Below are 72089 nucleotides of genomic sequence, written 5' to 3'. Positions count from 1 at the left end.
TATTCCTGGGCCATTATCCATGGCCTATGCATGTCCTAATGCTTAAAATAACACAAAAATATAGACGTCCAAGCTAATATCGTACCTAATGAGAGGCAAAATAAAAGGATTTACCGAAGTGTTTATCTCGGCTAACCTAAGAGGACCTAAAATTCTACGAATTACTCGCTGAAATTGCAACTTAGTACTAACAATTATGTGTACCTTTTGCCTTGCAATGGGAATGAAGGGATCATACAAATTCTCGTGATTCATGCAAGCTACTTGATTATGCTAAAGGTTGAGCCTTCACAAAACATACACAAGCCTGTCCTTAGTGGGGGAACCAATTTGAGGCGGTCCAGGGCGGGCAACAAGAAGAGCAACCTCTAGACACCCTTCAAGGCTCCCGTGCTGCTCAATGGGGCTGGGGCACAACACAACACAAACCAAAACAACAAACCCACAGCCAAATCCCAACTACACAAGGGGCACCACCTAGTTTAAGAGCGAACTAGGACGCAAAAGAGGAGAATCGTTAGAGCAACCCACAAACAAGCAAGGAATTTACACTAACCCTAACACCAATGGAACACTCTCACACACTAAAACACGAGAGAGAGAGAGAGAGAGAGAGAGAGAGAGAGAGAGAGAGAGAGAGAGAGAGAGATAGTGCTCGGGCTGCTTTGAAACGTATCGGCAATGATCAAGCAAACACAACTATATATTTAAGAAGGAGAGAGTTCACCATGGTTTCTCTTATTCTTCAAGGTTGAGGAGAAGGTGAGTAGGGTGCAGAGAGGAGTGGTGAGAGAGGTGGGGATGATGAGTGGAGAAGTGTGTGTGAAAGAGGAAAATGATAAAGTGGAAGAGAGAGTGTGGTTGCATAGCATGGGAAAACTAGGGTCCACTAATAAAATCATAGCTCACAGCTCGTAGCTCAAAAAAATATGAAAAAATTTGAGGCAAAAGTTCAGCCCACGAGCTACAACTTTTGTTTGTATCACCTTTTCAAATTCGGAGAGCAAGTGAACTTTAAAAATTCAGCAAAACCGACCGTTTTTTTCCACTGCACAAGGTCCTTGTGGGGTCCTTCTTTGGATGATTCTTTTGAATACCTCCAAGAGTGAGCCCTCCATAGTGTATGTATGCATGGCACCTACCCTTGACCTTATTTGGTAGGTCGATAATTGAAGATATTGTTGAGATTATGATATAAGTGAATAGTACAACTAAGAAAATCAAATATTGAGGGGTCTAAAAAATATGTACATGTCAAATATAAATAATATAAGTGGAAAAAATATAAAGGGGTCAAAAGAAATCTCTCTCATTATGAGGCTACCATAAAAAGATAAATATTTTTGGTGTTCTAATTTTTTAGAGAAAAAACAAAATAGATGTAGGAAGGGAAAAATCACAATAGTGAAAAAATATACACATAAATAAAACTAGTTTTTTTGGATTTTTGTTGGGGTGGAGTTACACCAAATATAAGAGAAACTTACATGAAAATATTTCTATATGGAATAAAGAATATGAAAAATGGTAAGAAAAATTGTGGTAATGGTGAGGCAATGTACAGAGCATAAATAACACACACCTAGGTAGAAATATTTAAATAAATACCAAAATAATTATGAAAAAATCTTTTATTTAGGCCCTATATACAAAGAAATATTTACATATGCATGGGCCATAATATACTTATATATATATATATATTTTGGCTCAACTAGCCCAATGCCTAGCTAATTGAGGGTTTTTTATTTCAGTAAGGAGATATGGGAAAAGTCCCCTAACTCACACGCGCCTATATACAGTGAAATGGTAGGGATAGCCACAGTGTTTGGGTGATTTTGGTAGGGTGAGGTAACTCACTGTGGCAATTACAAAGAGCCGAAAAAACGGGTATCACCATGTAAAGCTAGATCCTCATCTAGCAGATCCTGTGCGCCTGCTGAACGGCACACTGCGTAGATGCCTTTATTAGAATCCCCTTCAACCACCACTCATCGACCTTCTTAGAAAGCTTGGACCCCACCTTGGAATACGCATCACTTGTCATAGAGTGCATTGACTGCATAGGAAGCACCTCTATCTTTGGCTCCACACCGCCCTTCTCACCTACCTTGCACTCAATTCCAGCATCATCGAGCTCTTCCTCTTCATCTTGCCCTTCAAGGTCGATGCGCACCACCTGATTGTCGGTTTCAATCACCAGCCCTTCTACCGCTGCATCATCAAGCTCCGCCGGGAAGAGAGAAACTTGTTCTCTATCGCATCATTCTTGTCTTCTTCCATAGGCACGGTTGCTCTATCCCTCTTGGAAAAATTCTGCATCTGCTGCACCACCATGGAATATTCCACAGCTACCTTCACTAACATGGCCATTAGCACGACATTGCACACCACCTTTACCTGCTCTTCACCACTTGTAGGTCTAGACTGCTCCACTTAGTCTTCACTAGGCACCTCGGCTTGCACTTCATGCTGCTCCTTGCACATATTTACTGCTTCCTCAATTACATGCAAGCAAACTCATCATACCTGGATTGAGACGACTCGATCTCCCAACTAGTGGTTGCATCCATAGAGCTACTGTCACTCAAATCAATCTCCTCTTTTGTTTCCACCTCAATAACCTCCTCTAGTTTTAGCGCTTGCACCTCGTTTGCAAACTGCATTGTTTGCTCTTTACCACACTTCAATGGAGCTTCACATCCGCACTCAAACTTGGCAGCACTTTCTTTGTCCACTCTGGAACCACTTGCACATCCTCCACAACTGGAACTGCTCTAGCCGACATCTTCGACATAGGAACCACCCTGTCTCTTTGCAGCCAAAGAACCCTTGGTTCTTTTCGCACTTGCACCTCCTTTTGTACCACTTGTGGCTCGGCTACCGTCGCATTACACTGCCTTGGCATCACCGTACCTTGCAAACACCTCCTAGCATCACGCTTCGTCTAAATCTTTTTGGTTCACCCTCTCGCTAGAGCTACTGCCTTCTCATACGACACTGGGCCATCTATCTCAACCTTATCTCGCACTTCCTCATGCAGGCAATCCATGAATTTACTACGAATCCATGAATCTAGGTCTTCACAATCTACCTTTTCTTCTTCACCAACGCTATCAAACCATAGACTCGCTTTTCCATGAACCAAGAGCGGGAACACCTGTACCGCACCATCTTCTCTTGATAAACCGCTTTCCAACACGAACAATCCATAATCTTGGAGCCAAGTTTCCGCATGTTCAACCCTAATGAAAATGGGAAATTCCATCCATGCCATCACTAGCAACACATTCTGTTCAAATGCCGTACCTTTGGCATCACGAAAATCACCGCTTCGACATCAACTAGGAGCATCAGTACACTCCTTAGTGGGGGCACTAGAAGATGGAGAGGGGGAATGGGGGAACACGCTCGACACAAACACAAGGGCCTCTCTATACCTCAGAGTATCTACAACACCCCTATCCTCTCAGAAAACACCTTCAAAAACACACTTTACACTAGCAGACCACTGCCTGCTCGATTTCCACTGCTCACACACTCCACAAATCCACCACACAATGCACACGTATTGCCATTGTTTGTTTCACCCTTACACACGCACAGCCGCTCAATCTCACTCTCTACTTCAAAACACCGTCGGTCCAGGGGGCACACACTTCCACACTACCGGCACCGAGGGGAAACACTAGAGTAGGAGAAAGAGAAGGGGGGAAGGGGAAACGACATCAAGAGAAACACAATGGAGGCTTCACCTCTGCTCAAACACTCTTTACAACTCATCTACATCAAAGGCGCACCCACCTGGTCACCGGGCAAGAAAACATGCACTTGGGGCTTTCAAGGCACACACCTCTGTGCAAAAAAGCCAACCCAAGAACTCACACACACGCTCTATCTTGGCTCTCTGCAGGCTCATCGGCTCAAGGCCCCTCAAGAAGCCTTCTTTGGCAAAAAGCATGAAAAATGGCCAAAAAATGGTTTATATAGAGGTGCCCCTTTCAATTTGGGCATCTGGCCTCTGATTGGTCCACTTTGCATCTACATTTGGAAACTTTGGGGAGGTAGCCACCTTGCTTTCCTTTGTTCTCTCGGGCTCTCTTTGCACTTGTGGGGGGGGCATTAGCGACATCGCTATTGCCCCTTGACATTTTTTAATTATTTTTTAATCCCTTTGGGCTTCTCAAACCTTGCACTGCCCCTTTGGCTCACCTTTGACCACCTTTGTCCGGCTCCCACCAGCCTTCTTCTCTTTATTTCTCTCTCCTCATTTGCTCCCTTTTGGTGCCGGCCTCTTTCCTTGCTTTCACCCAACAAGGCAGCGAAAAAACAAGAAAAAACAACTGGCACTGCATTCTCGAGCAACTACCCCTACATTCGACTCACGTATCTACTGACCAAGAACCCGATTGACGTGCCGTTGATTTGTGCTATCCTCCCATGATGTCCTCCACCTTCCAAAACCTTGCCAAGGTCAAATAGTGCGAGATGGCTCATCCTCCGATGCGGGCATAGATCCGACCCCCGTCCAAACTTTGACAGGTCATATCTTGCACACCGTGAGTCCGATCATCGATCTGAAAAGACCGACAAGCTCCATAAATTGAGCACTTCAGCCCTATCACTTCACATCCACTTCTCTGGCCTAGCCGCACATGTCCATCTCGTCAAGAATCTGCAACCACCTTCACATTCAAACTGGCATATCTCTCTCTGCATAGCTCCGTTCAATGAGCCGTCTGGACCAGCATGGAAAACACACTAGAGACCACATTCTAGCACATAAAATCCACATCTCGGGCATAGAAGGCCATCACTCTACTTAGCTCTTTGCAACACACGTTTGTCCTAAAAACCACATTAGGCATATATTTCCATAGCCACTGGGCTGCCTAGGACCTTGGTACCTGCCCTAGCCTTCTGCACCTCACTTGCCTGCAACCTTTGCCTGGCATAGACCACTTTCTAGTTCAAACCAACTTTGGCTGCACCAACATGTAATTTGTGAATTGTCATCTTCCTCTGTTTTGTCGACCATTGCGATCTTGCGTGCATTCCCCTTATCGCCCTTAATGCAAAATGGACAAGGATACAAAGCTCCCGTCCCTTGTTTGTACCCTAAAATTCACTTGATTTTTCAAATTGCCACCTAAGTGCCAATCAACTTCAAACTCCCCTATGCCATCTACTTGGAGTTTTTCCTCAGCTAGCTGTGCCTTAATGACACCTGTTATCCACGGAATGCGTTCAAAAATCCAAGCAAGCACTTTATGGGTCTCCTTGGGACCTCAATAGCACCAAGCCACCAAATTTCTTTCTTTGACTACACACTGAAAGATGGTGCACAATCCTTGTTCATAGCTATACGTTTTGCATGAAATAATGCCTTGTTCATGAGAGTAATACTTATCCTTTCTAATCTTCATTTCTTCACAATCTGACACTTGTCTGGCGTGAGCACAAACACCAACTTTGAGCCTAGCACTAAAAAATGTCCAAAATAACATAAGGAAAACCATAATAGAAAAAAAAAGACTGCATTATTGTAGCCTCACCATTAGGCGGTACACCATAAAAATGTATCATTACCATTTGAAGCCTTCTCAAATCAACGAAAATATTATTTGACATTGAGTAAGGAAATCCCTTATCCACCTTGTCTGCACCTACAGTTGCATTGGTACGTTTCTTAACTCCTTTGGAGTGCTTGGTAAAGATGGATGAAGGCATTATCTCCTCATGTGCAAATAGCCTCCTATTTGAAAGTACACGTCTTCGTTCGAGGCCTTCTTAATAAGATTGACCTTAAGTGGTATAGGAAAAACATTCTCAGTAATTTCTCTTTCCCTTAAAGCATCGTTAAGGAGACCATATAAGGCAATGTATCCCTTTGTACTAATTCCAACTTCATTTGGTACATCAACATCGCTCACAAGATTTGAAAACTTTTGCATCACCTCCTTTGTGACAGCATTGTTTAAATGTTCTTCATTTGGTGCTCGTAAAAGGGCTACGACATCCGATTTCTTGAGGCACAAACTTAACAAATGGATGTGATCCTCTTGGTTGTGGCCACCACATAGTTCTTGTATAAAATTCCTACAAGAATTTACAAAAACATTATTACAAAATTTGTACAAGAATGGAGAAAAACATTAACATAGAAACACAGATTGGAGCTTAGCAAAATGTACCTTGTAGGTGTTACCCTTCTTTTTCTAGCACCGCCTTCGGGGGCTAAAGTCTCTATGGCATTGAAGCTCCTCTTACATTCCCTTGCACCTAAGGGCATCTTTTTAAGATGCAGGATCTTATCTTCAAGCTTCACAATCTTAACATCCTTCTCTTCCACCTGTAGCTTAAGAGTTTTCACTTCCTCCTTCGCATGAAAGATCCTTTGGTGCAATCCACTAGTGGTATGGGAAAGAAGTTGACATTGATGCAAAGACCATTGTGCACTATCAGCTCCAATAGGTCGACAATCGCTTGTAGTATCCAAGAAGACCTTGCTCCCCTCTACCTACATATTGTAAGAATGAAGCAAGGCTATTGAAAGTTGGGTACACATTGATGGCTGGATCATTAGGGTAGAGGAAACCATGCATCCAAAGGTCCACATTGGTGTGACCTGCAGCACGACATTGTTGTGCAGTTTGCAAGTATTGACGCATTGAGGGTGCAAAGTCCTTTGGAAATTGAAAATGTAGAGAAATCGTTTTTGAACTTGACAATCTTGCTGTGGATGGGAGGTTTGTAATGTCCCCAAGCAAGAGTGGAGAGCTGCAGTAGAGGCACGGAGTGGAGGGGTTAGCTATGGAGTGAAGAGCTATGGGATGGAGAGCTTCAAGAGAGCTAAGGAGTGGAGAGGAGTGCTGCAGGAGAGCTACGGAGTGGAGAGGCGGGCTATGGAGTGGAGAGCCATGGGGGGAGAGCTACAACAAAGCTATGGAGTGGACCTGCAACAAAGACAGGGAAGGAGGAAGCGTGTGTTGAAAAGTAGGAGAGAGAAGAGAGAGGGAGAGGAGTGAGAGAGGGAAGGAGGAAGAGTGTGTGCTAAAAAGTAGGAGAGAAAAGAGACAGAGAGGAGTGAGAGAGAGGATAGATTTTGGAGGGAAATAAAAAAAGGTGGGAAGTTTCATATTTTGCAGATCTAGCTGTGAGATTTTGAGAGAGAAAAATGATTTATGATTATACATATAGGTTGGGGAGAAGTTTTGAGTAAAAGTGAGGCTTTTTTGATTAAGTGTTTTTTTGGACTGAGGCTATGGACGCCCCTAATGATGTGACAAAAGAGAGGGGGAAGGGTAGTTATTTTCATAAGGAGCACCACTCTTTTGGGTAGAGAGAGAATGTACCTATCCTCCCTCCCTAGCCTCTATTTCAACCTACAAAAAAGTCTATGAAAGCCTTAAAAAAATCCTAGGAGAATACCCTCATTCAATGGCCGTGTCTCCTAAACCACACTCACTTTCAACATTAATGCCTTAAAATCAGGGATCCTTACAAGGGCCTTTGGGGTTCATATTTTTCCTAATGTGTTTGGCACAATCATGGAAATGAAATTGAGTGCACAGGCAGAGGAAGCTACTGGGAAGTAGGATTTGAACAATTTATAATACCACTGACCACCTAGCTACATTATGATTGCTCATGGATGAGAGTCGGTTGAGATGGGAGACTCTCTTTTGTTGCTGTGTAGATTTTTAAAAAGCATTTGATATTGTGTCATGGGTTGGGTCGTGGAAGCATATGTAGAGCTTATTGGTGTTCCATTTGAGATCTACATGGGTATATATTGGATTTATGATAAGGTGGTTTTCAGACTAGAGCGTAAAGATGGCCTCTCACGCCCTTTTACAAGTGATATGGGTGTGAAACAAGGGTGTCCTCTCTCTCTCTCTCTCTCTCTCTCTCTCTCTCTCCCCACACACACACACTCTTTGGGTTGTGTATCAATAGAGTGGAGGAGGTGGTACACGATTTAGTAGCAGAGGAGGGATACCAAGAGCCACATATTGGAATGTTTGCTATTTTGACTTTATTATGTATAGATGTGTCATGTTTTTTAACTACGATTCTGCTAGTATGCAAAGGCTTATGTGTGTTCTATAGAATTTTTGCAACAAAAGTGGTATGGTAGTGAATGCAATTAAACTAAGCTCATGATGGTTCACACCCAATATCCAAGTGAATCCCACAATATGATGTATAATGGACAACCCATAGATCTGGTCCATAGATCTGGTCCACTCATTCAAATATCTTGAAATTGACATATATTATGCAGAGATTAGATGCCGAATGGGGAAAATATTACCAATTTGAGAATGATTTCATGCATAAACGACACAAAGAATTGGAAGGTGAGATTGTTAACCACCAGCGTCCACTTCTAGTAGTCATGGGCCGGGCTTGTTGGTCCAATAGGAAAAGGGTAAGAGTGATCGCCGATGAGAGGCGCACTCTAACTGGAACATCCAAAGGTTAGTTGGCTAAGCATGGGCGCCCAAGTGTGAATGGGTGAGCTCATATAAAAGTCACCTAACCTAAAAAACACTCATTCTCTCATTTGTGCAATTGAAGAGTGCTCTTGCTCCATCTCCATCTTCTTCTTCATGTCCTTGTGTGTGTATGTGTGTGAGAGAGAGAGAGAGAGAGAGAGAGAGAGAGAGAGAGAGAGAGAGAGAGAGAGAGAGAGATTGCGATGACACTGGCGGCGACGAGGCGGTTGAGTGAGGCACGACGGTAGCTCCCTCTTCTTTGCGGCGAGGAATCCTCCACGAAGGCGAGTGTAGGGCAGTGAGTGACACACCCTTGCTCTCTTGAGATTGCTAGATGAATCTGGTTGTGTGCTTGCAGCCATTTGTGGCTTGCACACAGTGTATGGCAAGTCCCTTGCTTTGACACGTGCGATAGATGCACACATTTTTGGCACCGTTGCCGAGGAGATGCCCTGCACTAAGCTCGAATAGCACTCTATGCTGTTTTGTGGTGCAATGTGAGATGTAGAAAATGTAGAGAAAGAAGGTGTGTGGCTGTCGAGAAGGATTTGTGAACTTTGTTTTTGCTGCAATGTACTGTTTTTTGTTAATAAGGTGTTTTTGTAACAATAGCTCTGTTAGTTGCAAGTAGGTAGGTTAGGTGTATGTGCGTGCACGCGCGGCGACCTTATCCTCCACAAAAAAAAAAAAACATTATTCAAAAGGAAGGACCAAGATCGGGAACATTCCCCAAGCCCAAGCCCAAGCCCAGGCTCAGGCCTTAGTCACCCTTTGGACTTACTTATTCTAGCCTCATGCCTAAGTAAAAATCGACCCTTTTGAGGACCATAGGAGCTTCGGGTAACCGAACGCTGTGCTATAAAGCACACCACGACTCCCTGAGTGATACGCTTGTCTCAAGCTATCACACGCCATTAGGAAATTTCAGAGGTCATTTGGAGGGCCTTCTAAGAAAATGTATTTTTTGCACTCTCTCTCTAGAAAAAATGGCAAATAAAAGAGCTGGGTCTTTCATAGTAAAAGTTCAAAAAGTGTACTTTAAGTAGATTCCTTACTCTTCTGAACATTCGTTCGTAGTGATTGAGGGGTAATCCTCTTTTCAGTTGCATTGAATGAACCTCGTCAATATGGAGGGAATGAAGCTAACATGGAGGGACGAAGGTGCAACCGCTATTCACTTTCCATTAAACCTACACATTTGGCTAATGGCGCACTCCTCAAATGGCACAAATGTTACCCATAAATGAGCCAAATATCACCTTCACATTGATTTGGACAATGAGTACCAACCATTGATTAAGCGCAGTAAAACAAACACACATATACCTCCCGCTTCCATAGACACGCTCAGAGCTCAGGGAGCTAAACACATAGATATCTGGACGAGAGGCTCTCTCTACCCTAAGAATCCAATGACTAATGCGTCTCCACCGTTTGTCAATCCTACAAGCTTATTGACCTTTGTTGGTGATGGAGAAAAGGGCCTTCTGGGTTATTGTAAATCTCTTACAAGAGAAGCTGAAACTTACAAGAGCATTCTCCAAGCTCAACAATGTGAGATCGTTCACCTTTCACATTTACATTCTATAGATCAGGTTACCATTTTGCAACATAAAACAGAGGTACAAGAACTGAAAGGAAAGGTGCGAAGTTGTCAAATGAAGGACACCATCTTGGGTGGTCGTATCCGAAAGAAGAAATTGCGCAATCTTGAAACATTGCAGGTTGCATCAAGAGGTCTCAAGAAAAGAATCCGAGCATTAAGGTGATGCTTCTTGGTTGGCTACATTGTCTTAGTTAAGTAATCTTTTTGTTTTTTCTTGTTATGCATTGTTTTCATGTGCCTAAATAGTGTTAGTGAAGCAAATTTTCTATTATTTACTTATGCATTGTCTTCATGTAGAGATTCAATCTATCCTGACAAGGAAAACATTGACCCCAAAGCCAATATAGGAAAGAGATTGAAGCCACTTATAAGTAGAAGCCTGGCAGCAGATATAGTACATGACAAGAAGTTTAAGGTCCTACAACGAAATGTAGTGGACCGCTTTATTTCAGAGAACTCAGTGCCTGCAAAAGAGATACAAGGCACACTTGATTCACTTGGTGTAAGCAAAAGAGGATATTCGGCTATCCAAAAGTCTGTCTCATCCATCTTTGTTAGGAAGGGTATAAAATCCAAACTTCTACCATCAGCCTCAAGTGTTTGGAAAGAGAGGCTTCAGCTTAACGAGGCACATGGAGACTATCTTGGACAGCCCTTTCATATTAAAGTACCTTACAGTGGCCATGGAGCAAACATGGCATATGATGAGTTCAACAATATTTTTATGGACCTGTGGATATTACAGAAGAGAATGGTGGAGTTTTACAACATCACATTTGAAGAGTCACGAGGGGTATTACATTTTGTGTTAAAACTGGACGAGTGTGAGCTTGTTAAAGAGAAAAAGCTAGAGCGTGTTACTATTACTTTAATGAATAGAGCCCTCTCAAAGTGTCCCAGTGATGATCCTTTATATTTTAGTGTTCAATCAGAATCTAACATATGGTGGCTTGGTGCGCGAGATTCTCAGGTAAGCTCAAATGTTCACATCTACTTAAGTCTCATTTATTTTGTGTTGCAGGTAAAGAAAGAAGATCATGAGATTCTATATTGGGTGTTCCATTGAACTAATATTCCGGAGGTGATTGATCGACAGACTAACCAGGGAGAGGTACTACGTCTAGATGGAAGGGGAGACTTTCAAGTTCAGTGGCATCTTGCAGGTGACCTCAAAACATTAAAGTGCATGTATAATTGTGGAATGGGTGCAATGGCAAAGTCGCCGTGTTTGTTCTGCATGGAGCCTGCAAAGGTCATGGACCCAAAGTGGTGGAGAAAAGCTCCAACACGTCACATTGAGGATCCTGCTTTTCGACCGGTTTTGAAAATACCACTTGTGAATGTCCACATTTGTACAATGCATGCCCTTTGTAGAATTGTGGAGAAATTGCTCTACTTATACATCGGGTTTGCTTGGAAGATTAAGAACTCCGCAGAACGACAAGTAGCCCTGCAGTGCTTAGAAATAGTACTGTCGGATATGGGGCTTCATGGTGGCAATGTGAAAATCCAGCGGGATGAAAAGAGATCAACTGCTGAGAAGGATGTCCCATGCAAACCATCCATCGGTGGGGTGAAGGCACGGAGGTTTTTATCTAAGCCCCAAGGTACAAGAGATCCGAAGCTAACAAAACATGGAAAAATATATAACACATCTTATGTTAGCAAGGTAGAGTATCAGAGCTGGAAAAAGCTACATATTGCAGTCAAAGAACACGAACCAACTACTCGTAACGCGAAGGCTGAGGTTTGGCGATCAATAGACATCCTATTTTTGATGTGCGACAAAGATGACTGGTCACAAGGTGATATGAACAAGTTCAAGGAAAATCTCAACCTTCTGAAAAAATCATTCAAGACAGCATGGACAGACACCCAGATTAGTCACTACATGGTATTATCATGTATTTCTTTCTCTCTTATGTGCAAATATGTGACTGTAAAACATTCTAACTAATCTGTTTTCATATCCAGCACATCATCTTCAATCATTTACCATATTTTATACAAAAGTATGGGAACCCGGCAATATGGAATACCCAAGGGATGGAAAAGTCTCATTACATGGCGAGAAATGCTTATTTCAGGCACACACGACATGGTGGCTCTCGAATCAAGGCTAACAGTTTGAGAGAACTATTTGAATGGTTCTTTCGTACAATCATTCATCGAATGCAGGCAAAAGAAGTCTTGGCAAATTCAGCAACAGCACAAGCCATCAGACATTTACAACAACAAAAAGTTAAAAGATCAATGGCATACAACAACTCCGGAGCTCGTGAAAGTCAACAAAGGTGGAGAGAGACAATGGTGTATGTGAATCACAAGTGGAGAAAGATACTCTGAGTGGATGACATTGTACAAAATTTATGTAATACATGATCTTATACAATTGCTACTTGAAGTGTATCAAGATTTTGAAGGTTCAATTTTGTTTTTTGGCACGTCACCCTTGTAACGAATCATGAGATGTTTGCCATACTCTGAAAGTTCATCTGGGTTTTGTCTACCAAGAGCTAGTGCCATTGCTATGTAGGTGTAGTAATACGCTGCCCGACCACCTGTATAGCCCGGGCAATAACCAAAACAATCTCTAGCAAACACTTTGTCCACAAGAATGACTTTATCTGCACTTTTGGGCAGCACCGGTCCACCCAAGAAGCGTGATAGTGTCTTGAATGTGTAAGTTGCTATTGAACCCTCTTGTGACATGGAATTGTGAAAAACTAGTATCAGCGACTCGCAAAGCTTTGAAAGGTACTGCGCTAGGGCCGCATCCCTTCCTCGATACTCTCGAGTCCGGCGCCGAAGGAAGTCATCCTTGTCAGCAATCCAAGATTGCACATACCATGTCAGAAGTGACACAAAGAGATAGATAGATAGATTTTATTATCGTCCTCGGAGGTCAAATATGACCTATGGGACCAAAGTTACATGTGATGTAGTATGTGTACGGCTGATGAGTGACTCTCGATGCTCCAAAATTGTAGTGATGAGAATCGCAATGGAGAGCCCACACTTTGGCTGGGAGAGGAAAGTGTGTAGGTCTAAGTTATGGCTGAAAATGTGAGAGAAGCAAGTTCGGATGTGATCAAAAGCTGAGCACTCTAGTAGTGTGTGGTACTCAGACTCTCGAACTTGCAGTGAGCATAATGTGCACAATCGATTTGACTCTTCTCCATTGCCCCAACGTCCTATCTCGCATCGAAGGAAATGGGAGCTAAGCCGAATTGTTGCGATAGTGCGTATCGCGGACAAGGGAATAGGCTCAAGCATGTAAGTGTGAGTACGGTTTGCTCTCTCAGCGAAGAACATGGTTTTGTAGTTGGGGGCAATATAGGTGGTGTAATGTATGAAGCGTGACCCACCGGATTTCTCCCAAGCCGTAATACATTGGCGTTGTAGAAAAGCTTCATTCACTTGCGAGTCAATTGAAGCATCATGTAGCAAGTGTAATGCATCCCATCTCCCAAACCACTTCTTTATGTCTTTCATCCATCCCGTGCTCAAGATCTTGCTTTTATGCGTCTTTTGAACTTTTTTGCTTGCTTCCCATGCAATTGTAGGAAGTCGATTTGAGGGGTTTTGACGCATCTTTATCATGTACTCCACAACCCTTTCCATGCCCATAACCTCAATTGGAAGAGATCCCGACTCAAGAAGTAGGAGCATATATGGTGTTTGTGTCTTAACTTGGAGAAAGTTTGTAAGAAAATGCTTTTGGACATTCTCAGACTCTTTCCAAGTAGACTTTGAGATGCTCCCACCCCACACTTCAACTCCATAAAGAAGAACCGGTGTCACCAATGCATCAAAAAGATACTTCTTGAGAACCCAACACTTGATGTTTCCCGCATTACACATGTTCTCAAATGCATAATATGCTCTCTTTCCCGCTTCCAAACGACGCATAGCACATTCATTCCACTTGTGATTGGATGGAACCTCAAGGCCAAGGTACTTAAAGCTCTCAACAACTTCAAGTGTCTCAGTGTTGTACACAATGCATGGCTTCTCCTTATGGTTAGTTTTCACAAGCATAACCTTTGTTTTGGATTCATTTACAATCAGCCCACTATGCAAGCAAAAGTTCTCAAAGACAACCATAAGCTTTTGTGCATCTTCTAAAGTGTGTGCTAGAAGCACTACATCATCCGCATACAACAAAAGCATGATTACCGCATTGCAAATAGTGACCTCTTCAATGCCTTGTTCTTGCATAAAGTCAAGTACCATTTGTTCCAATTGATCGATGCATAGACCAAAGAGAGTTGGTGACAATGGACATCCTTGTTTAACCCCAATAGTGCTTACAAAAATTTCTGAAATTTCTCTTCCCATGCGCAATTGACAAATCACCTTCTCATAGATTCGAGAAACCGCAAGCATAAACTCACTTGGCACTTGGAGTTCTTCCATCCTTCTCCACAAATTGTTACGTGGAATCATATCAGAGGATTTATTAAAGTCCACAAAACAACAATACAATCGCTTGCCTTTCAACCGAATTTCCTCCATGAGAACACGAAGAGTGACAAGATGATCAGTGGTGCTATGGCATCGACGAAAACCCGCTTGTCCCTTTGCACGCTTGTCATTCTCTTCAGCCCAATCACTCAATTTCATCTCCATTATGCACCCAAATAACTTTGCCATAAGAGACCCAATCATTATAGTCCGGTAGTTGCTTACATTCTTTACATCCCCTCCCTTATGCAAAGGATTAACCCAATTAGTACTCCAATCATAAGGCATACCATGTTGAAGTGCAAGGTTGAAAATATCACACATCCACTCATGGGTAAAATCTCCCGTCCATTTGATCATCTCCGGCTTGATACCTTGAAGATCTCCCGCTTTGCGAGTGGCCAACTTTTCAAGCCCACCGCATACATCCTCAATAGTAAAAAAGGACGGCATACATGGGAGTGAACCATAAAATGGCATTTTTTCAGTATTTTCTTGCTCATATAATTGCCTACAATGTGTGTACATATCCACTAGACTCAAGTTACCAAAATTCTCAACCCGCTTGCCTCTCAAGTTTCTCCAAAATCTTCCACATGCATGTGCCTTTTCTTGGACTTGAAATTCTTGTTGCTTTACTTCCCATCTTCTTCTCTTCTTTTGAATCAATGCCTTGTATGTATGCAAATGACTTTGATAGTTGTCTTTGTCCATAGTTGCATCAAGCTTTATCAAGGACTTTCGAGCATCTTGACATTCTTTATCAAACCACCTTTTGCGTGATCTATCTTTGTTGATACCATGGAGATGCTTTATGGCAAAGCATTCTTCCGCACAAGAACAAATAGCTTTCTTGAAAGCTTCCCATTTAGTTTCCAATGGCGCATCACATTGAAGCTTTGTCATCCATAATTTTTGCTCAACCATTTCAATGTACATTGGTGTCCGTTTGAAATCCATACATAGTGATAACTTCTCTTTCCTTTGGCTGAGATTATCATGCTTAGTTGCTTCTCCACATGAAAGGTCAATACATAAGGTGCGATGGTCGGATTCCGGGGTCCATTGACCAAACATAAAACTCTTTATGCGATACATGATGGCTTCAGAGAGTAGCATATAGTCAATCACACTATCCCCATTATGTCTTCTACATGTAAATCCATTGGTTCCACTCCACAAAGATACACCATTGGCAATGAGCATACCCGTGCTATTACACATGTGTAAAAGTAACTTTCCATAGTGATCCGGCTCTTTCTCATCCATTGAAGTACGATCATACAAGTGAACTTCCTCCAACTCCCTTGAAATGTATGGCATATCAAATTGTTGAGTATCATGTTGCAATGTTTTTGTGCGAGCATTCATATCCCCAAATACAATAACATCACCTTCACCTTTGAAATAAGCAATGTCCTCTTCCAAATCAGAAAATGGTTGATCTCTATCCATGCAAGCATAAAAGGGAGAATCATGATGAGGAATGTAGCAACCGGCTACAAAAATGGGTGCTCTTTTTGGTGTCATAATTTTCAGCCATACATAACGTTTGTACTTGTCATCTTTCACAATTGATACAAAATCTTCCAATCCTTTCTTAACCATACATGCTAACCCTCCTTGTCCTCTTCGTTGCTTGAGATTCTTTGCCCACATCAATGAATGTACATTGTAATCCTCCAAGCCATTAATCCTTTGTGTATCATGCTCCCAAGTTTCAACAAGAAGTACAACATCCGCTTTGCTTGTTAGTTCATCAATGCCAACCCCCGCATTCCATGGGTATCCATTACAATTCCAAAAGCATATTTTCAATTGTAACTCGGTCTCATAGGTCACGCATCCCTATTTGCTTGAGAGACTTGCCTCCTCCTTGGGCACATTTTCTTCATGAGAGATTTCCTTGTTTTTATTATTCTTTTTCTCATATGCCTTGCGACGCATATTTTGTTGCTTAATAGTGCGATCTTCACATACAAAACATTTTGTATTCCTCAAATAGATCCAACTATTATCAAGGATAATCTTTCGCTTGGTCTCATCCGACATGGTGCATACAATTGGCCGTTCTCCCGAGCGAGGAGCTCCTTGCTTCCCCACTCTATGTGCTCCATAGACCATAACTCCGGACATGCCAAAGTGGGTTTTGAAGAAATCTTCAATAACAATGGCAAGAGAAGGAGGTGTCTCTAACTTCTCTTCGGGAATTCCACGAATAACAATGTTCTTGGAACGTCGCTCCCGTTCCTTCAACTCCTCCACATCTACATTCTCAACATTCTTTGTTTGAACCATAGCTTGCATGAGTGAGGAATTAGAAACCACATTGCTACCACATACATCAGCCCAAGACTTGTTTGTGCATACATTTTTCATGTCGCATACATCCCGGCTCATAGTGTCAAATTTCTCCTCTTTCAATACATGGTCATGCTCTACTTTGCTCATCCGCTCCTTCAAGAGAGCGTTTACATTCCTTGACTTCCTCTTCAAGTTGCATCAAACGTGTTGTTTGCATCTCAAGTGTCCTCTTGAGATTCTCATTCTCAACCACAAGTACCCTTAGTGTGCCATTCTCCATTGCAAGTGCTCGTAAGTCTTCGCCTTGTTTGTTTACGGTCTCTTGCAATGATACCAAGTCCTGTCTCCAATCCTGAAGTCAGGCACAACAGGCAACATCATCTGAGCATGCTTCTCAGTGAAGTTACTGACATCCAATGGAAGTTTGATTTCTGTGGTTTTCACAGAGAGCATCTTACTTCTTTGTACTTCAATTGCCTCAACCTCAAGGTCGACTGTGTCTTCAATCTCCTCGACTTCTTGTATATGAGTTGTCTCCTCACATTCTTCATCTGGTGCTGCATCCTGCTCTTGTAACACCTCATCAGGATTCTGCATGAGGAATCCAAACAGGCTGTTCAGGTAAATCATGAAGCCAAAGGCTTCCTGAATGAGTTTGCATTCTTTTTGATGCAAAGGGCAGGCTGAATGTCGGCAAGAAGGTGGTAATTCCCTATACTTCTTCAGTCCCTGTTCCTTTCCACCACAGTCATTTAAATGCACAAGAGTCATAGTAGGCAGAACAACCCTCCCTACCTGCACCATCACTTCAAACTTATCTCTGTAGGACTGCAAGAAATTACTGTGCTGAGCTAACAGGTCTTCAATGTCAAACTTTGGATTAAACATAGAATGAACTAGATCAAACTTGTCCCCAGCACCACAAGATGCTGCAAAATCAAACAGCCTCTCATCAGTTGCAGCTGGGTCTTCCAGAGAAGACACATCCTCTTTGGCTTTACATTTAGTTGCACAGGGACTACTTTCTAGCACATCTGCATCATCTGAGAAGTCTATATTCCTCTTTCTTGTATTTTTCTTCAGAATTACTGTACAGGGCACCACAGCCTTGTAGGGTGAGGGATCCTCTTGCCTTGGTGACCTCTCTGATTGATCTTCACCAATTGACTTTTCTTCAGATATACCCTGACAAAAGTCAACAGTTCTTTTGGCAGAAACATTAAGCAACTGAGCCTGCAAAGGTTGAAATCCTGGCACAAGCTCTGGGTCTGGTTCCAGCCTCTTCTGCCTACTAGACCTTAATCCTATTCATCAGGAAACATGACAAGTCTCACTCTCTCTATCTCTCTCTCTCTCTCTCTCTCTAGATATGTATATATATATATATATATATATATATATATATATACATATATATATATATATATATATATATATATACATATATATATATATATATACATATATATATATATCTGTCTCTCACCAAAGCACAAACAAAAACACACATAGTCTCTCTCTCTCTCTCTCTCTCTCTCTCTCTCTCTCTCTCTCTCTCTCTCTCTCTCTCTCTCTCTCTCTCTCTCTCTTTGTATGTGTCTATTTGTACTAAAGGCGCGCAAGGACGAAAATGAACTTTTTACAACTCTCTACGCGCGCCTTAAGTGCAATTGAGGGAAAGGCGCGTAAGGATGTAAACTGCCTTTTGAGAGAGTCATAACTATACTATAGGCGCGCGGAGAGAGCTGCAGCAAGTGTTTGGTTGGCTCTGCGCGCCATTAGTAACGGGGACAGAGGGGGGAGGGAGAGAGAGAATGTGTATATCTCTGTGTGTGTGTCTGTGTGTATGTGTGTGTGTGTCTCTGTCTATGGAAGTATGTGTTGAGGTGTGTTTTGTGTGTGTGTGTGTTGAACAACAGTCTGGGTTTTTCTTTGTTTACACACACACACACACACACACACACAATTTGTAACCAACTGTTGGAAATACAGAGAGAAAGAGTGAGAGATCACCTTTTGTTGGTGGGGTTTGCAGGAACTCCAAGGGAGGTGTCTCCTCCATTGCTTTTTGTGTGTCAAACTGACTCTGTCTCTCTCCCTCCCTCTCTCTCTCTCTGAGAGTAAGGAGTCCCTCTCTCTATCTCTCTCTCAATCTGTGTTTCTACCTCTCTCTATCTCTCTCACAATCTGTTCTCTCTTTCTCTCTCTCTCTGTCTCTCTATCACTCTCTCTCTCTCTCTCTTTATCACTCTCTCTCTTTCTATGGCTCTCTCTCTCTCTCTCTCTCTCTCTCTCTCTCTCTCTCTATTGTTCTCTCTCTTTCTCTCTCTCAAAATCACACTTATAACGGATACACATGACGGCGCCCCACGTGTCACTATAAATTAGAGTATAATTGCATGCTATCACACGTGCGGTCATTATTGAGACCGTATACTTTTGTACGTCATATATAGAGGTCAAGAGAGAGAAAAACCACACCTCGTGAAAGAGAGTGAGTGAAAGAGAGAGAGAGAGAGAGAGAGAGAGAGTGCAAGAGCCGTCGTCTGCGTCTCCGAAAGCAAGCCGACCCATCGACATAACGAAGGTCTGCCTCTCCCTCTGCCTTTGCCTGTATCTCTCTATCTCTGTTTCTGTCACAGTACCAAGCTCAGTCTGAACAAACAACACACACAAACAGTCACAAGCACAACACACACACACACACACACACACACACACACACACACACACACACACTCACAAACACACAGACACACATATAAAACATACACACACACACACAGAGACACAAATATAACATACACACACACACACACACACACACACACACATAGAGAGACACACACACACAAATATAACGTACACACACACAAATACAGGCACACACACACACACACACACATAGCCTCTCTCTCTCTCTCTATACCAAAGACGCGCGTAGAGAGGCATAACCGGTGTGCATGTCTCTATGCGCGCCGTTAGTACTGTGCATTGAATAGTGTATGTCTGAGTGTTAGAGAGAGAGAGAGAGAGAGAGAGAGAGAGAGAGAGAGAGAGAGAGAGAGAGAGAGAGAGAGAGAGAGAGAGTATTTCTATTACCTTATACTAACGGCGCGCGGAGGCGTTTGTTGAGGTCAAAACGTGCTCCACGCGCGCCTTTAGTAATGGGCTCTCTCACTCTCTCTCTCTATTTAAATATGCTAAGCTATAGAAAGGAGAGAGAGAGAGAGAGAGAGAGAGAGAGAGAGAGAGAGAGAGAGAGAGAGAGGGAGAAAGAGAGAGAGAAAGAGAGAGAGACTCTTCTTTTTGTGTACAGTGAAATGGCTAGAACAAAAGCCACTGCAAGGAAAGCAGGCAAGGGACCAGGATTAGCATCTAAAGCAAGTAGCAGATCTGCAACCCCAAAGAAAAGACCTGGAAAACCCAATAAAATTCTGAAAGGGCCAAGGGTGAAGAAGTTACAAACCTGCATGGGACTTTTCAGAGAAATCAGAAAGGCACAGAAATGTGTAGATTTATGCATACCAAAGCTGCCCTTCCAGAGGATGGTGAGGTCCATATGTGAAGAAGCTACCGGGGGCCCCAAAAGGTGGAAGGTGGTGGCATTAATGGCTCTACAAGAACCAGCAGAGGACTTCCTACTGGAGTACTTCAGTGACATGACCATTGTTGCAGCCCATGCCCACAGGGTTACTATAATGGACAAAGATAGTGAGACACTGAAAAGAATAAGGTGGAGGTATGACAAACTACTGGTCCCCAATGTCTGCAAGGATAAGAAAATGAGGGAAATTTTGTTATACCCCCCGGAGCTAGTGCCACAACTCACAGTTGTAGATGCCACACATGATGTGAATACAAGGGCAAGGGCAGAGACTATTGCTCGCCAAACAGAGGACATGAGGGAAGCAGAGCTTAAGGAGAAAGCAAAAGTAGCAGTGGAGTCCCAGAGGCAAACAGAATCCAATGTGACCCTGTCCATAGAGGCAAGCAATCAAGAAACTCTACTTTCAATGAAGGATGGTTTGCTTGCAGAGATACCATTTGTAGATGGAGCCAGAAAGCTAGCTCTCAAAAAAGTGGACATTAATTTATTGTAGAATCCAGATGCTCAGATTTCAGACACAATTATCTATGCTTGTCTTAAGTAAGTGTTACTATCTTGCTAGCTTTGAAAACTCAGATAATAGGTTTGCTAACTCAGGTAAACTCTCTGCAGCCTGATCAAAAGTCAACTCCCACTGCACACCCACACAGAGGTGTTTCTTCTTGATCCACAAATGTCAGTGATTATTAGACAAAATAACAGTCCATCTGGGACCTTTGAGAGTTGGTTTCTCCACTGTGCTATGCTGGAAGTTACTGTCATCATCTTTCCATATGAGAACAACCATCACTGGAGTCTCATATGCCTTGATGTTGACCAACCAACAGTGTGGGTGTTCAATTCAATAAAAGGAACCCACCCTGAAATTAGGCTGTAAGTGTTTTGTATCAGAAAGTGTTTCTTATAGATATCCATGTAAATTTGAAGCCTCATGCTAACATCTTGACATTGCTTTGTGCAGTTGTATAAAGAGGTTGTTGCTTGCTTATGGCAAGCTATGTGGAAGGTCTGAACTATACAAGGCCCCAATCAAAGATGTACCTGTCCCAAATCAAACCGATAGAAATTCTTGCGGCTGGAGATGTCTTCTCCATGCAGAATATGTCCTGCAAAGCTACTTTGCATTAAAACCTTTCATGACTAAGGTACCCATTTGGCAATGCATTCAGTTAGTTTTGGTTTAGTCTATAAAAGAATTCTCACCATGTGGTCTTTCAATTTTGCAGAGTGCTTTAAAAAACTACACATATGATTATTTGCAAAGATACCGGGTAAGTTTAATACAACACTTGCTTACTATGTCTAGCCCCAGAGAGCTTGAAGATAGCGGCTTGGATGACCGCACTATTGATCTAACAAAACATGACGTGCCACCACGACAAACCCCTGCATCCGATACAGTGGAATCACAACGGGCCGAGGGGGTCATATCAGCAGAAGATGAAAGAGCCGAGGATGAGGAAAGGTCAAATGAGCATATGGAAGGTGCTAGTGTACAACCAGAGGAGACAATGAAAGAGCCAAGTCAGCCAGTGGAGGAGCCAAAAGAGCCTATGGCTGAAACCCAAGATGAGGAAAGCAGGCCTATAGATGAGCAAAAGGATATGGATGAGGAAAGCAGGCCTAGGGATGAGCAAACTGATATGGATCAGGCAAGGATGTATGAGGCAGGCTGATCAACCAAGGGAGAGGAAAAGACCTTGGAGGAAACCTTGAATGAGGCAGAAAGAGCCATGGGGGAGACCCCTGATGAAGATGTGAATGATGACTATGAAGATAAAGCAGAGGAGAGCAACAACGACATGAACACTACAGAGACCCAGTATGGACCCTTGCTACCTGTAGATACGGTTGTTCCGGTAATGTCTATTCAAGTATGGCAAAATATGTTCAGCTTCTAACTACTTATATGTACTTGTCAACTTTTACAGAGGTTGATTATCTTGGACGTCAATGGATTGCTGCTGATGCGGGTGCCTCTCGGTGACAGAGAACCCTTTGAGGATTTGCAAACGTTTCGGATGGGAACTTGTCGAGTCGTGGTTCGTCCAGGAACCAAGGAATTTATTCAGTTTCTTCTTCCGCGCTTCAGAGTTGCCATATGGTCTTCAATGCAAAGGCAAAACTTGTGGCCACTAGTTAGAATAGTTTGCAGTGTATGCCACGCTCACACGTCAGATTTTGCCTTTTTGTATGATCAAAGAAAATGCGTTACCGTTGAGGGCCACTACCACCCTAAAAAACCACACTTACCTCTTTTGTACAAACCGTTTAGCCAAATCGGTGTACCCTTTGATGCAACTAATACACTACTGATTGATGATACTCCTGAAAAGGAAGAACTAAATCCGCCGGGAACAACTATCTCACCACCTTCTTTCGAGGGGCATTCCTTCGATTTTTACCTTGAAGACATTCTGATTCCATACTTACAGAAATTGTATCTGAGTCCATTGTTCACGGACGAGTTTGTACTTTCTAATGAATTAAGATGACTCTTCTATCATGTCTTTGTCTTGTCTAACATTGAGAGAGAGAGAGAGAGAGAGAGAGAGAGAGAGAGAGAGTGAGAGAGAGAGAGAGAGAGAGATTTGGCATGGTAAAGAAATGTATTTCAAGCACACTTTTTCACAGGGCACAATTGACAAATGAGCTCAATAAACTTCATGTATTGAAAGTCATTTGTATACACTTGGGTTCACAAGAATATCTGTTACATTGACACTACTTCAACCCGACCATCCAACTCTTTGCACAAAATATCTTTTTCCCTTCGCCGCATCACCTTACGGCCAGCTAGGAAAAAGGAAAAATCTGATAGGTCCTTGTCCATTGACTCTTCAATTATGTCATGCCGCAAATGCTGAAGACTGCATAGCTCCCTTATTGTAACCACCAACAGTAGGCCATGCTCTTTATCAATCACTTCTACATCCACAACAAGATTATCTTCCAAACCTGCAGAAACCTGGTCCATAGGAATGTACTTACCGTTGAGCATTTGTGATCGCATATACCAAAACGAGAGTAACAGTGATTGGCTTGCAATCATGTACTTGACAACTAGAGTATCAAGCACGACCTCGCACCGTAAACCAATCTCTTCCTTTGCATACCATCCTCTTTCAAGAAGTTTGTCACAGGATGACTGCTGAAATGACTTGCACATGAACATAGTTTTTGTAACACGGATGTTGTAGCTATGAAACAGCTCTATGAAGAGTGCAACAGGACAGAAGTTTGCAATTCTAACCAGTTTGGTGGGAATAGAGCTATGTAGAGACCTTTGTATATCCTTGTAGAGCTTACTTCGGATTGCCTCCACCATTGTTTCCTCGGGAACTGGCCAGTCCACAGTGTTCCAATCCGTTGGTAGAGGCACTTTCACCAACATGCCATTCTTATTCCCTGAGCTGAGTTGGTAGAAGTGGTCATAAAAAAATATTCCCTCATCAGCCAGTCTTTTGCTGCTCCTCTCTGAATACTGTAGAGAACCAATGTGGGCATGAACAACATGGAAGAGGCCTATTATGCACTCCACAGGCTCCCATTGCTCATAAGAAGAGGGATAAACATCTACAATATATATAAGAAGAGTTAAACTAAGAGTATCAATAAGTCAATCGTAAAAATCAATCGTAAAAAGACATTAAAAAACGAGTGAAAACGGGGTGCAAAACGCCCAAAAAATCAAGCGATTAACCTTCAAGGGTATTCATCGACGCTTGTAGGGTCCCAAAGGAACATACATCTATGCTCTGGTTATGTGCTAGGGGCCGAGCAACTAGCAAGCACTTTGACTTACGCGGGTTATCAATACCCACCTACCTTAGGTTCCAAGCCCTCGGTGGGGACCCAAGGTAGTACAACGCAAGACCCAAACATAGCGGATAGTGACTCTTCATCTGACTACAATATTATGGAAGGACATCCTACACCAAACCCTGAACAAGTAAACAAAAATGCTTATGTCTGGGCCCCATAGCCTGGATCTAGTGTGTTTAGTTCTTTTATAGAAACCTTTAGTAGAGCTACTCGCTCTAAACCTGCAGCTAGTGAAGTTAACAAAGGTGAGGGAGAGGTAGATTTGCCTTTGGTATCTCAGGGGGAGCCTATAATCCCCAAGAGTGTCCACGTCGATATCCTGCCCCCTTCTTTCATGGAAGACCCTTCCAAGAAATCACCCCCTGAAGTTCTACTACCCGATGGTAGGAGTCTTGCGGAGGTGCAAGAAGTTGAGCGCTATATGCAAGCGGCTAGGGAGAGGGAAATGGAGAGTTTCCTAGAACAATGCCGAGCCATGAAGGGAAAGACACTTGGGACAATAGACATAGCAATCAAGCAATTGAGTGCTCCTGAATTAGTAGGCAATGTGGGTCAAACTGTGGGAAACAACAATGCTTCCACCTCAAGGGAAACCTCTAGTACGCCGGGCCTAGAAGGGTTATTTCTCAACAAAAATTGGGAACATGACCTTCAAATTGAAACCTTGACTGAGCTGTACATGAGTTACACATACCATATAGGCTGGTTAGAGTTGTACAATCTACTTCTAGTGCCACAAGTCTAGAGGAGCGGCAACAGATGGTCTGCAATGTCATCCATAGCATCATCCAATCGGAGAGGCAAAACCGAGGGATTAACATTCCTTCAACGGGCTTTATGAGATTCTTGGATAGGGGCAAGGCCAAACACAATACTACATGGAGGACTATTGGGGACAAGTCAAATCTATCTATCAAGTAGCTGCTCTTGCTACAAGAGGCCAAAATATCAATTACACTTCCAAGACACCACCTCTTCAATGCTATGAGTGTGGAGGTCCCCATCGTGTGGCCGAGTGTCCTATTAGGCTACAAAAGAACACCACACTAATGCAAACCAATCAAGCGAGCACGTCTACAGTGCCGATACTCATGTGTAATCGATGTGGCATAGATCATTTGACTGCCCAATGTCTAAATAATCCAAATGCACCAAAGATCACGCCATTAAACTTGATTGAGGTTACTAAGGAGCCATCACAAAGTACAGTTGTGGTACCAGCAAACCTACTCACAAGATTGATGCTCCAAAAACAAAATTATATTCTTGAAGAAAGAGACACGGCATCAATTGCCCAATCTTAGAAGAAGAAGAAAACACGAAGGAAGAGATCGCAAAAAGCAGCGAAGTCAGACCCCAGTTCAAAGACCAACATAGGGACTGGTGACGACCCCGTATATACGAATGATGCTGAAGAGGATTCTGATTCAAGTGAAACCATGGAGACCAAAACAACCACTAAGAAAGAAACCAACAAGTAAGATCATCATGAGCCACAATGGCTAGGATTCAAGAACAAGATAAGAACTTATCCAAACCCTACAGAGGAGATTGAGCAAGTCAAGCAATTAAGGAGTTTGGTAGAAGATATTAAAAGGGATCTAGAACCAGCACCTAGGTAGATCTAGATTATAGACACTTTGTTCCCTACGCAACAACAACCTCACAAAGTCCATAGACCCCTAGCCATACCTAGTGTCATCCAAGAAGAAAGTGACTTAAAGTCATGGGAAAGTGGGCGCACTCACTTGTTGGAAAGAATGTTTATAGAGGGACTATTGACCCTATCAAAGAAATAGAGATCCCATCTTCCCCATGTCAATAGACTGAAGCCCAAAATGTGCCATTAAATATTGCCAAATCGATGGATTTCATGGCTTCAGAAGTTAGAACCACCATCATGTCGAAACTATATGGAGACCCTGCGATATTCTTAGCTCTTCGAGCTTTCCTCAGTGGAGAACTGAAGGTCGGGCTACCACAATTGGCATAGATGGATGGAACTAGGGAGATGCCAATAGAGGAGGAACACTTAGATCCACAACCCAAGCTAGATGAGAACCTTGTTGTAGAAATACCTGTTAACAAGTTGGGACAATACTTTGAGGGTGATGAATCCAATGCAATCGTACCAATCATTACCAAGGGATTAATTGTGAAGGGAATTCTTGATGGTGGCGTTGGGGTTAGCATTGTGACTAAAAATTGATGGGAAACTATGGGAAGGCCTCAACTTGGGACCACAACCATAGTAGTAAAGATGGCCAATGGGTCTATTGTTAAACCTATTGGGATGCTAGAAGATCTCAAGATCAAGGTCTTTGGACATAAAATAAGAAATACCTTCATTGTTATGGATTTCTCCAAGTACACTATGGCATCTGAGATGATCTTAGGATGTCCTTTAATGAGGGAAGAAAAATTGGTGCATGACTGGTCTAAAAACCATGTCTACTTGCAGTTCCAAGATTCTGTCATTCAAGTGGATCTTGTAACCAGTTGAGCACATCCTCTAGTAAACAAGTTTATAATTGATCATAGATTCGGACACCACAGTTCACTTGACCCCATTGCAGTATTGTTACACATGTAAAGTGGACATTGATGTTGGGGAAGATTCTCTTTATATGGATGTACTACCTGGGATGACTGAGCCGGACAATGTGGATTGGGTCCACTTAGCAGCAACCATAGATACTTGGGGAAATAGGGGGACGATCTGGGTAACACCTGGGGGGGATGAAATGCCACCACTCATACCCTTTGATATGCTAGAAGCAATGCATATAGCTTCTAATGACCTACAAGATGAAGGTTTGACTGGCATTGTGTTGAGATGTCGAGCTCTACACCTTGAGGTGGCATACACTACGGGTCTTGGCCGCTTGCTGCATTTACTCACTAGCGCGTTAGGTGACCGACATGGAGGATCTCTGCCAGTGATTCTACAGGTGGACTACACTTATAGTGCCAGCCTATTACGCTTCTAGCGAGTTCACACTTAGTGACCGCATGTACATATGTGCTACTTTTCAGCTTTAGCACTTAGTCATTTTGTACTCTCTTTTCTGTGAAGAAGAAGAAGAAGCTTTCCATCTCTGTGTGCTTTGTGCTTGTCTTGTGTAGATCTCTTGCATCCTCATTCTTTACATGGTATCAGAGCCCGATGCAGGCAAGAGAGGCTAAGAGAGCAAGAGCATCACAATCCCTTCGTTCGCACAAGTTTCTGAACAGGTCTCGAAAGTGCAGTATACAGAGATTTACTGTACAAGTACAGTGGTTGTATGTACGCTTGCTTGTGGACACTCGTTGAGTGTAGAAAGCTTTATAGGTACCATGATAGCAGGTTCAGCAGATTTGCAGGTTTTTGCAGATTGCAGCTATTTTGTCTTAGTGCTTCAAGATGTCTGACGGTTTCAGTCAGATTGTTACTGAGAAGCTTGAGAAAAATAACTACCCTGCATGGAAGTTCAGAATAACAAATTTTCTAAAAGGAAAAGGTTATTGGGACTATGTAGAAGGAGACAATGAAAAAGAACCAGAGATTCCCGAGGCAAATGCTACAGCAGAACAAAGGAAAGCTTTGAGGGACTGGCAACAAGGCCAGAGCAAAGTGATGTATTGGCTTTCTATGAGCATCACAGATGGCATGATGGGCTATCTACAGGATGCTGAAACCCCCGCCATTGCATGGAGAAACTTAGGCAGAGTGTTCGAGGTGAACACCAAGGCCAGGAAGCTTCAACTAAAGTCGGAGCTAAATCAGGTTAAGAGGAACAACCTCTCAATCAATGATTATGCCTTGAAGATCAAGAGTATCATTGAGGCTCTTGGATCTATTAAAGTCTCAGTGGAAGATGATGACATTGTCCGTGCATGCTTGGATGGTCTAGGAGATGAGTATGTACATTTTAAGTCTTCCATGAATACAAGAGACGACATCCCCGTGTTCCAAGATTTGATTTCTATGCTTATTCTTGAGGAGAAGAACCTTGACACATCTTCTTCTCATGGCAGAAATAATTCTGAACAGGTCTTCTATTCTAACTCCAACAGAGGTAGAGGTAGAGGTCGTGGTCGAGGCCCGAGGGGTTGCAGGGGCCAATTTCTGGAAGGTCAATCAAATCAAAACAATACAGGTGGCAGGGGAAACCAGTCTCAAGGCAGGGGGAGTCAAAGAGGTCGTGGTGCAGGATCAAGCATGCAGCAACATACTCCAGATAGCAGAGAATGTTGGACTTGTGGTGAAAGAGGTCACATGTCACGTGACTGTCCAAAGGGAAAAGCAAGTGGAAAGAGAGAACAGGGCAACTATGCATCTACTAGCAGAGATGCAGATGACAGCAAAAACGAGTGCATGTTTGTTATGCAACATGTAATGAATACAATGACTGCAGAGAATTCCACCCAAGATGATGTTTGGTATGTGGATTCAGGTGCCTCTAATCACATGACGTCTCGTGGAGAGTGGTTTAGAGATATGCGCAAACCAGATGTGTCAGGCTATGTGCAGATAGGAGATGACACAGCTCACCCCATTGCTCATGTAGGGGACATACCTCTAAATACGAAGAGTGGGAAATCAAAGTACTTAGCAGATGTACTTCATGTCCCAAACATTACAAAGAATCTTGTTTCTGTTGGACAAATGGTTGAGCAGGGTTTGCAGGTTCGCTTCAATCCAAATGGCTGTTATGTAGAAGATTTCCAGAATGGCTGTAAGCTGATCACAGAGGGCAAATGTGTGGGCAGAATGTTTACGCTGAATGTAAACATGCCTGAGGTAAAAGCTGCATTATTTGCACAGGGCACAAGTGTTGTGGCTGATGTTGACATTTGGCACAAATGCATTGGCCATGTCAATGAGCAGATATTGCGCAGCATGCAATCAAAACAGATTGTAAAAGGTTTGCCCAAATTCAAAGTGGATGGTATGCATAAAGTGTGTGCAGCATGCTAGTTTGGAAAACAGTCAAAGGGCTCATTTCCACATGAGCGCAATGTATGTAAAATGCCACTTGAGGTGGTGCACACAGATGTTTGGGGTCCAACCGATACTGCAAGTATACATGGTTGCAGGTATTATGTCTCTTTCATTGATGACCATACAAGGAAAGTATGGGTCTACTTCATGCGTAACAAAAGTGAAGTGTTTGGTCACTTTCAAGACTTCAAAGTCATGATTGAGAAGGAGACAGATATGCAAATCAAGACATTGAGGTCAGATGGAGGGGGAGAGTACTTCTCCAATGATTTTTCAGATTTTCTGCGAATGCATGGTATACGCAGGCAGTTTACATGCAGATATACTCCACAATAGAATGGGGTCGCAGAAAGGAAAAACAGGCACATTGCAGAGGTTTCACGTGCATTGATGAATGAGAAGAACATGCCTCATCATTTTTGGGCTGAAGCCGTAAATACAGCTGTGTACATTATGAACAGGACACCTACAGCTGCGGTGCATGATGTAACACCTGAGGAAAAGTTTACAGGTACAAAGCCTGATTTGGCACACTTGAAAGTGTTTGGCTGCATAGCTTACGTGCATGTACCAGATGAGTTGCGTAGGAAATTGGATCCTAAAGCGGAGAAATGTATTCTTGTGGGATATTCCCTTGAACAAAAGGGGTATAGGTGCTACAATCCTACTACACGAGAATTACGAGTGAGCAGAGATGTAGTCTTTGATGAGATGAGCAGCTGGTACAGTAATGCACATGGCACTATTGGGGCTGATGTAAAAGATGATGTGGTTGTACAAAATGTGAGGCCACAGTCACAGGTTTTGAGTGGACCACAAGAGTCCTCTTCTCGTGGCTCTATTGAGAAACCATGGAATGGTAGACTACGTACGCAGGTTACTCCACCAACAGGTACAGGGAATGTATCACGAAAAGGAAAGGAAAAGGTTGATGAACCTCCCTTTATGGCTGATGCATCATCAGGTTTTTCACATGTAGACATGGATTTAGATGGTTCTGAACAAAGTCTTGATGAGGAATTTGGAATTCCGGCTGTCAGGACACCTGGTGTAAGGAAAGTACAAGAAGATGCTAGAGGGAAAAGGAGTGACCCAGGACCGCGCAGATCTAATAGAGTCAGAAATCCAGTTCAGATATTGACTTATGATGGGTATCTAGCGCATCACCAAGCCTACATGGCTAAGGTGATACAGGATGTGGAGCCCACATGTTTTGAGGATGCAGTTGGAAATGTGCAATGGGATGATGCAATGAATGAAGAGATGGCTGCATTGGAAGCAAACGACACATGGGAGTTGGTGCCATTGCCAAGTGGCAAGAAAGCTATTGGCTGTAAATGGGTTTATAAAACCAAGCATAAGGCTGATGGTAACATTGAGCGTCACAAGGCAAGGCTGGTCGCAAAGGGTTATGCACAGACGTATGGCATAGACTATGAGGAGACCTTTGCTCCAGTGGCAAAGATGACGACTGTGAGAGCTGTCATAGCAGTGGCTGCATCTAGAGGATGGATTATGCATCAAATGGATGTAAAGAATTCCTTCTTGAATGGTGAGTTGCAAGAGGAAGTGTATATGGATCAGCCACCTGGTTATGTCGATCCAGGTTACCCAGATTATGTATGCAAACTTCTCAAAGCTTTGTATGGTTTGAAGCAGGGCTCTAGAGCATGGTATGACAGGATTGCTAGGTATCTTGTCAGTATTGGTTTTAGGAGAGATCATGCTGATCATTCACTCTATGTACGTGAGAGTGATGTGGGGATTGTGGTCATTACCATATATGTAGATGACCTCATTATTGTTGGTGACAATGCTATGGAGATTGACCATGTGAAGGGTCTTCTCAAACAAGAGTTTGAAATGAAATATTTAGGCGAGTTGCGCTAATTTCTTGGCATTGAGGTGATCAGGACTCTAGAGGGTGTATGGCTATCACAGAGACAGTATGCTTTGGACATGTTTTCAAAGTATGGTATGGCTGATTGTAAACCAATTTCTATTCCCTTGGATGTGAATGCAAAGCTGAGTGCAGAGAAGGGTGATGTTGTTGAGGATGTCAACATGTACAAGAAGATTGTGGGTAGTCTAATCTACTTGACTATCACGAGGCCAGACTTGAGCTACACAGTAGGCTTGGAGAGTCAGTTCATGCAACTTCTGAGGAAGCCACATTTGGATGGAGTACGACGCACACTTAGGTATGTGCAAGGTACTCTTGACTACGCATTGTTCTATGCAGCAGATGCACCATTAGCATTGTATGGGTATACAGATGCAGATTGGGTAGGTAGAATTGTTGATAGGAGATCTACGAGTGGCTTCATGTTCTCTTTTGGGAGTGCTGCTGTTACTTGGAGCAGCAAAAAGCAGCCTACGGTTGCTTTATCGAGCACAGAGGCCGAGTATAGAGGTGCAGTAGTTGCGGCGTGCGAGGTAGCTTGGCTACGCACATTACTTGAGGACTTGGGAGTGTAGGTGGACCAGCAGATTTTCATCCATTGTGACAACCTCAGCAGCATGCAGTTGGCTAGGAACCCAGTGTTCCATGCCAGGACCAAACACATAGAGGTCCATTACCACTACGTTCGAGAGCGAGTGTTGGCGGGAGACATCGACTTGGTCTACGTCAGCACAGAGGAGCAGATAGCGGATATCTTTACCAAGGCCCTCGGAGCTGAGAAGCTTCGACGTTTCCGGACTATGCTTGGACTCTGCGACATGCAGAGCTCGAGGGGGAGTGTTGAGATGTCGAGCTCTACACCTTGAGCTGGCATCCACTACGGGTCTTGGCCGCTTGCAGCATTTACTCACTGGCGCGTTAGGTGACCGACACGGAGGATCTCTGCCAGTGATTCTACAGCTGGACTACACTTATAGTGCCAGCCTAGTACGCTTCTAGCGAGTTCACACTTAGTGACCGCATGTACATATGTGCTACTTTTCAGCTTTAGCACTTAGTCATTTTGTACTCTCTTTTCTGTGAAGAAGAAGAAGAAGCTTTCCATCTCTGTGTGCTTTGTGCTTGTCTTGTGTAGCTCTCTTGCATCCTCATTCTTTACACATTGGAACCAGTAGCGTTTCACAAGACTATAGCCCACACAATTTGGGGTCAGAATTATCAATTGAAATTGACTCCGAGGACAAAGAATCTTAGTCAAATCTTAGTGCAAATATTGGGACAAACCATTCAGGGCCCAGTGGTACCCTAGATGACAATCTATCCAAGGGACCAGAAGACACAAGTAGCGATTCATCTAATGACTCTTCACTAGAGAACGACCGTAATAAAAAATTAGACAAGAAGAGCAAGAGATATAAGAGGCGAAAATATTTAGCAAATGTGCATGCTAGAATAAATGAAAAGAAACCTACCACAGAATGTGCGTCAAAAATTCGTACGAAGGGAAGAAAGTGATGGTGCAACTCTTCAACCACCTAAAAGAAAAGGCCATAGGAAATCATATGGCATGTGGAAGAGGTCATCCAAGCTCAAAAAGTTCAAAGAGGAAGGAAAGAAAATCTCTTTTCTTACCTACAATGGCACCTTTGGTGCTATGGACAAAGTATTGGCCTTCATCCAAAAATTCGATGTGGCGTTTGGAGATGAGGGCTTTACGAAGTCCTCTAAGCTACGCCATGTAGCTATGGATTTTCAAAGGTCTTCTAGGCAATGGTGGTCTAACCTATGAGCAAACGGTGAAGCTCCACGAACATGGAAAGCTTTAAGAGCTTCCATCATGAAGCAGTTTTTGGCTACCGATACCAAAGACAAAGGACTCTCCGAATGGCGAATCTTGAAGCTCTCTCCCTATGAATCTATTCACAAATATGTAGACAAGTTTTGGGACTTACATCTCAAAGCCACAGTCTTCAAAAAGATGGATTTTGGAGAGAAAAAACAACAATTTTGTGTAGGTTTAACTGAAGATATGGCGGAGTATGTCAACTCCCAAAGGCCACGCACCATATCTGCGGTCATACACCATACCATGGTGGCTTCATAAATTAATTTCCAACAAGGGGCTAAGAGAAATCCTAAGCCCATAGAAAACAAGGACCGTAATGAGCCTAAGGGGAAGGACAATGCCCAAAAGTCTCCCAAGGGCAACACCAACAACCACAAAGCTAAGGAAAAGGGAGTTTATAAAGGCAAAAATAAACTCTCTCCTGAAGAGCTAGAGCATTATCGTAAAGATAACCGTCGCTGTTTCATGTGCGGGGAGCAAGGGCATGCTTATCGTGCTTATCCCCACAAGAATACACGAAATGAGCCTCCTAGAGCTACCTTGGTCAAAATCCAAGAAGAGGATGCTCACCACAAAGGATCTCCTCTGTGCCATGCTTGGGGAAAGGTAAGAGAACAGGATGCTTTTATTCTCTTTGACCCTGGTTCTACTCACAATTTCATATCCACAGAGTTGGCCACCAAGCTAAGCATCCAAGCCTATGACATGGGAGATGTCCTACCTGTCGATGGTGCCTTAATTGGAAAATTGAGGCTCCATGTCCAAAGCTATGTGGACAAGGAGGATTTCTTTATCTCTCCTCTCAAGCACGAGGATGTAATCTTAGGGGAACCATGGTTTGATCACATGGCTATCAATGTTAAATTCCCTGAGGCAAATCTACTTTAGGTTTAGGGAAAAAGATATGTACATAGATGCTAAGGAGTTGGGTAACACCATACCCGTTGTACATATGCAAGCTTTCAATAAGTCAATAAAGAGCTCTATTTTTGTGTACATAATTTTTGTTAAAGCTTCTCAAAATGAACCTAATGGTTTAGCAAAAGAAAATATAAAAAATCACAAGGAATTAGAGTTATCCAATTTTCTCAAGGGATTTCAAGATGTTTTCATTGACGAAATCCCTTGTGAACTACCTCCTAAATGAGGCAATGATGACCATGCAATTAAACTTCTTCCACGAAGTTCACTGCCTAATAAACCTCCTTGTAGAGTTTCTCAAGCTCAATAAGAGGAGATTATGTGGCAAGTGCATGAGTTAGTTGAGAAGGGTATGGTTAGGCCTAGATCATCTCCATTTTGCTCACCTGTTTAATTAGTGCAAAAGAAAGACGACACATATCATATGTGTGTCGACTATAGAGCACTAAATAGGATCATTATAGAGAATAGGTTTCCTGTTCCACGGGTAGAAGACCTATTTGATAAGCTACAAGGGTCGACCTACTTCACTAGGATTGACCTAAAAAGTGGCTACCATCAAATAAGGATAGTGGATCAACACATTGTAAAGACCGATTTTGCACTACGTTTGGTCTTTACGAATTCATTGTCATGCCTTTTGGATTGACCAATGCACCAGCCACATTTAATTACTTCATGGAGAAGCTATTCAGGCCTCACCGAACCTTTACTGGAGTGTTCTTCGATGATATAATCATCTACTCTAATTCACTAGACGAACACAAGCAACATCTCCAGGTAATATTTTAAGTCTTATGAGAGAATAAACTTTATATTAATCAAAAGAAAAGTGAGTTTTTCTTACAAGAGATTTAGTATTTAGGTCACATTATCTCTCAAGATGGCATCCAAATGGATCCATCAAAGCTACAGGTAAGAAAAGGAGGTCATCTTCGTAGTTCTACATGCCTTAGACTCGTGGAAGCACTATTTATTGGGGACTCCTTTCATTCTGTGGACGAATCACCAAAGCCTGAAGTACTTCATGACACAGACCAAGCTCTCCGACAAACAAATGAGGTGGACAAATTTCCTTTCGCAATTTTATTTTCATATTGCTCACGTTGTTTGCAAGCATAATCAAGTAGCAGACGTACTCTCAAGACGACCGAGAGTAAATGTGGTTTCCATAGCAACTCACAATTCCGGGGGATTCACATTGGAAAACTTACCAAACCACGTAGGTGCAGGGGAGGGTTTTTTTATAGGTCACATAAGCGTATAAGTTAGGGGTAGGCCCCCAATAATTTATCTCCTAAGCTTAAAAATAAGGGAGGGGGGTATCATATTTATTTTGTTTTTGGGGGGGGGGGGGGGGTTAAGAAAAGGGGGAAATGAGAGGAACTTAATTGTGTTTCAAAATCATGGCTTTCCAAAAGAATCCCTCAAACTTGTGAGTCAATGGCTTCAAAGATACATGTAAGAACCTAACGGCATCCACTAAGAAATATGTAAGATATCATGTGCATAAGGGGTTTAACAATTTTGGATTTTGTTTGTAGAAGGTTTTGTCAATTTTGAAATACTTAGAACTATGGACAACTCTTAGTTAGATAGGGGCGTCCTTCTCCCCCTCCTCTCTCTCTCTCTCTCTCTCTCTCTCCCCTTTTGTTTGGGAGTTACCTTCAAAATTGAAGGTATTATGCTATTTTTGGTGATGTCTCGGAGAGAGAAACAACATCACCAAAAATAGCATAATACCTTCAATTTTGAAGGTAACTCCCAAACAAAAGGAGAGAGAGAGAGAGAGAGAGAGAGAGAGAGAGAAAGAGAGAGAGAGAGAGAGAGAGCAACAACATCACCAAAAATAGCATAATACCTTCAATTTTGAAGGTAACTCCCAAACAAAAGGAGAGAGAGAGAGAGAGAGAGAGAGAGAGAGAGAGAGAGAGAGAGAAAGAGAGAGAGAGAGAGAGAGCTCGGAGAGAGAAACAACATCACCAAAAATAGCATAATACCTTCAATTTTGAAGGTAACTCCCAAACAAAAGGGGAGAGAGAGAGAGAGAGAGAGAGAGAGAGAGAGAGAGAGAGAGAGGACGGTGGCTTGCACGGCTCCAACCTCCCAAGTCCTACAGAAGGGAAGTTAGTCAAGTTTGGCGAGTGTGGATGCCCTGACATCATTGCATTGCATGAGAAGAGAAGTTGATGGCAAGTACTAGAGAGCTACTTCTCATCAAGGATGGGAGTCGGAATCAGAGTCCTCCTCTATTTTCTGCTCAAGAAGAGTATCTACTCCTCAACTACTCGCGTATAGGGACACACACACACACACACACAGAGTCCACCATTACTACTGGCGATGATCAGAGAGAGAGAGGGATGTGGGAAGGAGTAGAGCACATAAATGTAAAGGAGACAAAAACAAAACCTACAACTACTAGGTATTTACCCCAAAAATCTTGCTCTTACAATGGACAACAGCCCAAAAAACCTGACAAAGAACATGAAACCAATTATCCAACCCAAGTGGGGATCTTTGATGTCTTCTCTACTGTCATGTTTTTCACTGTTGCGTTTATTGAAGATATTGTTGTAGGTCTTTGAATCTAGACAAATCAAATAGGAATTAAAACCTCCTTTGATCCCACAAGGCAGAAGTGTTGAGCAATGTTACATAATGCTTAAATGCGTGCACACACTCACGCGCTCGTGCGCGCGCGCACACACACACACGCACACACACACACACACACACACACACATTCACTTGAACTCACCACTAAAAGCCAAGCCATAGCAAGCCACAACACATGTCTGGATAACATCATTATCTTGTCTTGTAAAGGCGTATGGGCAATGCCTAGCTTTGACAAAATTTGGGTAAAAGATTTTATATAGAAGAACCCAAGAAAGCCAACAGAGATGTTGAGGGAGGGGATAACTCATGTTGTTAAGGAGAGCGTGAGCTTATGATGGAGAAGACGAACCCAAGTACTACACCCACAATGAACCCACACAGAGTTATTTTCTTGCACCATGGCGGCACCTCTATCAATGCTGCAAACACCTCCGCAATAGAAAACTCTTTCTCTAGAATTGTTCCATTTGCAGACTATTCTTGAATGTCTTTTGGGGGCTTGGGAAGATTAAAAAAATGCGTTCACATACTTTGTGTGTTTTTTTGCTTTGACCTCTATTTACACCCATCACCTCTCCTTTATGAAGAAACTAGCCTACATAGTGCAGAGCTATGAAATGAAGACTTTTAACTTCATTTTGAAGCTCGTGTAAAGAAAAAAACAATCTTTTATAAAACACTCCAAAGCTAACGGTTGTACCACTTCACGCAATGCACAAAGGAGTAATTTTGAGTTATCTGTGTGTGCGATCCTTACAAGCTAATGGTTGTACAACTTCAATTAGTAACACCATGGCTCTGTGAGATTGTGTGTGTGCATGCACTCACACATGCACGGCTTGTAGACATGCTCGCAGACAACCGACACCAAGAGGGGTAACACAGTGCATCCATGACATACATACTAGGGCTTTATAATGACCATACATAACAGGCTCTCCAATCATAATCGTCAAACATGTCAAACATGGAAATTGGGCCTTAGAATGAGCATACATAGCAAGATATCCAACCCCATGATTACAACCAATACAATTCTTCTCACAAACCCACCCACACACTACTCATAAACCCTGCAGTAGTGGGCCAACTGATCGGTCCTCAATTGCATCTAGCTTACGCACTCACTCTCAAGACTATTGTGGCACAATGTAAGAAATATATTTCTTTTACTGCCTTCTCACAAACCCAACCACACGCTACTCATCAACCTTGCAGCAAACAACTAACTAATTGGCCCTTGACTGCAAAAGCTTGCGCACTCACTCTCACGTGTGTTGTGGCACAATGTAAGACACGCTCAATGAAGGCCTGCAAACGTCATTTTTGCGTAGGATACACGTTTTTTCTTGCCTCTCAAAACACTTGGAGTCATGGGTCATAGTAGAAGATATAGTTAATATTTAATTTTAAAACAACTCACACTAAGAGGGGTTCAAACCTTAGTCCTTTTTAAGGAACTAAATTCTACAGATCTATCCTCTATATTACTAGCATTGTGGTGCTAAATTTTGGTTGTGAAGGTATCTCAATAAGATACCGTCTGCAAAGCAAGTTAAAAAGAGAAACCCAAGTCAACAGACCTAGTTCCCCTCTACTATTTTTAGTCACAAGGTGACTCGCTTTAGTAGATAATGTGTCTAATGGTGTTTAAGATGTTGGAAGATGCCATGGCTCGAGATGAGTATAGATTACTATGTAACTTTTTTGGTTTTTAATGCATTCATCAGTCACAATTTGTGAGTTTGGGGGAAAAAAGACACCGTCTCCAAAGCAAGTTAAAAAAGATACCGTCTGCAAAGATACCATCTACATTGGAGGGTAGAGGCATGCGTGTTGGGGTAACTAGGTCACATCAAGCACGACAAGTGGCATAAAGATTGATAGGTAAGGTAGTGGCAGGGACATGCGACGCCCATAGTGGAGCTAGGTGGAGATGAGGAATGGTGAGTTGGGATACGGAGCAAGCTTAGGAGAGAGTTTTTTTCTAGAAATTGAACATGATTGTAAATTTCCCATAAAATCTCTCTCCAAAAAGCTAGCCCCATAATTTCTAGTCGACAACTCTATTTCAAAAAAGCTCGCTCCACATATAATTTTGTAACGCTCTCCAAAAGTGCCACACATATCTCTGTATCAATCTCTATCTTTGAATTTCTTTCTATATCTATCTTGTCTGCTTTTCTCCCTCTATCCCTCTATCTCTCCCTCATTGTCTCTCCCTCTATCCCTTCCCCAACTATTCTTTGTCTTGTTTGAATTTGTCTATCCCCCCTTCTATCTCTTCCCCACCCATTCTCTATCTTGTCTGAATTTGTCTATCAGCCCCTCTATCTCTTCCCCACCCATTCTCTATCTTGTATGAATTTGTCTATCCCCCCCTCTACCTCTTCCCCACTGTCTCTGTCTCACAATTCACAAAAAGGCTCATAAGAACACAAGAAATCCATATAATTACAAGAGTAGACAACGTGACAAAAACATATATCCATTACATTACAAGTAAAAAGCAGCCATTCACAATGGGTTACAAAATTCATATTTTTCATAATGCCAAGCTTAGGTTGCCATTCTAAGGCATGGGCTAGGGGCTCTAACTCCCTAATTTTTCCCCTGTCAGAGGATCTATCTCATCTGCATGGCTCTTTCCGCACTCTTGCATCTCTCTAAGGAGAAGGGCTTGCAGACCCAAAATGGAACGCAATTTGGTGGCAAATTGCTCATTGTCTTCAAACATTATAACCATATGACCTAGATCTAGCTTCTCAAAAAAGCTAGTGCCCCAAAGTCTCCTCCATTGGACCACAATGTCATGCTCATTTGTGTATTGTGCAAGCTATTGCCAAATAAAGCAATGCCCATGTTCCATACCTCTTGCAAAACCAAACAAGGTCAAACAAAGTTGTGAAAGTGTCTTTTCAGTTCAAACATGCCAAATTAAACCTCTTAATGGAGTGCCATCTTCCTATTTTGTTCAATCATCCTCCTCTAGCATATCAGACCGAGTGTCACCTTGTGGAAATTCTATGGCTTTTGTTGGTGAAGCAAGCTCTTTCCTCATTATGGAGACTAACAAATGAGCACACAGTCCTACTTTGTTTTTTGCGGATGGGTGTCTTCCAAAATGGTTATTCAATCTAGAATGAAGTATCTGATTATAATCAAGAGAAGTAAATGTGGTGGAAATCTTATCTGCAAAAACAGTACATGCTCTGTTAGAGCAATAAACGAGCAGCCAAACGAGACTTCTTGGATTTGAAAGTCGATGACATCAAATTTTTTTGTAGGTGTGATAAGCTCAACAAATGGAACTTTGAGGTGCTTTCATTGTGAGCAAAGTCCAATTCTACTTTAAAAATGTCCTTGTACTATTTATTACTTACTCACTTAGAACAACTGGATCCCCTTGTTCATCCACCTCGGAAGCCATAACCACCTTGTTGCAAAGGAAGTTTTGCGGCCGTCAATACAGTGGACAAGGGAGCTTGTGTCTTGTGTGGTGTCAAAAACACTTACAGTTGGTCCTAGGCATTTGTAGCTAAATCTTGCAAAGTAGATGGTGATTGGAACAATTTTTTAAGAAAATGAAGAAACGCTAAATAGCAACGAGGTTCTCTCTATACTGGAGGAGATGCGTTCATTGATCCATACACAAAGGTAATATTGCAACTTGTTTAGGCCCATTTTTTGCGTTTTGTAGACTAACATTCAAATCGTGCCCATATTACCAGGTTTAAACACTTGATGAGAGAAGCCACTACTACAAGGATTGGAGTTGGCACCGAGTTTCAATTGCTAAGGCTAAAGAATAGTTGCGGATATAAGTTTTTTCATGGCATGATTTTTCTAGGACAATCCACATATCCAACTAAAAGACGTCACCTATTCAAAATGTCGCTCAACGGACCTGAATTTGATGTTGAGATGGTGAGTAGAATGCAACAAGATGGGAATGGAAACTTGCGAAGGAGCTAGGTTTTCTTTGATCATGTATGAAGGATTGTGGGGTGGACAACAATGGCAACACATGTTTGTGATCCTACGTAAGTCCTTTGTAAACATACTGTGAATCTTTTCTTGTTCATTTGAGGCATTGAACAACCCTTTCTCTATGTATAATTCAAGAGATGCAAACCATTGGTGTATGCGAGATGAAAGAAGAAGACATGCATGCACAAATCATAGGAGATGATGAATGCGGTGTTGTTGGATAACGGGATAACGGACATTGTCCAATAGATTTTAGAGGATTCATGGCTGATGAGGCTGGAGAAAATTGGAAAGCAATTTCCATGGTGTTTAACGGAGCTCCTAACAATGTTATGCGAGGAAGAGAGCACTCTTGCTTGTTTCATTGGGAGTAGAGCTTACACATTCACACCACTCAATATATACATAAGACTTTCCAAGATGAGCACAAGCGTATGTGTGAATTATGGCACTGTGCAAGGAGCGAGGATGATGAAACCAGCTTGTACGAAAACATACAAGCTTGGTGGGAAAGCGTCATACTGTAACTTGTCACAAGTGGATTGTTGGCTAAGTTGATGGCATGTATGGTACCCTTGCTGGAGAAAACACCTTGTTGGGGTAAACATTACCTAACAATATTGTGGATATAGTTCATTGTTGGCTGCATATATTGTCACTAAAAAAAACTGTGTTGTAGGAGGTGGATATAGTTCATTGTAGGGTGCATATATTGTCACTAAAACAACTGTGTTGTAGGAGGTGGATGATCTATCATTCATTCCTACTTTGAACCTGACCAAAACAAAGCACACAAGCTGAATTGCAGGTGAGGGAAACAAAGAAATATTGAGCTTGTATATGCATGCATGTCTAACCAATTGAATGCTTTGCTTCAAAGTGTGAAATGCTTGCTTTTGTGAACGGCAAATATCATGGGGCTAGACCTTCTATAGAGAAGCTGGCTTGTCAGGCACAACAAGGACAAGCACCATCACCATTTGCTATTGCAAGAGAGATTTAGGATCAACTCTAAGGTACACCTCTCTATCAACAACCAAGAGTGGAAGAAGATAATTTTATAGTATCTAGGAAGTGGAAATAGGCTGGGCATGTGAACTGTGAGGAAGAAAATGCTTCACATCGACTCGAGTTTCTCACAAAAAACATTCCGCATAATTGTGTAGGTCTCCAAGTAGGGGTGGCCAATCTAGTAGGTAATAAACAAGAGGGTGGGTTGGTGGTTGAGGAGACAAACATCCATAAGACAATGCGGGCAATTTTTCAAATCCCAAAGGGAAATAGAGTTCAATGCTAGGGGTGGTTGGGGTCTAAAGTTGGGAAATGCAAAAAGAATATTAAAAACACTGATACATGTACTACTACAACATCCTTTTGGGGCATCAAAACATGGGAAAGTGGGGCAGATCTTGCTCATGGTAGCGGTTCAAAGGCACAAATCATGTGGTTTTGCAATGATAGTGTGGATCACATGTGGCAGCTTTGTAACACACTGACTCAATGCCTAGCTAGAGTACCCAACATATGGCCAGTGGAAAAGGAAACAAATTTGATTGCTTATGAGTTGCAAAATTTGGATTCAGGACGGTTCACAATAAAGAAGATTGTAGTTAAGGAAACAAACATTGCGCATTATCAGCCAAGAGTTTCAATTCAAGCCTCTATCAGGGGCTCACAACACTAACATATATTCATTACAAGAAACATGCAGTATAAAGGAAAATGACTACATGAGACTACATCCTAAGTCATAGAAGTGCAAAGCATATGAGCAATAGACACCATGATTGAGAGAAAGAAGATACTGCTTCAATGTGTATTCATCATCATCATTAGATTATAGACCCAAAACAACAATACGACTACAAGAAACCCAATTGCAAACTGCCCGTTGGTTACACCCAAAATTGCTACACCATGATAAAACTTGGGTATTTAAAACTACCTAGGCATTAGGCACTTGTGTAAACATGCCCCTAAGGTTTAAAACTAAGACCTTACTTACAATAAAAAAGGTAAGTACCGTGACACATCAGGCACTAACAGCCTCCAAGAGAATTGACTCAACAGTAGCCATGGAAGCTCAAATTGTGTAGCATTGTAGACGGCTGGCGCGTCACCATGTGGGAACGTGTTCTTAGAAGATGGGCAGTGAATCACTTAGTAATTACTAGAGTAATTACTACGGTAAACGTGAAGCATATAAATAGAGCCCATTACTTTGATATCGGGGGGGCAATTGTTATCACTTGTATTAGCGCTTTGAGCTATAATTGCACTTGAGCATCAGTGGCAGTATTATCGACTACACTCTCTCTCTGTAATCATATTCACTATAATCTCAAGCATGATAGATATATATTCCAGTGATACTGACTTCTCAACAGTCTTCTGAATCTGAATCTGAACTTTATTCCAGTCTTTAAGTCTGATTCTCATTTCAGTATTCATATTTTAGTCTAGTCACTGATTTTTGTCTAGTCTGCTGTCTGAACTCTTCCTACTCTAAGTAGCTGAAATCCTTCAACACTGGAATTAGCTGTCTCAAGAGATCAGCTCCAATTCCATTTTGGCGATCACGGTGGCTAGAGCTGAAGCTCGTTGACTGAAAGAATCTTCTCCCAGTTGAAGTTTTCAGCAAATGGCACCAAAATCCAATCGTGGCCGGAAATCTACCAATTGTGTGGACCCCATTCTTGAGGAGTCAGGAAGAGAGTCTGACCCCAAGCAAGAGAAAATGACTGACACTGAGGCTTAGGAGGAGCATAGTTAGGCTGATGAGTCCCAGCTAGAGTAGTTACCAGGAGCAAGGGAGTGATCATTGAAGAAATTCCAGACATTTCAGAAGTACCAGCTAATCCTAACAGCAGCAAGTGGGCCCAACAAAGGGAAGTTTGGAAGGCCAAAGGTAAAGAAAAGGTGGTAGAGGAGTGGCAAGAGCAGCGGGAACTAGCAACTAAAATCACAGAGGATTTAGCTAAGAAGCTGCCAGAGCAGTCGGAAAGTTCCAAGGCTAGGGTCATTCAGAAGATACTAGCCCAATCGACTGATAAAGATCAGTCAGTACCGGCCATGACAGAGACCATGCTGGCTGTAGTACACGGACTAGCTGATGAAATGGGAGTGGAAGAATGTGAAGACACTAGTTCTTCAAGTTATGACAATCAGTCTGACCAGGAGCGAGAGGAAATTCAGGTGAAAATTTGTGAGAGAATCCAGAAGTTGACTGTAGAACTGGAGGATATAAGAAAGACCTTACCGGAGGTGGCCAACTTTATCAGACAACGCAGGAAGACTGAGGAAGAGGCCAGAACGGTGGACCTGAAGGCTGTCTGGGATGATGAAGTTCCACTTATTTAGGTAGATTACAAGGTCAGGAAGCAGTGGGAACCTCTCTCAAGCATCATACTGGATGGAGGAGTAGGAGTCAATATAATGGGAGCCCATCTTCAGCAAAGAATGGGTATCACTAACATGAAACCAGCACCATTCAAAGTAAGAATGGAAGATCATCGAGTCGTACAAGCGACGGGCATGATTGAAAACATGCAGATAAGAGTGGGGAGGGAAAAATTCAAAACTAGTTTCCTAGTTTTGGATGTCCAGGGAGCATATGGAATGCTATTAGGCCGCCCATGGTTAAGAACAGCACATGCTGTTCATGACTACGCCAACCAGACCTTAATCATAGAAGGGGCCAGTGGCAGAATCAGAATCCAGACCAACAACACCAGGAGCTGGAAAAAGGAACTGAGGCCGAAGGAGTTGTGTCAAAAATACCGAGCTAAGAAAATTGAGCGAATGCTAGCAGCAATGAACATCTTTCCTTTAGCAAAAATTGATTTGAATGCAGTCCTAATAAACAAAGAACAAGCTGACAAGCAGAAGAGACAATTCCCTGATCAGTTTACTGAAGTCAATACAGGGGAAAGAACCGTTCAGCTAACTGGAAGAATGGAGGAACCAGCGGATACTGGCAAAATAGAAGAATCAGTATGTTCTTAAGAGGATCCACTAAATCAGAATAATGATTCAGAGATGAATGGACCTTCTTGGGACTACGCTGAGGATTCAACCTAACGAAAAGGAGGAGGACCAAATTGGTTGCTTCCAGATGATCAAGAAGTGGAGGAGTGGAACCTGGGATCAGAGGAAAATCCGAGAATGATCAAAGTCAACAAGCACCTGAAACCGGCAATGAAGGAAAAGGCAAGGAAAATGTTCCAGAACTATAAAGATGTATTTGTCTGGGAACATATAGATTTGAAGGGAGTAGATCCTGAAGTCTGTCAACACCGAATACCACTGAAACCAGAAGCTAGGCAAGTCAGATTTCAAAGATACCCGATGAACCCGAACTATGCAAAGAAGGTCAAGGAGGAGATTGATAATCTTCTCAAGGCTGGGTTCATTATGGAGGTAGCAAGTAGTGATTGGTTATTTCCAATAGTCGTCGTTCCTAAGAAGAATGGGAAATTAAGGGTTTGTGTCGACTATAGGAAACTAAATGCCCAGACCATCAAGGATCCGTTTCCCTTACCTTTTACTGATATGTTGCTTGATGAGATCGCAGGATATGAGATGTATAGCTTCATGGATGGTTATAGCGGCTATAACCAGTTACAGATTGCTCCGGAAGATAGGGCCAAGACCACTTTCATCACTGAGTGGGGAGCATTCATGTATCTGGTGATGCCTTTTGGCCTGTGCAATGCACCAGTTACTTTTCAGCGGTGTATGATGGAGATGTTTAATGAATTTCTTCATCGGTTCCTCGCCATTGTCATGGATGACTTCATTGTCTATTCAGCTGAGGAACAACACCTTCTATTCCTAGAGATGGTTTTTAAACGCTGTCAAGAGAAAAGGATTTGCTTGAATCCATTTAAATCAGTATTTCTGGTTTGGAAGGGACAACTACTGGGACATGTGGTTTCCTGCAATGGAATAGAAATGGCAAATGACAAAATACAATGTGTCCAACAAGCTAAAGCTCCTAGAATTGCTTCTGAGTTGAGTTCTTTCTTGGGGTATGTGAATTTTTATAGAAGATTTGTACACAAATTTTCTTCTCAAGCAGTACCACTATATGAGCTTACAAAGAAGACCAGTAAGTTCAATTGGACTGCTGAATGTGAGGAGAGTTTCCAGAATTTGAAAAAAGCCATTACCAGCAAACCAGTCCTTAGGCAGCCGAATTGGGATAGTATTTTTCATGTACACGTAGATGCTTCAGGATTGGCAATGGGGGCAATATTAGCTCAGCCAGATGGCAGGACAGACTATCCGGTCTATTTTTCTAGTCGTAGATTCAGTCAGGCTGAACAAGGCTATACGACTACTGAAAGAGAAGCCCTCGGAATGTTTTTTAGCGCTACAAAGTTCAGGCATTATCTATTGGGGAAGTTATTCCATTTTTTATGTGGATCATCAAGCTCTTCTGTTTCTGATTAACAAAGTCATTATTCAAGGCAGGCTGATAAGATGGATGATGTTCCTTATGGAATTTGAGTTCAGAATTTTCCATAAGCCTGGCCGAAACCACTGTGGAGCTGACTTCCTTTCCAGAAGTACAGAAGGATATTTAGAATCACCTCTGAGAGATGAACCAGTGGATGTTGATTTATTTCAGTTAGAAGCAGAAGAATCAGTGGATCCTGAATGGTATGATATTTATCAATTCCTTTCCCAAGGTGCCTTTAGAAGATTGGAAACAGAATTAGAAGAAGGCTCTGATCATAAAAAGCCTGAAATTTACCATCATTGGGGGAGTACTTTATCGATTGGGTGTGGATGGTATACTTCGGAGATGTGTTCCAAGGGAGGGAAGAATGCAAGTTATCTCAGAGGCACATAATGGAGAGTTTGGTGGACACTTTTCCAATGAAGTAACCTACAAGAAGATTCTGCAAGCAGGTCTGTGGTGGCAAACAATGATTGCCGATGTCAGAAGATTTTGTAAAACTTGTGATATATGCCAGAGAATGGGCCAACCAACAGCTGCAGACATGACTCCCTTAATGCCAATACAACCATTGGGAGTATTCATGAAATGGGGATTGGATTTTATGGGACCTTTTAAGAAGGTGACTCCCAGGAAGAACAAGTACATCGTGATGGCTACTTGTTATGTTACCAAGTGGGTTGAAGCTAAGGCTCTTCCTGACAACATAGCCAAGTCAACTGCAAGATTTTTGTTTGAGAATATTGTCTGCCGATATGGATGTCCAGTGGAAATTGTGACTGATCAAGGGACACATTTCATCAATGATACTATGGAAATCCTATTGGATATGCTTTCAGTCAAGCATCGGAAATCTACTCCTTACTATCCTAGATGCAATGGACAGGATGAAAGTAGCAATACGACAATTAAGATATTCTCACTAAGGTGGTACAAAAGAAACCAGAATAGTGGGATTTGAAGCTTCAGACTGCTCTCTGGGCTTAAAGGACAGCTTATAAGGTAACTACTGGAATGACACCATTCAGAATGGTGCATGGAACTGAAGCTGTGGTTCCTATGGAGTTTATAATCCCCAGTCTGAGAATGGCTGTAAAGTATGGACTAGACTTCAACCATAATCTTAAGAAAAGACTGGATGAACTGATGCAGTTAGATGAACTCAGGCAAAGAGCTATATTGGAACAGGAAATTGTTCAACAAAGAAGGAAGCACTGGCATGATCGCCGAATTAAAGTCCGAGAATTCCAGAAAGGAGACTTAGTGCTTCTATATCAGTCAAGACTGGGTCCAAAGAAGCCGAATTTGAAGATTGCCTGGGCAGGACCTTTTGAGGTTGATTGGGTCTTCTCCAATGGCACAGTCTGATTAAAAGACTTATCGGGACTGATGTTGCCGGGAGTATATAATGGAACAAAGATCAAACTTTATTACTCAGAGACCAGAGAAACTGGGTTAGAAGAAGTCACTAAGGAACTAGAGGTTGTTGATCAAGAGATACCAGAATCAGATATTTTTGGTCTTTTCCATGTGCAACCAGTTCCAGCTTCAGAACCAATACCTGAAGAATCAGATCAGGCTGATTTAAGAACCAGTACCAGTATGGTCCAGCCAGAGTGGGAATCAGTTCAGAACCAATATGAACACATTTTCCAAATTTTAAGTGGCCAACGGTCAAATGGTATGCCAGTGATAATTATTACAAGGATGGGTTGCAGTCTTGTCCAATGAATGTTTTCCACATCAGCAATGACGCACACAAGTCTAGGTGCGGCGAGTGGTAGAGCTTTTATGGCACGAACACGTATAACAATCAGGAGAGTTAGCATTTTTCCTCATAAATCTCCTGCGCGACGTTTTCCTCCTGTCAACCATTTGCCATCGCCAAGCTCCGAGGTTTCTTCACTACAGCCGCAAACTTCAACCTCTGACGAGACAACTGACTGTCAGACAACCTTACCAGCGACACTAGGCAACGGCTTTAACACAAGTAAGTCCTCTTCGCCTTCGCCTGTTTCATCGTCGTCGACCTCACAGTGTATGGGTAGAAGGAAACGTTCAGAGAAGATGCGAGAAACTCTTGAAGAAACCCAAGCAAGCCTTCCTGTTCTTCCATACAGTAAAATCCAACGATATGTCTTTACTGATCATGCAATGACTCTGCTACAACTCTGGGATCTGCAAGTTGTATTGCAAGTGACAAGGATTGCTTTTGATGCAGGGATCATCAAGCAAGTTCTTGATTCCTTTGATGCAGAAAACATCAGTGCTATGATAAATAATAGGAGGGTGTCAGTGACACCAGAAGCCATTGCATTTGCATTTCGGATGCCCAATGAGCCTAAACCATCGGTGGCAACTGCGCAGCAAATAAGTATTGCTCTAAAGGAGGATGAAGCAGCTCGAAAGAAGCACAAGGCAAGTGCTCAAGGAGTTCCAGTAGCAGGACTGAAAGCCTCCGCTGCTTACAGGTTTGTAGCCGAAGCAGTCAGTCTTAAGAATAACCCAACTTATGTGTCAGAAAAATTATTTGCTATGCTGTTGGCCAAGATACTGGATCCACAAGTCCATATCAACTTGTGTCAAATAATCTCGCATAATGTACTTCAACAGACTGCCAAGTTGAAATCTCAAACTGTTTTCAAGGCATGGTATGTCTGGCAATTTCTGTATTGGGCTACTGCTGCAGATGTTAATGAGCAGGTAAAGCTGGCTTGGAGTGAACAGCCTATTTCTCAACCTAAGAAAATTGAACTGTCCTCAGACGACGAGGAACGGACAGTCAAACGATTTCCAATGACCTGAAAAGGAAAGCCACTGCAGAGGAAGCTTGCAGTTCAAAGAAGCCAAGAATTACACTGACAAAAAGCAGTGAGTTTCTGAAGCAAATAGAAAGCCAATTTAAGGCAGTGAGCACTGAGAAAGTTGAGAGAAGTAAAATGGAGCAGCATATTGTTCAACAAACTGTGCCTGATCAGTTAGTTGGTGCTACTGGGAAAGATCAGGAAAAGCCAGTCTCACTGAGGCAAAGGTACCAGACCACTCAGGGGACAAAGGCAAGAATCAACTGGATAAGGGGAAAGGTCCAGCGTCCTCAACTATGTGTGAAACAGTTCATGTCATTTCTCAAAACCCTCTGCAACTGGTTAAAAAGGATAAGTTACAGCAAATGCAAACTCAAAAATTAAGAGGGCATCTCTTACTCACCAAAATTGATTATGCATCTCTACCTTATGTGGCTCCTGTGGCAATATATGAACCAGTTGATTCTGATCCAACAACGGTCAAAGATAGATGTTCAGTACTGAAATAGTCCTCTTGGAATACCATTGTCAGTTGTATGGGACAATTGGTGGAGGCTGCTGGATTAGAAGATGAAGTTAAAAAGCTTAAAGCTGACTTGGCAGAAGCACAACATCAGATTGCCACACTCCAAAAAGCCCAGGAAGTGCAGAACATACAACACAGGGTATTGGAAGCTCAATCAGAAAGAGCTCAGGAGTTGTTGAGCAAAACGTTAGCTAAAGCTGAGTCTGAAATTATGATCATAAAGAGTCAAAGGAATGAAGCATCGAGAGCTGCCGAGCGAGCTGAAATGGGGCTCAGAACGAAGCGGGCAGAATTTAGAAAGCTGCTATTACACCATACAGCTCTGAAGCGTTCGCTGACGGATATATACATCTACAATAGCTTGTCTGAAACTTTGAACCCCACAAGCAATGCTGTTTTTGATTTAGAAAATTTAAAGTCCTTGATGGAAAGTCTGCAAAGTGATTTGCAGGACAAGGTGAGTGAGTTCAACAATGCTCTGATGAACCAAGCCATCATGGATTATATTGAGCAGCAGACATCCCCAGAGGAGGATGAAGAAGAAGAAGAAGAAGATGAAGCTGATAAGGAGGAGGATGATCAAGAAGCCGGGCATACACAGGATGATGATGATGCCCCACCACCATCTCCACCCCCAGGACTTGGTACTGGTGGGACATGGCCAGATGAAGGAGGCCAGTCACAGCCAGACCAACCAGACCAGACTGAGGAACAGCAAAAAAGACAGGAAACAAAACAATAGTCGGGTCATCAGTAGACTGAAGAACAGCAGCCTAGTAACACTGGAGATGAGCCAACTAATCAGTCCCATCACAGCAGAGAGGCTAAAGGGAAAATGAAGGTTAAGGATGAAGGACCAGTGAATGATCATTAGCATTCACTGTAGCTCATTACCTTGAATAAGCAGCTGAGACATCAACAAACCTCCATCACACCAGACAGTATCTGGAGGATGATGCTCTATGGACTGATTTAGAAAGGTTCCAAAGATTATATGTGGGAGCCAGGGAAATGGTGGAACATTGAAAATCTACTGCTTTCCATGATAAAGAAGCCTACAGACTACCTGCGCATCCCAATACAGTTCAGCTGTTGGAACGAGTTCCAGAATGGATACTCAATGCTGATGAGAAAGTGGTAAACCCGCACTGGCAAAGCTGGCCAATTGCAGATTGTCACTCTTTAGCTCTAGAATTGGAACTTCTGCTGGGTAAAAAACCAACTTACCGCTGTTTGAAGGATGTTAGGGTCCAACTTAAGGATGTTCTGGTACAACTGCAAACTGCCAGAGATGTTTTGGACTAGAGAGTGAAAGCTATCCTGGAGGACCAGACAGCCACTAGCAGAGGACCCCAAACGCGAATGTCAGTAGGAGCACAGGAAACTGCTCTCCGAACCCTATTCCAGCTAGTAAGAATTACTAGGAAGATGATGCAACAAGAGAACCAGGCAGTTCTGAATTTCTTGGAATTTGTGTCTGATTCTCCAGTTCTCTTGTATGCTGTTCCAGCAAGAGAAACTGAGTTGCCAAGATTTTTTCCAGCGCTGTATCCTCAACATGAAGAACCAGTTGATCGACTCACGTATTTCAAAATAACTGATGAGCTTAGGGATTGGTATGAGCGATCAACTGTGGAATGGAAGACTTGGCAGACATTGCTGAATGATGCTCTTCAAATCAATGACATCCAGGCAATGAAGGAAGAGCTACATAGGATTCAGCTGTGTATGGGCCAGTGGAAGATTCAGGTCCGAGGATTGACTAAGATTACTAATCAGCTACTACAGCTCACGGTCGAATCTTCCAAACTGCCTGAGAAAGACATTGCAGCAAAGCCGGGTTTGGCACCGCAGTACAGGAAGATGGCTGAGATTCTTTTCGAAGCTCGTGTCAAAACCAATCAGCCTCTTCCCGAAGGATGGATCCATACTGCTTTGCATTGTCATAAACTCGCTAGAACCAGATTGAGCAAGGGCAGGCGTACACTCTATGACCCTGACACCAAAACCTATCATTCTCTCACACCTTATGAGGTAGAGATGACCACATACCGGCGAGATCATCAGCTTGAGCAAGAGGCCATTTACCGACTGATTCAGAAGGAGAACGCTGATGCTGGGACTTCTCAGGCACCAACACGGTCAAAGAGCAAGGGCAAAAGGAAGACGGTCCAATGGAAGGATACTGGGTAGTTCTATCTCAGAATTCAGGGGCGACTTTTCTTCTCAGCAGGCAAGGAGAGATGACAGCTCCACCTTGGCCTTTTCAACTGCCTCTCGAAAAGATAGTGCTCTTTTCTAGAGCTCTGCATCCTTCACCATCTTCTCAATGTCAGACTCTGACAATCCACCAGAAGATGGATTGTCAACATCAGAACCAGACGATGGATTTTTCAGTTCCACATTAGAACCAGACAATGGATTTTTCAGAAATTTTGGAATCTTGCCAAAATTCAAGAAAGAAGGGAAGGATGTAGACGGCTGGCGTGTCACCATGTGGGAACGTGTTCTTAGAAGATGGGCAGTGAATCACTTAGTAATTACTACGGTAAACCCGAAGCATATAAATAGGGCTCATTACTTTGATATCGGGGGGGCAATTGTTATCACTTGTATTAGCGCTTTGAGCTATAATTGCACTTGAGCATCAGTGGTAGTATTATCGGCTACACTTTCTCTCTCTGTAATCATATTCACTGTAATCTCAAGCATGATATATATATATTCCAGTGATACTGACTTCTCAACAGTCTTCTGAATCTGAATCTGAACTTTATTCCAGTCTTTAAGTCTGATTCTCATTTCAGTATTCATATTTCAGTCTAGTCTGCTCTCTGAACTCTTCCTACTCTAAGTAGCTGAAATCCTTCAACACTGGAATTAGCTGTCTCAAGAGATCAGCTCCAATTCCAAGCACACTATTATTTAGACAAACATTCATGAGAAATTTGTGGTGGAAACATCTAGTTCACATTTCCAAGGTGAGAGGTATGAAGTTCATATTTCAAGTAGCCCAGTGTATACATATGGAGACTTTGCAAGGCGAGTAGCACATAGAAAACCATACATGGATTGCAAACATATTTACTTCATCTTCCTTTGCTACTTTGGCATGAATGTGAACCACAATATGTTTATCCATCAAAGCAAGCTAACAAATGAGGATTTTCTTTGTGTGCTCAATATTCGTCGTACTACTTGAGTAAGGAGTGATGTTTAGTAGTTGTATCCCAAGAATCTCTTAGCCCTATGGGAACTTGTTTTATAAAATTGTAATTCTTTTTTTTCCAAAAATTCCAAGAGTCTATTTCAAATACATGATGGTGGCTTATGTTTTTTGGTTTTCCACCTAAGTGGTGTTGACTAAAGAAAGTCTTGTTTGTCAAACATAGAGGGAGTTATGTTGTGGAATGAGCTGAATGTGTTCAAAAAACTATTCTAGATTGGCAGTTAGAGTTAGTTCAACTCAGACTAAAGACTTCAGATCAGACTTTAGTACACTGAAAGACAAAACTAGAACTGGAAATATGAAGACACTAGAAACAAAAATTGGAACTAGAATTGTATTTTTCATATTAGAAAAGTATACCATTGGAGTCAATACTGAATGAGCTTCCAGCTTAATGAAAGTACAAGGTACAACAACCAATGGCTCAAGATAAAAATATGAGGCTTGCGGTTAGGAACTTAGGATTTGGAACTAGAATCTAGGCTCTTAAATATAGTATATCGGGTCCCCAAAATGAAGTAATGGGTCATATTTATATTCTTTGAACCTGTATCTAATTGATTGTGTACTATGGTAACTGTCTCTGGATTACCGCTTCTAAAAGCCTCTAGTGCAATCATCCATGAGCTCCTACCGTCCACATTTCTCCTCCCCTTTCTTGAATTTTGGTATGTAACCAAAATTTTCAGTAATCCTCTGATTTTAGCCAGTGTTTGTCTAGCATAATTTATTTTTGTATGGTGCCTTCTTCTTTTTGTGTGGTATCTTGGAAGAATCTGGAGCAGTTGAACCAGCATCAGCCTTTTGAATAACTATGAAAATGGATTCTTGCTCTAACTTGTATTTCTAGCCATTTTCATCTCTACTTCATAAGGTGTCAATGGATTCCATGTTTTGGTGTTGGGGTCATATAAAGTGCGTTTGCCCTTGATAAGCCTAGCCCTAGCCAGCTTATGGCAATATGATGTCGTATGCATCGACCCCTAAGACAATAGATGCTTGCACTTGATGCGAGCCTCGAACATGGATTCAACCATTTCTTTGAACTAGGGTTCAGAGGATGCCTTAATGGACATCTCGTTCTTCTATATCTTTGAGGTCTTGATCATTAGCTAAAGAAGTTGATTTGTAACTTTAATGAGCCTTTTGAGTTGTACCTTCTTCCATTGCCCCATCATAAGTTGAAAATTTTGTAGATCAGTGGTCTCATATCTCCATGTGCAAAAAGAATTTGAAAAGTGGACAGTACTCAAGAGAATAAGATCATTGCTCTCATTTCTATTGTGCATTATGTTTTTGATTGACTAATCAAGTGTGCTTGTTAATCTTTCTTGCTTATTCAATGTGTGGTTTGGATCTCAATTTGATAATTAAATTTTGCATAATATTATGTAAAGAAAAAAGAGTCATTGCATCACTTATTTGGCTATTACATACTGTCTCCTCTTGCACTGAAGAAGGGTCTACATACGGGTCATAAGTAGAGTAGGTTATACAGTGGATTTGGTTGAGCTCGTGTTGGACGGATACGCCGCGATGGACGTCAGCAGAGCGAGAACTCACCTAACAAGATTTGTTAGCTAAGGACGAAGCTCGACCCGCACGCACGTGGAAGCAAGCATAAGGTGTCAACCTACACTTGACTGACTCCTAACTAATTCCTACAGAGGTCTCTACCAATTGTCTAAGCCACAGCCTTCAAGAGTGCATAAGAGAAAACTTCCTACAACGCTGTTTAGAGCCGAACACCCATCAAACAATCTCGAAACACCATAGAACTTGAAGGAGACCCTACTAACACCAATAGGTCGCTCTCCCTAAGGTCTATGAACCAAAACCTCAACCCAAAACACCCGGTACAAAATCATGTAGGATGTCTGGCCGAAATTTGCAGGTCTTCGTTTCCGAAATCTAAAGTGACTAATGTGTAGCTCTACTCAATGTGAACGCGTGGATATGCTGCAATGCAAAATCGGACAGCGTATGCTCACCCAATCACAAGATGAAGCTCGTAGAAGGAGCTTGCAAAACCGGACCGTACGCGTGCAAAGTAGGTATCAGTGCATAGCTCTTATCGAGGGCAATACGCTGCACTTCTCCGCACTCGATTCCGACCACCCGTGCACACGTAGAGTCAAGATGAAGCTCACACTCTCTCTCGTACACAGTACGCTCACTCACAGACTTCAAAAACTTGTTTTAAAAATGACAAAAGGTTTTTCATTAAGGTCAAAAAGTGGTATATAAACCTTACAATTCTCAGTTCCAAATCAACCATCTACTCAATCTAACTATCAAAACTGGGATAGAATCTGGAAACTTCTGTAAGCCCCAATATTTACAAGGTGAAAAATCAGGTTTCCTCAATAAATGAATAATTAAAAAAAATGATAATCTTCATGTAGTCAGTTTCCGTGGGGTGTGTCCAGCTTCTAACACTCCCCCCCTCCTTGCTCATGTCATCCCCGACATGGCCGTTGAGCTGCTTCTTCATCGTATGGTTTCGCCCATCTTGATCAGTGATTCATATCTTGCATGTAGATTCATCATTGTTGGGCCAAAAATATCAGTGTTTATTGTGAAGAAGCCGGTGTAGAAAGCTTCTTCAAAGGCCCGGAGGCGATAGGATGGCAGAAACATTATCCTTTGATACAACGCATGTATCACCTCCTTGGAAGGCTGACCAGACAGATCATAGGCACATCTGTAAGTATCTTGGAAGAAGAAGATACTGTCTGTCACCTGGCCTGGCTTGAATGTCTCAAATTCTACTAAAAGAGTTTTGCAGATTTTCTTCATCATGATGCACGTAAGGTCAGGTGACCCAGTGAACAATTTGAAGGTGCCCGTTAGGGTTTTCACCATGTATTGGACACTTATTCTCTCACCTGCCTTCAAGCCCGACAACTTAGGATAATTCAGCCAAGTGGGTTGGCTCCTTTGTAATATCTCCTGGGCCTTCCACGTCCTGATCCTTGGTAGAGGACAAGAGCTGAGGTTGTCTCTAATGGTTTTTGGTGCCTCTACCAAATGGATTAGGCATTGTGGGTACTTCGTCAGCCATGCCTTCCTCCATTTTGGCTGAGAGTCAACTATTAACCTGGCTCCTTCTGGCTGAGAGATATCTGCGTTGTAGAGTGGCACTGTCGGCTCTTCTCTAATCCTCTTATTGATGGTGGTGGCTTCATATTTTAGCAAAGGATATGGGAGAGAGGGCTGAAGCCATTCGCGCCCTAGGTTGCTGGCGTCAATCTTCTGGATGGTCATGGACTTGAAAACCCTTTGGTCCCATTCCAAGGCTTCCTTAGTCGTCTCTCTGATTTCCACTTCTATTGCTTTACACAGCTTTTCTTCCTCTTCATGTGTCAGATCTTGTGGCTCTTGAGAGGATCCTCCTAGGATTTCTGCTTGCATAGGTGTGTCCACAGGATCTACCACATTTTCTAAATCTATGCCCTCAGTGGCCGCTGGCCCCGTGCCTTCTTGCTCTCCGGCTTGCTGTCCTCTCAGCTCCTCAATCTGCTTTAGGAGTTTTTGTTTTTTTGTTTCAGCTTCTTCTCCCATGTTCACGAGGAGGTCGTTCAACTCTGCGTTTATCTTCTCCGCCTCCTCGAGCTTTTTTTTGACACTTTCTAATTCCTCTTGCATGGCTTTTTGTTCTTCTTCCATTCGTGTTTGCATAACAATTAACCCTTCTGCCATCATCAATCGTTGCTTTTTCTCCAGAGTCAGCTCCTTCTGAAGTTCTTGCATCTGTTCTTCATAAATTTGGCTTTCCGTAGTGATGTGAGTCAAGCTAGTAGCTTTGACTCTTGCATCTGTTCTTCATAAATTTGGCTTTCCGTGGTGATGTGAGTCGAGCTAGTAGCTCTGACTCTAGCAGGAGATGCACGTAGCCTCTGGATGGTTTGATCTTTCACTTTAAGCTGGTCCTTGAGTTCAAGGACCTCATCCTGGCTGGCTTCTTGATCTATCTCCGCCTTTTCTTTGGCGTTTCACATTGCTTCAACTTGATCTATTCCTTTCCCTCTCTGCATATATCAATGATTTGCTGAGTTGCTTACACTCCTCTTCGACTCCTTGCATTCTTTGGGCTGCTGCCTGATTTTCTTTTTCCATATCCTGGCATCTTTGCAATGCCCTTGCTAGACTGGCCTGTAGCTCCGCTTCTCTCTCTTTCTGCCTTTGACTTTGTCCTTGTAAAGAGCCTACTTCCAGCTTTATCTTCACTTCAGTGGCCTTGAGAGCTGCCATCTCACTTTCTGAGGCCATGGACTGCGCTCTTAACCCGGTTAACTTCGTCATCACCACATCCCAATCGTTGGAGGGCGGGTGCAAGTCCACTGTATTTGTGGCCATCTCTTTTAGTTCTACCAACCTGATGCTTGTTAAGTATGGAGCCTGATTTACCCTTGTAATTTTCTGTGGTAAAAGCGCACATTTGTAAGGCCCCCATTATGAGGAGAAGCCATCGTGCGTGGAGGAAAATCACTCACCGGAAACCAAAATTTTCATGGACAAGAATCAGGGGAAACTTTTTTTCGCCGGAATATTCTTTTTCGCCGGAATATTATGGCCGGACGGCGGCCGGAAAGTGGTCGGAAAACAACCGGTCGGTTGGCCGATGGCCGGTAGTCAATGGCCGATGGCCAGTGGTCGGAAGTCAATGGCTGGTGGCCGGTGGTCGAAAGTCAATGGCCGATGGCCGATGGCCGAATTCAATGGCCGGTGTTGTCTTCTCAAGGGCGGCCACACATGGGCGGATTGGAGGGTCCGATTTGGACTTATTCGCACAAGGGCGGCTACACATGGCTGTCTCTCATAAGAGAGGGCAGCCCTTTTGGCCTATAAAAGGAGGCCATTTCTACACACATTTCATAGTGTGAAGTTGATGCAACAAGGTGAGTGTGAGGTGGTGAGAGTGAAGCAAGGCGGGAGCTCCATTAAGGGTATAATCCCTTTGTAAACTACTTCTTGTTTTGAAGTACTAAAGCCATTGAGTGGCTACTTTCCCGTGGACGTAGCCCACATTGGGTGAACCACGTATATCGTGTGTACTCTCTCTCTCTCTCTCTCTCTCTACTCTATAATCTCGTGTATATAAATCTGTCTCTCTCCATTAAGTAATCTACTCAATTATCTATTTAGCTACGTCTTATTTCCTAACAATGCTTTGCATTTGCTCCTTAGGCCCTGTGCTTGCCAAGTCGAATGCGGTTGTGGCAGCCTCTTCTTTTGTGTATCCTGCTGCTAGCAGGTCCAGAAATGTGTTGTATGCTTCATTTGGCTTTGTCTCCTCACTCTTGGGTTTAACCTCTTCCCTTTCCTGGATTTGTTCTTTCTTGTGTTCTTCCTGGCCTTTGTGTTTGTCTTCCTCCTCTTTATCTTCTTGTGGAGGGCTGCAAGGAGGTGGTGAGGGCGGTGGGCTGGCCGGTAGAGATGTAGGTTTTTTCTTTAAATCTCGGTATGCCTTAGTCTTCCTTTCTCTCTCTTGGCTCTCCTGTTCGTCCAGCAGTTTCTGTCGTACTTGCTCCACTTTCTCTTCTGTGAAAGGTACATGTGGAATATCTTCTGTGAAAGGTACATGTGGAATATTTTCTAATGCGGCATCAAGAATCTCAAAATTTTTAATATAATCTTTGAATCTGTCCCTTTGCACCCTTCGGGATGATCCCGACCTTGCTTCTAGAGACGGCTTCCAGAGTTCACTCAAATCGCCTTTAAGGGCCCTTTCTGCTCTGAAGCTCTCCATTAGCCGCTCTAGTCTTGCCGCTTTTTGTGACTTTGTCTCTTTTGTCAGCACTTGGGCAAATTCTTTCTTTCCCATCTTTTGCTCTGGCTGCTCTTCCTGAACAGGCTCTAGCCGTCTTTTCAATCTTGTGGCAACCCTTGGTGCTTTTTGTGGCTCGTCTTCTTTGTCTTCTTTGAGCCTAAACCAGTCGTTTTGTGACGGGGGGTCATGCCATCTTCCTTTTGCGTGCAATGCCCCATAAATCACCTTAGTGATTAGTTCTCCTGGCACAATATATGTGGGCTTCTTGTTACCCATCTTCACTAGGTTGTCATGTATATATGATGCATAATTGATTATCTTTGGAGTGCTCTTCATCATTGCTCCTGGCAACATTCTGTACTTTTGTGGCCGCTTTGTACACATATGGAAGTATTGGTTGTACAACTGACTCATGATTTCCACTTTTGGGTTGGCAATATCTTCAAAAGTGTAGTTGCCTTTCTTCTCAGTGTACACCTTGACATGATCTCTTCTTTTAGTTACACTATCACCCTTGTTGGAGAGGTCTAGTGCATCTGCTACAACTTGCTCGGTGATGACTATTTCTGTTTCTTGCCTGCCTTGCAGATTGGTTACTCTGGCCACTCCGTCTTCTTTGATGGTTGTCACAAATTCCCAGACTCTCTTTATGTCAACCCCTGCTGGCACTGCTTCAAAATAGTTGTGGAGATCAATCTTCTCCAAGTATCCGGCCATCTTGCTTCTTACAAACTCATTGAGTTCCCGCGGTAGCATTGGTAGCTCGATCACATTCCCTTCAGTGTCTTTGAACACTCCTTGGTAGATCTTTAGGTCGTTAGACTCTAGCAGATCTTCTTGGATCCATGTGCTGGTGGGCTTTAGTGTTCCTTCTGGTATGACGAAGGCCTCCACTTCTTCTAGGTAATCCTTAATGGTCATTCTTTTCTTCTTTGCCGGTGACTTCGCCGGCTGCCATAGATCCTGTTGCACTCAGTAGTCCAAAGTTAGCGTTTTTTCCATATTAGCTGAGAAACTGAGTTTTATCTATCCAAATGACTTGAAAATTGAAAATAAAGCTTAAAAGGAACTTGTGAAACTGTGCATGTGCTCACAGTGAAATTCTGGCCAAAGATTTCTATTTAGACATCCTATGCGTAGGATGTCTTTTTCATCAGAATTGGTTGATACTTGACATGCTGGTAGTGCATGGCTTATGGAACATGGCTATGTGCTTGGATATGGATTTGGGCATTAAAAAATGGATTTTTTGGGCTAATTCAGGCTTTAGGTCACAAATTGGGTAGAAGGTCCATAACAGGTAGCAAGTGATGTCCAAATGGGTTGAAAATTGGTATATGGGCTCATTGCACCATGGTATTGGCTCCCATGATGTCACTCTTTGCACAGAAGGTCTAAATTATGCTGGAGACATCCTACGCGTAGGATGTCTATTTCATCAAAATGGCATGGGATTTGTTTTGTGGTTAGTCCTTGGCCTATGGAACATGGCTATGCTCTTGGATTTGGATTTGGACAAGGATTGATGCTTGTAAGAGCCTGTGTAGTGTTTTTGGGCTCAAAAAGTGTATCTTGAAGGTGTTGGGGGTCAAAAATGATTAGAATGGCCTCAAAATTGGTATATGAGCTCTTGATGATGATGTGATTGGATCTGGAATGGACAAACATCCTCTGTAGGCCAAAAATGTAAAATAGACATCCTACGTGCAGGATGTCTACTTCACCAATTTCTGCTTCTGACCACACAGATTGGTTGGTTATGTGCTTGTGAATGTGTTGTGCAAGCTTCATGTGATTTGGACAAGATTTGGTAGGTCTATGGCCCATTATTGCCTCTATGCCCCAACTTTGCGTTTTTTCATGCATATGAGGTTAATTTTGGTCCAAATGTGATGAAACTTGGTGGCTAGCATGTGAAGGTCATTCAGAAAATGTGTGTGATGAAAAAGGTTGGGATCTGTGCCTAAAAATGCCCTTGAGACATCCTACGTGTAGGATGTCTCCTGTTGATTTTTTAATGGAATGTGCCACTAGTGCCTGCCCTTGGTCCCCCTGAGTCCCTTTTAAGCCTAATTTCAACAAAAAAGTCAAATGGATAGAAAGTAACTCCCTGTGTGGACTTCAGAGCCTCCGAGCCCTTTTTTGACTTTTGGAGTGCTTTTGGCGATGATGAAATTTCTTGATGTTGGTCTCCATAGCTTCCCAATCCCTTGGGGATCCTTGCCGTATGGTTTTTGTCGACTTTGGCTTCACCGGAGCTTCATTTGGCAATTTGCCTCTCTAGAAGCACCCGTGGTTGCGTTTACATGTCTTCGATGATTTGTGGTGGTCTACTACCATAGGACTTGGTTGTTGATGGTCTAGGAAAGCCGCTCATGAAGTTTGGTGGCAAACGGGCATGCGGTTTGGCCGCGAGGGCTATTTGACGCTTTGTGTGTCTGATGCCGTTTCTGAATTTTAGTGCCACTTTGGGTCACTTTCTGGTCATGTGGGCCACATAGTCTTGTCGAGCATGTCGAGATGCTCCAACCCATGAATTTTGGTAGCATTTGGGCACCTTTTCGCCGATTTCCCATTTGGTGGCCTCTTGCGGGATTCTAGGAATTAGGGTTTTTCCGGATGGTTTTCTATTGCCTTTGGACATCCAAGACTGGTCTCCTATGCTAGGGTAAGTTGCCGATGAAGTTTCGTTGCTTTTGGGTTAGCCATTAGGTCGCCGCCTCTACTTGTAGGTCTCTACTGCCCGCTTTGTGTGTGAACCCTATGCTAGTTTTCGCGACAAAACGACAAACATGCGCAAAAAGCTCAAGGTGTTGAGCCTACCTCTCATGTCTGAAGCCCGTCGGGTAGTCGTGCGCGTCGTAGAAGCTGTTGGAAGGTCCGTTCGCTCTAGGTGGCAGAAGCTCTCTCCAAAAGGTCAATAGTGAAAATGAGCTAAAAATGAGGTGAAAATTTCTTATAATGGAGGTCCCCGAACCACTTTTCATGAAATTTGACATGTGCTCCCAACTTCTTGCGAGATGCGGTTTAGGCTCAAAAATTTCTTGATTTGGACTCCATTTGCCCTGTTTGCCAAAAATTTGGCATTTCGGTCAAAATCTGGCCAAAACACGCTTTCCGCTCTAGTCTCATAATTGCACTCCCACTGTACCATAGGTTGTCCTATAGTCACTGATCATCCCCATATTTTTTGTTTTTCATTATGACCGTTTTTCACTTGCTTTTTGTATTTTTGAAGTTTTTCTGCTGAAAATTAGCAATATTAAAAGGAAAATAGCAGATCAAACCCAAAAAATCCCCAAAAATCATAATAAATCACAAACATCACCGCCAAACATTATATGGCCGGATTTCTCCGTTTTATCAATATTTTGCCCGAAAAGGGGCTATTTCTACTTATATACACACACCTAGGGGCTTGGTTTGGCGTTTGGCCCCATATACCTATAGATACATGCTGTATAAGGGCATATGTACTTGGTTAGTCCAAAAAAGTTCGCAATCAAACAGCAACCCTTAAAATATTCAAAAATCATGCCTTTTTTTTTTGCTCTTTCTGCTGTTGGTTCCGCATTTGAGAATGCCTCCCCCCTCCTAGCCGGAGTCCTCCCGGATGACAAGGTATCGCCTCGAAGTATGTGCCGTGCCTAGGTTGAAAAATTTGTGCTAATGCTTGGCCGATTAATGTGGCCCTAATTTATGCATACTCGGTCAATGCATGGAAAAATTAATGCTGTGCAAGAGAAGGGAATAAGCCAGATGCTTATTGGCATTCGCCGTCGAGGTTTCCTATTTTCTTTGCAAGTAACAGCTGTAACTCTTCTGCTCTCTGTTTAATTGTCTTTTTTGCAAAAGGCAGTCGCCTTGACGCTACTGTTGATATAGCCTTAGTTGTTTCTATGGAGAGTAGTGGTATGGTCGGAATGGCCATAGACTGTATTTCTTTTGCTTTCCATTGGTAGCTTGTTTTTGCCAGTTTGTGTAGGTGTTTTGCTACTTCCTGTGTTGCCACTGTTTTGTTGCTGATTGGCATCCACATAAGTCGGTTGTCCTTTTTCAAATGCAGCTGTCTGCCTTCCGTTGTTGCTTGTACTGAAGGGAGTTTCTTTTGCTTTTGTTTTGGTATCCAAATGTGAGTAACATTTGGGTTATTGCTGAGCATTTTCTTTGGGATCCATATCTGTTTTATGCCCTTGGTTTTTGGTTGAACTATCTGCTTCGGTTGAATTCTTTCGTTGCATTGTTGTTTGTCTGCCATGTCATTTCTATCCTTCCGCATCCATACTTATTTCCCTTGTTTTGGTAACCTAGATCTTTGCATTGCGGTCGGTGACTTCGTATGTATGTAGTTAGCATGGTTGGCTTTTACCTGTCTGTTGGCCTTGGGTATCATGTTGTTCTTTGGTGGCATTCTTGCTTTTGTCTCTTTTGCCAGTGATTGCATTGCTGGCAGCTGATTATTCCGGTATTGCTGAGCAAAGGCTATTACTTGTTGTTCTTTTGCATGCTGAATTTTGACTGCACTCGCATTCCAATCTATTTGCACATTGTACTCTTTTTGCCAAGGGTGTCCCAACATCATTGGGTGTTGTGTGCTTGCATCCTCCACCACATAGAATTTGTGTGGGTAAATATATTGATGTAGTTGTACATGTAATATGGTCCAGCCCAATGTTTTCAACGAGTGTGATGTACTACTTTCCAGCACTTGAGGAGTAGGATGAAGTTGACCTGTGGATTTGAGTTGTTGGTATGATCCGTAATAGATCAAATTTGCTTGAGCTCTAGAATCAAGCAATGCCATCAATTCAACTTGATTGCTACCCACTTTGACTGCAATTATTGGCTCCACCGTGTCTTCATTCAACTTTGTTAGTCGAATGGCATTGATTCGCAATGGTGCTCCACTTTGTTGTTGTTGTTGTCGCAGAAGTCTTCGTTTTGCAATGCGTTCTTTGGCTTCTGCTTGAGCTTCTTCTCGTACTCTCTGTTTTTCCTTCATTCGTTGTTTTCCTTGACGAATTTGTTGAAGCATATCCTGTGTGAGTGGTAAATGATATTTCTTCAGTCGACATCCACTAATCTAGTTCGGCATTTCTTCACCGGCTAATGTAGCAAGCTTGACAGCTCCGCTTTGTGATAGATCACTAATCACAAAGGGTCCCATCCCTCGCTTTTTAACTTTCTTGGCATGTTGCTTCAAAGTATAAACAAGTACATAATCACCTGTTTTGAACTCTTTAGTGCGCACATGCTTGTCAAAAAACTCTTTTTGTCTTCTCTTTTTAGCATAGATTGAAGCTACAGCTCTCAAGCGGAGTTCATCTAGCTTTTCAAGATCATCTATTCTTGAAGAGAGCTCATGCCCTGTCCATTGTAAACGTTTCGCTACTCGTAGAGTTGGAATTAAAAACTCTATGGGTAGTATAGCATTTAGGCCAAACACCATGTTGTACGATGTTGTTCCTATCGATGTTTTGTAAGCTACCCTGTATGCCCATAGTGTTGAGTGTAGCTGCTGATCCCAATCTGTTCTTGACTCTGATACTATTTTAGTAAGAATCTTGCATAGTGTTTTATTTGTGGATTCAGCTTGTCCATTGGCCTATGGATGGTATGGAGCAGATTTCCTATGTATGACCATGAATTTCTCTAGCAGATATTCAATGACTTCATTAAGAAAATGTGTCCCACGATCATTGACAATTTCTATTGGTAAACCGTATCGTACAAACACATTATCATACAAAAATTTTGCAGTAGTTCGTGCATCAGCTTTTTGCGTTGCCTTGGCTTCCGCCCATTTTGTGAGATAGTCCATAGCCACAATGATATATTGGGTATAGGTGCGATATGCAGGGGGTGAGATAGGTCCCACAAAATCAATTCCCCATTTTGCAAATGCTCTTGCTCCCATCATTGGCCGTAGTGGCATCTCATCTCTCTTTATTGGCACCTTGGTGCGCTGACATGTGTCACAACGCTTTACAAACTCTTCAGCATCCATGTGCAATGTAGGACACCATATTCCTGCGGTTAAGACAATTTTTGTCGTCTTATCGCCCGAAAAATGGCCTCCACTTATTCCTCTATGTGCATGTTCTAGAATCAGCAGGTATTCAATTTCACTTGCACAGATTCTAAGTTGATTGTCCTTTCCTCGCTTATAGAGTTGGTTCCCAATTAACTGAAAGTCACGAGCTTCGAGCTCTATAGCTTTTTTTTGTGCTCTTGTTATGTTCTCAGGAAACGTCCTGGTGGTTAATAAATCAATGATATATTGACTCCATGCAGGTGCAATGTTTACCTGAAACAATGTCGCGTGATCCACAGGTCGTTTGGCACTACATATAGTACAATTGGTAACATAAGAAAGTGTGTCCGCATAGATAGTTGGCCAATAAACCCCTAACTGTATCAGTCTCTGGTATGTTTTCACTGTTGAACAATGAAATGCACAATCCGGGACATGGGCTTCTTCAAGGTAGCACTCGAATCCTTCCGGATTTATACATAATCGTAGGATTTGGTGCGATCCTAGATGATACAGCCGTCCTGCTATCAATTGGAAGTTTTTTGTTTGTCGAATTGTTTGTTGTTGTTTTCTGTATTCCGTATTATCAAACCTACTTCCAAAGGAAATAATGCTAACAATTTCTTGAGACCATTTGGGTATCATTTCAACATTGAAAAGATAAGCATCTGGTATGTCATCATCTACTCCTTCAGGAGCTTCCCCGTTGTGTATCCTTGAGAGATGATCCGCTTGTAGATGGGCTTTACCCTTTTTGACCACCACTGTGAAATAAAACTCTAGCAATATAATAAACCACAGTACAATTCTCCCTGTATTGCATGGTTTATTTACTAGATACAAAAGAGCTTGATGATCTGTAAAGAGCACAAATTTGTTTGCGAGCAAATAATGCCGAAATTTCTTCACAGCATAAATCATTCCTAACCCTTCTCGTTCGATGGTCGTGTAGTTCTTTTTCGCACTGTTTAGCTGTCAGCTTGCATAACAGACTGGAAAATCCATTGTTCCGTCTCCAGGTTGAGCCAGAATACTCCCGATTGCATATGCAGAAGCATCAATGTGAACATGGAATATTTTTCCCAATCTGGTGCTTTAAGTACAGGTGCTGATATAAGGTTTTCATTCAACTTTTGGAATGAATTTTCACACTCCTTGGTCCAATTGAAATTGACTAGAAAACCATACAGAGGTTGTGCGATGACCGCATACATGTATATGAACCTTCGATAATATCCGCAGTGTCCCATGAAGGATTGCACTTGTTTTGCATTAGTAGGCCTGGATAGGTCTACTATGACTTTGACTTTGTCTAGGTCAGCGGTTATACCATTTCTTGAGACAATGTGTCCGAAGATGTAGCCTTGCTTAACCATAAAGATACACTTTTCCGGGTTAAGACAGATTCGATATGTCCTGCATTTTTCAAAGACCTTTTGCAAATGGTCAATATGTTCCTCTCGTAGAAGGGAGTGTACACAAAGATCATCCATGTATATTTCTAAGAATATTCTCAGGTATTCTTTGAACGCGTGCGTCATTAATCTTTGGAAGGTAGTTGGGGCATTAGTTAAGACCAACGGCATAGCTCGATACGCATAAATTCCCCATTCTGTGGCAAACGCTGTTTTGTGATGATCCTCCCTTGCAATTGCTAGTTGGTTGTATCTTGAAAACCCATCCAGAAAGAAATAAGCCCGTTTTCCAGCCACCCGCTCAAGTACATGTTCTGTGATTGGCAAGGGATAATTACCCCGTATGGTGGTTGCATTCACCTTTTTGAGGTTTACACACACTCACAGTTTTCCGTTCTTTTTGGGAACTACCACAATGGGTGACACCCAATCTGTATGTTGGATTTCATAGATGAATTCAACTTCCATCAGCTTGTCAATCTCCTCTTTGATTCGTTTAGCAAATGTATCATTATATGTATAAGGACGTTGTTTGCTAGGTTTTGCATCCGATTTCAAAGGAATTGTATGTTGACATATCTATGGATCAACTCCTTTGAGGTATTTATAGGACCATGCAAACACATCTTTATATTTCTTGAGAAGTTGTGTTAGCCGTTCTTCTTCTTCAGGCTCTAAATCGTTTGCTATATAGACCGGCTGAGGATTTTCACCTGGTTCCGCGAGGTCTATCCTTTTTGCATTTTCTGGACCATCGTAAGATTCTTGGTTGGTTATGTCCCTGACTGGTGGTGTCATGATGATTTTTTTGTCCCGGATGGTAAATTTCCGATAGTGTGATGGTACATTCATGTTTCCTTTCTCCGACTCCCCTTTACCATCACTATCTTCTTCAGTAGTCCATATCTCACGTAAAGACCGTTTCAGTTCTTGGTATTTCTGTTTACGCTCCAGTTTCGTCCACTCTTTGTCTTTTGTTGTTTCTTTTTTTTATTTTTGAGATTTTTGTGATTTTGTTTCTGTTTTAGCTTTTCGTTCCTGTTTTATTTCCTCTCGCGTTCTTTCCCTTCGATCTTTTGAGAATCTTCCTGATATTTGATCTTTTACACAGTCCTCTGCTTTTACAAGCATCAAATAGTGAGTTTTACCTTTTATCCTGGGCATTAGGTTCTCTCTCACTTTGTTTCCTGCTCGTTTCCTCCTATAGCATTCCTGGCGTCTAGGGTGCTGATTAGCAAAATCATAAAACTTGCTATTCTCTGTTTCCCTTCCACGCTCACTTGAAGTGTCTGAACACTCATTATCTGCATCATTGTTCACTTCCAGATGCTCAGAAGAGTTATAAAACTCTTCTTGTCCTGGTGGTTCTATCGTCTCATCTTCTCCTGGTATAATGCTTACCATGTAGTAGGGTAGCACATCATAGCCATCCTTATCGCAAAATTTTGTTGTTGGACTATCTGTAATGGTACAGACATCCAATGTTGCTAGTATGTGTTCCCATTCTAGAGGTTCCAAGGCATCTTCAGGGAAAGGTTCCGGAATATACTCCTTGTTCTCAATCGCTCTTTCTAAGATGCATTCCTCCCTTCTTAAGCTTCCACAATGTGAAGCTCCGCACATCCATAGATCTTTTTGTTGCCCTAACCATGCTGGGAGTTCCGATCCTGCTACTGTAGCTGAATCAAACTCTTCCACAGGTGTTTGGTTCACATCTTTGTAACTATGGTCTTTCAGGTGTATTTTAGTTGTTGTCTCGCCATGTCTGAGGTATATGTGGTCGTAACCCCAATCTTGGACCATTTTCAATTGTCGCATGAATGGTCTTCCAAGGATGATCTCATAATTGTTCTTTTTGTCGAAATCGACTATTGCAAATGTATGCTCATACTCGATTCCGCACGAAGTGAAAATCACTTTTTCTAAGAGTCCTAGAGGCTTCTCCATGAACCCATCTGCTAATTGCAATTTCATTTGGTAGCTCTTAAAGCTAGTTTTCCCCATTTTTTCCAGATTTCCTTGGTGGCGATAGCAACTCCCGCTCCACTGTCAAGAATAGCTTTGGAAACTACTCCTTGGAATTCTACTCGTAGCTTGGTGTTTCCATCTTCTTCCTCGCAATACTCTCCAACCTTGTTTAATGGTACTAGCCTAGTGTTTAGTTGAGGCCTATCCAACTCTTTGATCCCTTCCTGTAGCCTCAAGGTGGGGTCTTTCACTCCAAATTTTTCTAGGCATTTACCTACTGTGGTCCACATGTTTGGTCGTAACCTTAGGAGTTCTGCTAATGTGATTGTGCATGCGACCGGGGTGGACAATAACTCAATCAATCCTTGTGAATCCATCACTTTGTTAGAAGAAAGTCTTTGAGATGGGATTGCTCTCACTTCAGAATTGGCTTCATACTCTCCTAGGTAAGAGGGTAAAGTTTTCAGTGAGTCTGGTTGGCTATGCCCCGAACTAATTGATTCCTGGTCTCCCCCTTGTGAATGTATCTCAAAGTTCATTTGTGACCTTGCCTCAAATTCTTCAATAGGAGGTAAGATCACATTCTTCTCTTTTCTCGTGCTATTCATGTGGTTACTCATCTTGTTAGCCTCGTTGACCTCACGGTTTTGCTTCCACAGATCGTCTAGACAGTTATAGTCCTTACCCGTTTCTGTCAATGTTTTAGGCTGGAACCCGTCACTTGCCTCATCTGTTGTATTTGGCACTATGATAGGTTCTCCTCTGGACTCATAGGCATTCGTGAGTCTTTCCTTTGTTTCTACTAGTTCTTCTAAAGTTGGTTGGATAGGGGTTGGAGCTGGTGCCTCATGCCAATTTGCAAGTTTACCCAGCGGGTCTTCCAGCAATGATTGAGCTGTTTCAATCATCTTTTTACACATTTTCACCTATTTCCGCATATGGATAAGTCATCCACCTTTGCTCCTGGGTTTGGTTCTTTTTGAGTCTGGCTTCATAAGCTTTTAAAAGAGCATCCAACTGCTCATTTACCTTGTCTGCTAGTACAGATCCTCCTGATCCTGCACTTTTGGGATCTGCTATTTCCTTGGGTGCTATGGTTGCCGTGGTGTGTGAGCTTAAGCTAGCTAGATCCTCTAACCACTCTAATCTATCCTTTGTATGTTTTAACTCCTCGGATAGAGCTGTTTGCTCTCGTTCTTTCCTGGCTTTCACATGCGCCTTTCTAGCTTTCCAAGTGCTTCTCTGATTTTTCGTTTCTGAACTTTGGGCATCAGTTTTTGGCTCTTCAACTATGGGTTTGTTCGTCATTCTTTGAGCTTGGGCTCGTGTCACCGCCTGAATAGGTATGATTGTTTCATTTTCCGACCCTCCATTGGAAGGTACTGTTTCTAGCATGTTCAAGGTGGTTTTTGCTCCTTTGCTCGGGTTTTTAGGGCAATCGAGAATCAAATGAGTAACTCCACACTCGGTGCAATGTGCGTTTACTCTAATGATTTCATCATGAGGACAGTCTCTTAGCCAATGGTCTCCACCACACTTGTAGCAGGGTCCCTTGGGTTGTTGAGGTGATCCTTGAGCTCCCCTTTGTTGGTATACATGTCTCTGTCCGCCCATGCCTCCATTGGCTATGAACAAAAATGTTCCTTCATCTAAGCTATATCTTCCTTCTCCTGCTGCCTGTGCAGCTGTTGTTGGTTCTTCCGGTGGATAATAGACAGAGTTTTCCACATATTCGTTGGGATCTTCATAATATGCATGCATAGGCACCAAAGCCTTATCCTCTGATTCGGTTACGTTTGGTGTGTATCTTATAGTGACTGGTCGTAATCTTGGTAGGAGTGGTTGTTGCCCCAACACCGGTTGTGGTGTTTCTACACCTACAGGTCCTGGTAGGTTTCCTGCTTGATACCTAGGCATCAGTGGAACTTGAGAAGAAGCTACCAGAGCTTGGGGAGCGTAAGGTCTCTCTCTCACATATCCCTTGTTATAATAACATTCCTCGGTCCCATGGTTTGTCCATTTTTGTTCAATAGCACACCACTTGGGCTGTTTAGCCTGGGGTTTGGCGTACAAGTTAAATTTTTTTAGCACTTCATCTACAAGCAGCTCTTGGTTTATAGCTACTTCTCCTTTCGGTGCTGTCTTAGAAGACTTGCTTCCACTTTGTTGTGAAGATGAATTGTCGTCAAGGTCCTTAAACTCCCCCTCTTTATAGACCGCACAATTGTCCACAAGGTAAAGAGCCTCCTTGGTCAACTCATTCAAGGTCGTGCTCCTCTTCATATGTAAGTCTTTCTGGAGATCCGCATTCCTTAGTCCTTGGATGAATATAAGTATAAGTCTGGACTGAGTTGGCAATTCTTCCATAGGACAGAACTTAACATATCTTTTTAGTCTTAGAGTTGCCTTTCGTACAGATTCCCCATCTTTCTGTTTGAATTTATGGATTTGTGAGACGGTATTATGAGCTATCCCCCTTTGTGAGAATTCCTCGATAAATTCGTCAAACACTTCCTCCATAGACTCAAAGTCTCTACTCTCTACAGAGTCAAACCAAGTAGCAGCGTCATCCTCCAGGGTTAGTCCAAACCTTGCAAATTGGGTAGGGAAGTTTAACACCTCTTCAGCTCTAATTACGCGCACAAAGGCTACTACATGATCTCTTGGGTCTCTGTTTCCTGTGTATTTCTTGTTTACCCATTTTTGCACTTGAGAAGGTCTAATTCTACGATGGCCTACAAATCTCATCATTGGATCTCCACGTCCTAATCGATATACCTCCTCAGGTCTTTTGTAGTAGGCTGGTTCCTCTCCCAGTGGTGCTCCTAAGCCATAATTTCTAACAGTTCTTGCCAGAGATGGTTCATCTCTTTGAACTTGTTCTATGGGTGGTTCGCCAGGCTCTGTTGACCCTTGAGTCTTTGGCTTACTCTCTCCTTGATACCTTGAATAGTGTGGTGGTTCTTGCAAATCCCTTAGCCCTCGTGCAGCTTGATAACCATCTCGGGTTTGGTCTTGTTCCAATGTTGCACTCTGTCGAAGCCATGCTTGCAATGATGGTTGAGTTGCTGGTTGGTTTTGGTTGTTGAATTCCTGCGGTCGGGTGGAATGTGAGGTAGCGTCATACTCTTCAGAAGAGGGATTTGTCGACTTGTTTGGGGTGTAGGTGGCTTTTGGCACTTCCTCAGGGCATATGCTAATGCTTCTGGACCTGTTGCCTTTTCTACCTCCTCTGGAAGAATACGTTGGTATTCTCGCCCGTATCTATCAACAAAAACTATACCCTTCTCCATAGCAGTTTCATAAGAGAATAAGTAAAGAACCTTGTCTTTGCTTACTTCGTTTCAGTATGGTTCTTTGCTGCGAAAGTAAGCGACTATACCCTCACTCTCATGCTTGTAGATTCCCACGTTCTCATTATAAGTTGGAACCCTAGTTGTCTTCTTATCATACATAAAAATAGCTCCGGGCCGATAAATGTTTGGTGGCGGTTCTTGAGCTTCTGAAACCATTTTCCCTTTCGCCACATTATCTCCATATTTGTTGTAATCTTTAGGGTTACTGACTATCAGATAGTGGTTCCTTTTTTCGTCTCGGAATCTATCTCCATCATCATAGACTCGGATTATTTCCAATCTCTGAGCCGGCCTCTCTTTCGATACAAATGCACTTGCATCCGTGATAGTCAGAATAGACTAGGGCTCCCCTTGAGTTTGTTCCCTCGAAGAAGATCACAGTGAGCTTGGAATCATTCAAAGGATTTAAGGAGGTGCTTCCTCCTGGCATTGGTCCGTCATATGTGAAACCTCCTGGCTGCTGACTACCCATCATGAAGAAAGATTTGTCTAACGAAGTGTCAGTATCACTACCTTCCTCAATAATCGGTGCTAGTGGATCTAGTCTTGCCTGAGTTACACTCTCCTCGGTGGACACTAAGCTACCTTGGTCACCTGCCACCTTCTGGTCTCTAAAAATGTATCTTCCTGATCTTAAATTCATCAAACTTATCAATGCAATTTATCACAAATCCAACCACTCACCTGGCAAAGGATCAGCCTCCGCACAACTTCTTGCTTTGCTGTTGAATATACATGTACACAAGCGTTTAATTTCGGCAATCGAATCAAAGCATTTATCTGCTAGAGGTTATCTTAGTAATGATTGGTATAATTGGAGAGTTAATCTCAACCACTACTGTATTTTATATGTTCTTGATGTTCTGGATTAGGTCTGCTATTCTGGAAGTGTACTTCCCTCGGATGTTGGTCAATTTACATGAAATAGTATGAATTCCGTC

The sequence above is a fragment of the Adiantum capillus-veneris genome, chromosome 4, assembly GCF_014529385.1.
Source record: "Adiantum capillus-veneris isolate H3 chromosome 4, ASM1452938v2, whole genome shotgun sequence".
NCBI lineage: Eukaryota > Viridiplantae > Streptophyta > Polypodiopsida > Polypodiales > Pteridaceae > Adiantum > Adiantum capillus-veneris.
Note: the sequence above shows the minus strand (reverse complement) of the source record.